The sequence below is a fragment of the Sylvia atricapilla genome, chromosome 1 (genome assembly GCF_009819655.1).
Source record: "Sylvia atricapilla isolate bSylAtr1 chromosome 1, bSylAtr1.pri, whole genome shotgun sequence".
NCBI classification, from domain to species: Eukaryota; Metazoa; Chordata; class Aves; order Passeriformes; family Sylviidae; genus Sylvia; species Sylvia atricapilla.
Window position 1 is genome coordinate 73,552,864 of NC_089140.1, and position 72,089 is coordinate 73,624,952.

Below are 72,089 nucleotides of genomic sequence, written 5' to 3' on the forward strand. Positions count from 1 at the left end.
AGTCTATTTATATATTTAAGGCCAAAAAAGACTCTGATCATATTGGCTTACATCTCAATATTGTACTATTTGATTATACTGTATGACTTCCTAAAAAACATGCAGTCTTGATCAGTGCTCAACTGTCTATAAGTATACATGTGTGTGTTTGTATATATATATATATCTATATACATACATATGTATATATATATACACACATAAAATTATCATCAGAAGTGACAAAATACTCAAATATTCCCACTATTAATATATTGGGATTGTTGTGGGTGACTCATTCCTGGAAACACGTAAACATTCATTATATTCAGTCAATGCAGTCCTTGTCCAAAGTCAGGGCAATGGATAACCAGACAAGCTTAAGGACATCAGATTCATAAAAGAAAATAGAAAATAACAAATCACAAAACTAAACACAGATTTGTTATAATCTAAAAGTTCTAAATTCTGGGACCAGAGAGGCAGGGATGCTATGATAATCAAAAATTATCCTGGTCAGAATTAATATTCTCTCAAGCCAGCACCTCCTGCTGCCTCTGAGATAAAGTACTTGGCTAAAAAACCATTGGTCTCCCCTATTAGAGTATTTCTTATAAGCTTATTAGCATAGAGCTGAGCTCAGAGCATTTAGTTCTGCAGAGGGTAGGGGATAATCCATTCATATGACAAATTCATGTTGCTTCCAGGCCAGAACTTTCATTCCTGCCTATCTCTGTGCACATCTTTTGGAAGTAAATGACATTTTGAGTGTCTCTAAAACAGCAAGAAAAATCATGCACACAGACAGATTTCACTCATGAGTTTCTGTTGAAAGAAAAATCCACAAGAAAGATATCTTCTGTTATTGTGAAGCCTTTAAAATAATGATGGATTTAACACCAGTTTCAGAGATTGATTAAAGTGACAATGCTTGGTGTTATGATGTCATAATTTCTGACCTGTAGACACAATTGATGACTGGAGTTCCTTCCAGTAAATCTGTATCTCATGTTGTGGAACAGACAAATGACTGCGTATGACAAACCATAAATAATGATAAAAAAGTTAGCTCTTTTAATAAAAACCTATAACTCATCTGTTGATTTGGAGAGTAGACAGAGAAAAAATGTTATGTGCTCTGAAATTCAGTTCTTTGTGCAGAAGGATGCAACCTTTTGCTGGTTTAACTACAGCTTATCATAAAGGGCACTGAAGAGACACAGAAGGTAAGAAGGTTAAGGAGGCACATGAGACTACAGCTCTGGTTTCCAGGACTCTTTCCTACGTATGGGTAAGATATATGTGGAATTTCCTCATGTTGTGCTTGTATCATTTGAACCAAAAGGCTACTAAGAATTCTGCTGAACTCTTTCTGAATGCAAACAAGATTTACCCTTAAGTGCTAAGTAAAAATCAGCACCTGCAGCTGATGTCAGCAGTGTTTTTCACAATATCATTCTCTAGAGAATTTATAACAATAGACAGCTGAACACAAGAACCAGATGCTGGAAAGCAGAAGATAAGGAAAGTAAATGTCATTTGCCTTGTTTAATATACAGTCACTTAGGTTACCATCACACGCAGAGTCTTGTTGTTTAATTAAGAAGTTTGTGCTGATATCACAAATTCAAGTCAGGTAAATACATTGCCATTTAGCACATACATAAAACTTTTGATTAAACACACATAAATAAAAAATCAAAGCTGTGCATATACTGCTACTTCAATCTACACTGAAGAACTACTGCAGCCATTAAGATGTCTTAGAGTTTTTAATTACTTAAAATGCTAATGAAAGAGAATATTGTCTGAGTTGCTGCTGATTCTGTATCCTAACTGCTGTGGATCTCACAAAGGTCTGAAATCATAGAGTAGGGACACAGGTTAATATCCTACCTGCCACTAGGACTCAGTGCTTGTGTGTGAGATTTTAGGTTTGGCTGAGATGATACCAGCCTTAATTCCAAGCACACCACTTCCATTTTTTGATTAGAATTAAACTATTTTGTTTCAGATAATACTTATCCTCTTTCACAAATATCGTCTCCTTTCCCCTCTCTGCATACACAACCTTCTTTCATTGGAGCAAGCTGAAGAACAATAATTACAGTCAAATTCCCAAGCTCAAGTCAATTTTTGCTTTAATACATACTGGGATAACTTGGAAAACTAATTTTCTTTCTCTTTCACAGTTTCAGAATAAATAGCATCATATAATCACCATATATGAATAGAAATTTGGTGTAAATAGACACATGGTTTTGAAGAAGAAATATACACACATTTTCCTTTACTTAGCACATTTCTCCCCTCAGGCTAGGAGCTTTAGCTAAAATCTGTGATTAAAAGAATGTTTGAAGAATCCTAAAAGTAGAGAAACTTTCTTTATTTTCCTCTAGTTTCAGAAAGGGTTATCATAAACACACCTGAATAGCTTATGCTTCCATGTGCCTTCCCACTGTTTGCTATAATATGTAGTGTTTTAAAATTTAAAAAGATACAAGAATATTTCAAAGAATTATACTTAATCTGACAGTTAATTACATTTTTCAGGTTGCTAGTTCATGCCATGTACAGTCTATTATTCTTTCTCTATATGTTTTCCAGGGCTAGGAGGTCTGGGTACATTACAGCCAAACCCCAACACTTTCTACCTATAGAGCTGGTAATAAAATGCTTCATTATGTTAATTATTTCAATTTGAAGTACACATGGCTTAAGTCTTTCACTTTAAGCTATGAAGAAAGCAATGTTACTAAAGGTAAACTCAAGAAAAAGGCTTTGTATGAAAGGTGAAGTTGCAACTTGTACATAAAAGGTCTCTCTGCTCGTGCCAGGTGGGATGAAACTATATGATCTTCAAGGTCTCTTCCAATCCAAAATATTCTGTGATTCTATGGAGAATCATCTTAGCTGGATCAGGAACTAAGAGACTGAATTTTCAGTGGTTTGGTAGGGGAGGAGGAATATTTTCCATCTGAAGCATAAATTGCACATTAAATAATAATAACAATAATAATAATTATAATAATAATAATAATTATAACAATAGTAATAAACCAGAGATTTATACAGCTGCATTGTGAAATAAGTTTTCAAATGAAAATAAGTTTTCAAATGAAAATAAGTTTTCATTTTCACAGGGCTAAAAATCTTTGTCTTCTATAGCTTCCAGTTTTCCCCTGCTGATTCATAATACTCTCAAATCAAAATAGCAAGCACCATTTATTCTTCACATTTTATTCTTATACCTCCAGCAATTAGAAGAAAAAAACCCAGGTCATGTACCCTAAGAAACTTCTCTAAGAAAGACCTTTGAATTACACACATCAAAATAAAATACTGTTCCAGACAAAATTAACAAACAGCATGCAGTAGGCCACTCTGAACATCTGAAATACATACACAGTTATTCAAAAACTTACCATTAACATTTTCAGTGATTTGTATAAATTTGAATTCAATCTAACTTAACTGATGGAAGTGGAAAGAAGAGACTCCCATTATTGTCCCAAGTTTGCCTGCTTTTCACTGTTTGCATTTTGTTCTCATGCAGCTTCAAGTAAATTATGTATATTTTTAGAATTTATCTATTTGTTTACACATTTCTCCTCTGGAAGGAGAAAAGTGATTGATGGTGATGTTCACCAACGAGGTTGAAGAGGTGGCTACCTGTATAGCCAATCTTTGGGCTTCTTGTAAAAGTGTATATAAGATAGATTAAGAAAAATAAAGTTCAGAGCTTTCCCTGCTCACCTTTCTGCTGGCTGCTCATTCTTTTGTGTCCTTAACAGCAACATCCTGTAGACCAGGTTTCGTAAGAATTCCATCACACAAATATAATGCAAAAGAGGAATTAAACCCTTTAGACTATTGTTACAAAACCACAGAAATTATGAAAATACCTTCACAAGTCCACAAGGTGAAGCTAATAAATATTGTGAGGACATTAATATTGTCTAGTGTAATTTGTAGGACTTTTGCTGAAATGACTTTTTAATTCTACTTCTACACAACACTAAATATGAAATAAGGATGAACACCAAACACAATATTTCATAATACACAATATACAGGGTAGTGTGTTTGAAAGTGAATGCAGGAAGAAAGGTAACACAATACAGCTGTTGTTAACAAGTGATTACCATAACCAGTGGTACCCAGAACCTGTGGTACCCAGAACTGCTTCCCCATGCCAAGAAAAGACCCAGTTTTGTGTCTTCCTCTCATTCCTCCCTGTTATGGTTTCAGGAGAGGAAATAAAATTAGCTGAGACAAATAGGAACCTCTCCTCAATCCATTGTCACCAGGATGTCAGAGTGTTTGGAGTTTCAGGTGTTTGGATCTGGAACTAGACATGCCCACAAATTCATTTGTCCTCCAGATCAGATTCCAATCACCTACCTACATACCTATCTGATAAATTTATGAAACATCTGGACACTTCCTTCCCCCTTTGCAATATTTCTGACTAAAACTCTGCATTTGCATCTTTTCTCTCTCTCATGTGCATCTGTATTCTAACTTTGACTGCTGTTCCATGTAATCCTGATTAAGCAACATACCCTTTAAGATGTTCACTTGTGTTCTGGTAGTAGTTTCACCAGGGCAGTGGGGAAAATAGCCTGGTCTTCATCTCTCACTAAAATATGCAGATATACCAATTTAGAGCCACTGAAGAGTTTATTTGACGACAACCCTACAATGTATTTTCTTCACCTTAAATTTAAGAAAAGAAAAATGTTCACACCTACTAGAAAGTATTTACAGACAAATAGACCACAGGACATCAGGATTCCTCTGTTGGAGACAACTGTATGGGTGGAGGCAATGGAGGTGGGAGATCTGTAGTAGTAGATCTTTTTCTATGTGAAGATAGAGAGGCACATTGTAAACATCTTAATTTGTAAGCATTAGCGGAGTGCCTACCACAACATAAACGTGGGTCTGTCATCTCCCAAAGTGTCTTTAATTTCCACTCTCCACAAAGAAGATTATACCTCTTTTCTGAATTTAGGCAACCAAATAAATGTTTTCACTGTATTTATTTAAACCCATCACCAGTAATAAGTAGCTCTTATTACTCTTTTTGCTCTTTTTCTTCTGCAAAAACAGCTGTGTGAAAGTAAACTGCAAATAAAATGAAATCTAAATGAAGTCTGGCAATTTCTTTCTTCTAAATGCAGAAAATGCATTCATAACACTATATAATTTGTTAACTGTGTCCATTGATTCTCTCCTCTTCTATTGATTATATGTCTGCCTAACTTGAAAGGAGTTACTGTCTATTAGAAACAGTTAATAATGAAATTGGCTGCAGTTTACTGGAAATTTAGTAAATTAAAACAAAATTAATAAGAAATTTAGACCTTCAAGGAACTTTTTTCTAAGGCAATATTTCTTTTACTCTATTTTTTTTATATTCCATACCAATTCCTGAACTTAATAATTTGAGATGTATTTTCACTTCAGAGAATAGTGATATCTTGTCTACTGTCCAAACAGGACTTTTGAGACAAGTCATGAATTAAAGTCAGACATACTAGGAATGCCTAATCAAATAAAATAGTGCCTGAGACCGAGAAAATATATGCCATAAACACCTTTTTTGATAAATGTTGAGTACTAAATAAGAGTAAAGTGTAAACTAGAGGAGCAAGGTACTTGATTTAGGGAAAATATAATAATGCTACAGAATATGAGATTATCTCTTCTTGCTTACTCATTTATTGAAAATTGGTGTAACAGTGATCCATGCAAATTTATGTCAGGATTTTTGAGAAAATCAAGATTTCCATTATCACATCACGTAAAAGTTCAGTTCACAAAACTAGATAGACAGGATAATTTAAGAGTCAAACTTTATCTACATTAAAAAAAAATACTATGAGAGAATTCATAAATGTGCTTATATTTAGAAGACATATATTTTTTAAAAAAATAGGGGATTCCCCTAATCATTACCAATATCTTTGTCTCTGATGATCCATGGGAAAATTTGTGTTGAGAACCATTTAGCCAGTCACACAGAAGACTAAAAAGAGAGAAATGTATGCAAAGGAATATTAAGAAATCCAGATACTCAGCAGTGCATCTGGGTTATGTCTTCATTCCAACATGTTTCAAATGGATTAATGGGGATGGCATTTGTTATCACTGTATTATGTACTATATATAGGTACTATGTACTATATACACATACTTAGAAATCTAATATGTTATCTGCTTTTGTTGGGGATTTTTGAGGGTTTGTTTGAATTTTTCTTTGTAGGTTTGATTTGGGGGGGTGTTGGTTGTGTTTTTTGGGTTTTTTTTCCTTTTATTTATCAGAGTGTGTCATGGTTATCTGACTTGCAAGATGAACAATTTGTGATATGAGAAAGGAAATGTCTGAAAAATTTCTTTTCCACCCATGTGAAGATTTTGCTTTCTAACCTACCCCAACCCAACTAGAGAATGCTCATGTAGAATTAACAACAGGAATGATGCTTTGCTTTCTGTAAATTGTGGGTGTTCCCAGACCTGCTGAGTCTGTAAAAGGTAGAGGGAAATGACAGCAGTCAAGGATTACTTCAGATCACATGTATTAATATTATTTTTACAGTTTGAACATCTGAGCCTCTTTCACTAGCCTAAACAGTTTACTAATAAAAAAAAAAATCCACAAACTATTTTGTATGTCAAATGATTTTACTGTAACTGGAAATATGAATTAGAAAAATTTTCTGCTCTTGTTCCTTGGTTTTAGCCAATAAAAGGGCATGACTATTATAACACAACACATTTTTGCATGTGATTTACTGCAGGCAATTTTCTGTAGACTTTATGTAGAATAATTAACGTTTGAAAAGGTGGAATTTTATTTTATATTATAAATTTAAAATACTTAAGCAGTTCATAGAAGATTACCAGTCATCAAGAAACACAGTATAGATTGGTCAAAATTACATTGCAGTATCTCTTTACAAATATATATATCAGTATACTTATTTTGAATAAACTATCACAATATTATTTGAAGTTGCTCTGTCTCATAAGTTGAAAACATATTTGGTAGTTGTATGATTCTAAATAGTAATATTGATCACTCTGTTTTACAAAACTAGTATTTTATTTTTATAAGATGTCACATAGTATCTTTTTATTTATTCTAATATATGAAAATGGTCTCTTTTCTTTTTCACAAGCTGTGATGTTGTAAAATGCTTCACAGATAAATGGAGATTCCTCTAATGTGAAGAGCAAAACAAAACATGCATAAGAATTGCAAATTTTCACATTTAGGATAACAGCTAGTTTACAAACCCACTTTTAGTACTTACTAATAGCAAATTGCCAATAGGTGGTGAAACTCTTCATGTCTAGGAAATCACATTCTAGTCACAGTTTCATCATGCTTGAAAATTCAGTTTATCATTTGTTAGAAACATGAGATAAGTAGGAAGCTTAAAATACGTGTCAAAGTTTGAGTTACCTGACACTTTGTGGATTGTTTAAACAGATGGATAAAATAACTGAACCTAACCTCTGGAGGGTTGGTGTATTGTTAGGAAGATGGGTAAAGGGATGGCAACGGACACATATGATTTCATAACCACTTGTTAGCATAGAAAAGGTCAGTGCTGCCACCACTTGCTTATTGGTGTCCTATTCAAAAGGTTGAATACTCCAGATTATCAGTAGAGTTGCTCATACAGGCAGTCAAAATGAGGCTGGAAAGTTTCTACTTTTTTTTTTCTTTTTTTTTTTTTTTTTTTTTTTTTTTTTTTTTTTTTTTTTTTTTTTTTTTTTTTTTTTTTTTTTTTTTTACAGCCTGCTATTCATCTGCACATTTTAATGTATACAAACTCTTTTCAGCAGATGACCATGCAGTCCTTAATAATTTTCACAGGCATTTATTACAGATAGACACTGAACACAGTAGGTGCTAAAACTTACTATGAGATGACCTACTTTGGATGGTTGTCTCATCCAGTCTTATCTCTAGAAGATCAAAACACTAACCAGATAATATTTAATAATAGTATTAAAATAGAGGAAATACAGTGTTAAAATAGAGGAAAATGAAAGCAAATAATTTGGAAAAATCTATTGCAATCATCCTTCATACAGGTAGAATAATAAAAATTTGAAATTGCTCGAAACTTGGGGTTCAACACTGACAGTAACACAGAAACAAGTCAAGATGTGGCAAAAATAAACTTATTGTTCTAATGAATCTCTAGAGTAATACGATTATTGATATTGAACAAGATTTTCTCAGGTTGGTGATATGCTATATTTTTCTATTGAGAGAATAAAAAATATGCTAAGATAAGATTCTCTCTGTCCGTGCTTGAGAAGCACTCAAGTCACCAATTTGTAGCCAGGTGTGACTGTAAGAATATATAAAAGGTATGTATACTGCAGAAGCGTGTAAAAATTAACTACAGGGCCATGTAAATTAAATGAGAGGAATAGACTCCTGAAGAAGTGCACTATGTGAGAATTTTGTAGTGCCTGGGTCATCTTCAATGGTTTGTTTTTATTTTGGTTTTACACATTTTTTCATAATGGTGCTGTATGGGAAATAAACCAGCACCTGGAAATTCACAGGGAGAGTTTTGAGCTCTTACAAACAATTTCAGTAGGAAAAGGATTGTTAAAGCCCTCTCTATGCTTTGAAAATTTATCTCCTAATGTTCTTGAAAATTATTTCTTCTGCGTGGAGAGGACTAGAAAGAAGGAGGTAAGATGTTCCTTAAAAAAATAAAACAAGAAACTGATACAAATAGAAACATAAGTCACTTAAATCAGAACATTTATAGGTGATTTGGGGAAATTCAGAATCTCTAATCCTTAAAACTCATTTCTTCTATTTTGTTTCAAGATAACTGGTTACCTTATAAACAACCAGTAAATACAAGGGAAGACATATTTTACAACTAGAAATTTGGGAGTTTTACAGTACCTGTCATCTCCCAAAAGGAGAATTCTGATAGCTTCTGGTCAGACTGTGCAAAGAAATGTAATTTTTTGTTATAAATTTGTTACTTTAAATACTATTTCAATATCCTCTGCATTCTCCTCTGTCCTTATGAGTTTGTTTGCAGCTATTTTTTGTGTATGACTGAGTCTAAAATTTTCAATTTTTCCAACAGACTGACAGAAGATAACCACTACTGTCCCCAGTTATGGTCAAGATTGTACAGACTTAGTCATATATGCTGAATTATTTGGTCTGTAATAACAATACATATATTTATAAAATTCTTCTTTTCTACCTCTCTGAAGCTACACACTGACCAAGATAAAGGAGATGGAAATTTAAAATACATATTAACAGGAGATGGGGCTGGCAGTCTGTTCATTATAGATGAAAATACAGGAGATATTCATGCTGCAAAGAAATTGGACAGAGAAGAAAAGTCCCTGTATGTGCTACGTGCCAAGGCTATAGACAGAAAAACTGGAAGACAAGTGGAGCCAGAGTCTGAATTTATCATTAAAATCCACGATATCAACGACAATGAACCAAAATTCACCAAGGACATGTACACCGCCAGTATTCCGGAGATGTCTGGAGTTGGTAGGTAAAAACTCCTTATGTAAAATAAAAAAAGCTGATTGAGCTGATTGGGAACTTATAAGTAATTTATTATTTGGGGCACTTGTTACTAGCTGCTCTGAATATCCATGGAACAATTTCTGTTGCCAGCAATGTACCATAAATAATTGGTTTCTGCTTTTATTAATTTGTTTCATCTTTGTATACTTTTTAATTCTTTTTCCATGCTGTGAGCTACTCTTCACTCTTTCAAGCCCACTGAGACCATCAAGAAATGCAGCATGTAAGGCTATCTCATCAGATGCAACATAGTTTTGCCACAGCTGACGCTATCACTTGCATAAAGAGTACTGTCTTTGTATTTTAAGGTCTAACTTACCAAAACTTTTTTGTACCTTTAGAGAGAAACAACTTTAAACATGTAAGTATGTAAATCAATTAGTACACAAAAGGACGGCAAAATATGCTTTTACATTTTGTTTTTTTGTTTGTTTGTTTGTTTTTCCTGTTATCAGTATTGATAGTTCTTGTTAGTGGGTCGTTTGTTGTTTGTTTGTTTTAGTACGGACTTATTATTTAATTGTGATTTTTTCATACCAAATATATGAACACTGTCTCTAAATAATGAACTTATTTTGTTTTAAAAATATTTGCCTTTATGGGTAAAAACTTACACCCGTTTATAACTGCTTCAATGAAAAGTAAAAATATGGAGTTACAGTAGGTGTGATAAATACAGCATAACTGGAAAATATTTCTCAGAGTTTTGTTCAAATATATAACGTGATAGATAATATTCACCAGCGCACATTCATCAGAAGTTATCACTACCTAAGTGCTCCACTTTTTTACAGCAGACAGTTTCTCTCATAAGTAAGCATAAAATCCATAGACTATGGGAAACAACTAACAGAAAATTTCTCAAGTATTATTTACTTCTCATGATTTACTGTAATGGTTGGTGAAGTCAGCTCTGGATGATGGCATTGTTAAGAGAGACAATAAAATACCATGGAATTAATACACTTCTTCACAAAATAATTCCCGGAAGCTTATATCTGAGAGCAGTAAAAAAAGTATAACAGAATAAGAATTTGTTTTATAAACATGAGAGTATAAATATTAGCTATACTTATTTTATAAAATAAAGTATTTTATACTATACTTATAAAATATTTTATAATAAATAAAAAAATATTTTGTAGGCATGAGAAAGGAACAAATGCATATTACACATATTACCATGTGTAATATGAGGAGTCCAAGCATGCTTCTTTTAAAGGTATAATAAAAATAGAGAAATCCTTTTCATTCAGAATTTACTTTGCTGATAATCACTGAAAGAAAAATGTTGATACTGCATGTGTTATATTTAATTTGAAATATATTTTTAAGGAAGGAACTCTATGGGAATAGATAGGAAAAAATATGATGTCCATGCTTAATGTTATCACTTAGTGTAACATTATTACAGTCAATGGAGAGGCATGAATAAAAGAGAAGTGAATATGATCCAGTGCTTTGGCACTGCCTGAGAAATACTAAGTCTGAGAAATGTTTATATTTGATGAGAAGGATGACAGTGTAAGTACCATAATGCACTCTATGCTGGAGAAGTGTCCATAAAAGACACAAGTAAATGTGAGTTTAACTATGAAGAAGTGTTTGTCTACTTTTCCTTGAGAAAAAGGATATAAACAGTACAAAAATGTCCTTTGGCTTCTTATATGAAGAAAAAAGATCTGAGTAACTTTTTCCTCCATTTAGCTGACATTTACTTGACATTTAGGAATATAAAAACCACTGGAATAGGAATTTTCAGCATTTGAATTTGAATGAATAGAAGTAGTTTTGTAATTTTTTAAGTGTAATAGAACAATAACCCAAATCCAGACCAGTCCATTCTAGAAACAGATATTCTACATTTTTGAAGCCAGTCATAAGAATGCTAATTCAAGGGTCAGGATGAACATACAAATATAAATAAGATTACACATATATATAGTTTTTTTTCTTGGAGTCCTTTTGTACCGTTCCTCCAGAGAAGGAGTTGGATGTCCTAACTGGAAAAAAAACCTCAACTAAAATAGAAGCCTGAAAATTAACGTTTTTAAAGCAGTAGGCCAAAAACTTTTAGTTGGTTCTGTCTTGTAGAATTTAAAGTTTAACTCGAGGTTAGAGTGCTGTGTAAAACAATTCATAGAACCACAGAATCATAGACTATACTGAACTGGGAGACAGTCTCAAGCGTCATTGAAGTCCAACTCCTAGCCCTGAGAAGGACACCCCAAGAACACTTTGTGCCTGAGGGCATTGTTCAAACACTCCTTGAAATCTTTCAAGGTTAGTGTTGTGACCACTTCTCTGGGGAGACTAGTCCAGTGCCCAACGAACCTCTGGGTGAAGAACCTTTTTCTAATATCCAGCTTAGACCAGTCCTGACACAACTCCATGCTGTCCCCTCAAGTCCTGTCACTGGTCACCAGAGAGATCAGTGTCTGCCTCTCCTCTTCCCCTCACAAGGAAGTCGCAACTGCAATGGGATCTCCCCTCATCTCCTCTTCTCCAGGATGAATGGAGCAACTGGTTTCAGCCATTCCTCATGCAGCTTTCCCTCAAGGCCCTTCTCCATATTTGTTGCCCTCATTTGGATGCTCTCTAACACACAAATTTTCTTTTTCTTTCTTTCTTTCTTTCTTTCTTTCTTTCTTTCTTTCTTTCTTTCTTTCTTTCTTTCTTTCTTTCTTTCTTTCTTTCTTTCTTTCTTTCTTTCTTTCTTTCTTTCTTTCTTTCTTTCTTTCTTTCTTTCTTTCTTTCTTTCTTTTTCTTTCTTTCTTTCTTTCTTTCTTTCTTTCTTTCTTTCTTTCTTTCTTTCTTTCTTTCTTTCTTTCTTTCTTTCTTTCTTTCTTTCTTTCTTTCTTTCTTTCTTTCTTTCTTTCTTTCTCTCTCCTTCCCTTCCCTTCCCTTCCCTTCCCTTCCCTTCCCTTCCCTTCCCTTCCCTTCCCTTCCCTTCCCTTCCCTTCCCTTCCCTTCCCTTCCCTTCCCTTCCCTTCCCTTCCCTTTTATACTGTGTTGCACAAAAGTACACACAGCATTCAAGGTGGGGTTGAACCAGTGCAGAGCTGAGCAGAATAAAAAAAGAAATCACAGAATAGCACTTAAGAAAAACAGAAGACTACAGAATAAAAAATTAGGTGCCTTTTAATTCTATATTTTCTCTACAACAAATGGATGAAAATAAGAATAAAACAATAAGAACAAGAATCTGTGGAAGAGAGTGATCATCTTTATTAAGACTAACTGAAATGAAAAAGTCAAATTCCTGCATTACCTACATAAACATCTGAAATTTTGAGGGATACTTTTTAGACTGTATATGGAGATTTTTGCATATCTAATCAAAGAAGTTTTATGGCTGGAAATCACTACATGGTAACACCATACACACTATAAGAAGTAGATATACTCATGATAAGCAGGTCAAAAATCTGTAGGAAAATCCCAGTTTCTTTCAAATTTTTATCTCTTCCCAATTTTCTGTCTCAAACCACTTTTTTTTTTTTTTTTTTCTAAACTATTGTATTTATTATGTTTGCCAAGTCCAACCAATATGACAGCAGATATTTATGAAAGCCCTGGAAAATGCCACTAAGATTGAGAAATTGAAGAGGAACCATCACTAGCAATGTTTCCAGCTGTGTGTATATCTGTTATTCAAATTGCAATCATACTATGTACTTCTCAGTGTGTAACTGACTGCTTCTTGGAATAACTGTGTCTAGAGCACACAAGGGAAAATGGTAAGTCAACACCTCTGACAGAATGTGTGATTTTCAGCACCAATAAGCAAACCTCCGTCATATTTAACTAGTTTGGTAGTAAGAGGAGTGAAAGCACAACGTGGATTTTCAGCACAACCTATCCAAGCCCGGGGGAAATATGAATGCTTATTTGTGCACTTGTTTGTGCAGCCATCAAGTTATGTATAAATTAGCTCTGCTATGCCTAAATAGGATCCAATCCAACAGTGTTATGACTAAACCTAAAATGCTGTGTAGAAAAGTTAGTACTGGGAGTAATCAAAACCACTGAAGTGAGCTGACTGCAGAGTCATTTCAGAAAATTTTATGGAAATTATCATGTTAAACTGATATTAACTTAAAAAGTTGAATGAGAAAGTTAGTTTAAAACATTCTAAAACTCAATAACATGGAATTTCTCATTAAATCACCTCCTGTACTAAAGTGCTAAAGTATAATAACTGCTGTAGCTGTATTTTTGAACAATACTAGAGTTGATTGGAAGAATCCTGTCAATCATTTCAGATTTAGTAAATTGAGTAAATAAAATATAATTTCAAAAAACAATGAGAAAAAGAGGGTAGGAAGACCGATAAAGATTAATCAAAACATAATAATATAAACAAATTTATAAAAGACGTTCAACATTTTAAACCAATGGAATGCCGAAATTGTCAGGTACAGTCTTGGTCTCAGTGAAGATATGGAGGACTTCAAGAAGGATCTAGTCTGAACTACTTATCCAACCCCCCAAAACTTCAGAGAAAATAAAATAAATATTATTAATATGGTTTTTTTTTATTTCCTCTTCAAGTAGAATGAAAAGTATGTCTTTAATCACACTTAAAATCTAGTAATTCATCTTCAAGGCTTCCGTAAGTATAAGATCAATCCAAGCATTTTTCCAAGTGAAATATTCCTAAAAAAATCCTAAATAAAATCTAATCAAAACTAGCACCTCATCTCACTGAGTAAACCCCTTTTCTCAGGCTATAAATAAAACTATCAAGAAGTTTTTGAAAAGGGGAGTTAGCAATGAGATGTCCTATATAGTTAATCCCTTTTGACATCCAGGTCAATATTATTACATCCCTCTGTACCTGCTTTGCTAATTTTAATGAGTAAGGCTTTCCAGCCTTATCTCATTAAGCTTCTTCAAGTTGCAGATGATGAGCATTTCACAACAAAATTTTAATCTTTGCATTGATTCTATTAGGAAATGGGACAATGCCTAATTTAGCTTACCAGTTATTTCCTCTAACTGCTGCTTTCTAAATTTATAGATCTAAGCAAAGACACGTAACATATTTCAGGATTTCTACAGTACAGGATTCATCTAAATATAGGTGAGCATATTTTAAATAGTTAATTTTAGAACATACTTTTTTTTCCATTATATCACTTTTAATTAAAATAATAATAAAAAAAATCAGGTGTTTTTTTTTTTTTTTTTTTAGCTGATCAGTGGGTTTTGATAGAAGAATGTTAAATACAAAATATAAATATGGTCATTTTCATTTGAGGTGTAGATGATTATGGCAAGACTAACCATGCCTTGTATTGAACAGGTATTGTAAATAAAATACATAAATAAAATATATATGTAAAAGGCACACATGAATATAAAGCTAGATGAGATTGCAGTAAAACACACTGGGTAATATGCATTAACATCAGCATTCTTATTACTGTGCTGTTGTCTTTTGTGTGCAGTAGTATATCCTGAAACACCAATTATGCAATGATTCTCTTAGAAGTTCCATTATCATTGTTCAATATTTCTATACTATCTCTTGGGAATCTATAATCATCATGACTACTATTTCATTTAAGTAAGACTGCACTCCATTCTAATATTATTTTTAGTTACACCATGTTTTCAGCATCACATAATCTCAAGTGCGTTTCTCAAGAGCAGTTTGCTATTTTGTATAGGAAGTTCTCACAAGAGCAAGTAGGCCTTATGGTGGGGGAAAAAATAATAAATAAAGGAAGAAAATTAACCAAATGCAGTAACCATCACATCTTCTATATTTGATTTTGCTTATGTCAGTACCCATTAATCTACAGATGTGTATAAACAGCGAAAGGGAGGCAGCTCTCATCTTTCATGTTTCAGCAGGAAATATTTATATTTTCTCCTTTGCATATTTTCCTTGGTTTCTGATGTTTATAAAAAGAAGCTATGAATGACTGTCTTGACTTTGACACAAGCTTAAAAAAACCTAGTTTGCTAACTTGAAAAACTTCAGAATTCTAGTTGTTAGCATGCACTCTATTTTAAAATGAATTATTGAGTAAGCTTTAAGAGAAAGATATATTTCAAATAAATATTTTATCCACAAGTTCATATTTTACAAGATAGAATTAGAATTCCTTTTAGTCAAACTAAACATGATGGTAGAAATTCTGTAACTTGTATACTTTCAATATTTCTTTTTGCATTTGCCACTATAACTAAAGAATTTCAAAATCTTTGTAAGTACTTGAATATTTTTTAAATGCAGAACTTTTATTTTAATTCTTTATTATTTTCATACAAGTCTTTGTAATGAATAAAATAAAAATATATTAAATAAGAGTTCAATGTCTAGCAACATTTCTTAAGTCATCAAGGCAGAAAAGTCAAAACCCTCTTTTCATTAAGTAGTCAAAATCATAAATATTTCCAGGATATTTTCAAAGAATTTTGGAGTATTTGGGGTTTTTGCTTCCACTTTTGGGCATGAAGTCTGTTAAGGACAAGTATAGTATTTTTATTAGGAAAGTATATAGAAGTATTTATAAGAATTTTTGTATTTGGCATGAGGAAGAACTAAAGAAGAGTAGGATGAATGGATGCTTTAAAACTTCATATTTCTAGTATTCAAAATAAACCCAGCAGAATGCCAAAAGAATCTTATTTAGATCATGACTTTTTTTACCTCTAAATTATTCTATGATTTGTCTACACATTTATCTATGTGTATGCTATGGACAACATTTTCCTATCAAAAAGGATGTCTGCAAGGCACTTACTACAGCTCTGGTACTGCAAGCAGGTTATTTTGAGTTTGTACAGCTGTGCTGACTTCCAGATGGATGTTACAAAAGAGTTAGGATCTTCCTGTGTGTTGCTCATTCCACAATCAATGTGTATAATTTCTGTAAAATATAAATATCCATTTTAAACTACTATTATTCATTGTTACAGACTGAAGATAAAATAAACCTAAAATACAAGTAATCACATCTAAAGGTAATATGTATGCATTGTGTATATCATGGAACCATAGAACAGTTTGAGTTGGAAGGAACCTTGAAGATATCTAGGTCCCTGTCGTGGACAGGGGCACTTTCCACTAGACCAGGTTGCTCAGACCTCCATCCAACCCAGCGCTGAATGCTCCCAAGAACGGGAAAACTTCTCCAGGCATCCCGTTTCACTTCCTCACCACCCTCAAACTAAGGAATTTCTTCCTAATATGTAATCTAAACTTTTTTCAGTTTAAAATGATTCCCCCTCATCTGTCACTACAGGCCCTTGTGAACAGTCTTTCTCCCTCTTTCTTTTGGGCTCCCTCCAGGTACTGGAAGGCTGCAATCAGGTAGTCATGAAGCCTTCTCTTCTCCAGGCTGAACAATTCCAATTCTCTCAGTCTTTCTGCACAGGAGATGTGCTTCATCCCTCTAATCTTCTTCATGGCCTGCTCTGGGCTTGCTCCAACAGGTCCATGTTGCTCCTGCTCTGGGGACCCCAGAGCTGGATGCATTCCAGGTGGTGTATCACCCCGCTGGCCAAGATGCTCTTGATGCAGACCAGAACATACTTGGTTTTATGGGCTCTCTGTGAGTGCACACGGCTGAGTTATGGCCAGTCTCTCATCCAGCAGCACCCTCAAGTGCTTCTCAGAAGGGCTCCTCTCAATCTGTTCATGCCTCAGCCTGTCTTGGTATGAGTGTTGCCCTAAACCTGCTGCAGCACCTTGCACTTAGTCTTGTTAATCCTCATGAGATTCCCATGAGACCAGCTCTCAAGTTTGTCGAGATCCCTCTGGATGGCATCCTGTTCTTCAGATGTGTCAATCACATTACTTGCTTAGGGTCAACAAGTTTGCTGAAGCTACTCTTGATTGCCTTATCTATGTCATTAATTACAATAATAAATTACACTGTTCCCAGTACACACTCCAGAGGGACATCACTTGTCTCTGATGTCCATCAGAATACTGAGGCACTGACCACTACACACTGGATGTAACTGTCAAACCAATCCATTATTCATCTAACAGTCCACCTGTCAAATCCCTCTCTCTGATTTAGAGAAAGAACGTTGTGGGGGACCCTGCCAAAGGCTTGGTCCAGTAGAAAAGAAGCAGAAGCCCAGTAGAAAACATCTGTAACATCTTTCCAAAGAATTCAAATAATTAGTAAATCTAAAGTTTACAGAACATTTTAACATTGTAGATAATTCTCAAGCTACATAAAAAGGAGCACCACTCTTTCTTCTTTTGGTCTCTCCATTCCCTCCCAGTTGTGCTCTCTTATGTTTTTCTCACCATTTTCTTAACCTGGAAGAAGTTTTAAGGAGTTAAATCATGATGAAGATGGATTGTTCAAGGTCAATATTCCCTTTCTGCTACTTCTGTTCCCTGGATCAGATCACATGAGGTTGGGTGCCAGAGCTAGGGATAGGGAAGTGGCAGGAATATGTAAAATGTAGCAGGTAAAAGCAGGTGAGACTCTTTCATCCAGCAGTGTCTAACATTAGCTAAAGAATCACTTGACATATCCATTTTTCTTCAGCTACAAAATCCTTCTAACCTAAACAGGATTCCTCACTTTATTTCTTATTTTTTTTCTTTTCTTTTGAGATGGGGAAACATTTGGTTTCTTCTTAAGGCACCATAAGTTGGAGGCAGCACAATGGGTAAACCACAACCATTTAGTCACCTGCTGTGAGTAACAACTGACTCTTGGTGGTACAAAAAATTGGAGTTTTGAAGAAGTGCTGTCAGCAAGTAAAAGTAACTAGTGTTTGCTGCTAAAACAGGGAAGGATAAACAATTTTTCCATTTCTGTCTTGTGAGGACTGAGCCACTGTCAACTAACTGTCAGTCTGGGCCCTCATCAGAGCTCACTTAGACCTCCGCCTGCTGACCTTTCATGGTGTACTGGTCAAAAATATTTTTCATAGGAAGAAAGAGGGTGCTAGAAGTTCAAATGCAGCAATTAGTAACAGGATAAATGACTTGTATACCACTATATGGGACTTTAGCATTCATCAATTGATGGGTCTAAACTTTGGAGATGCAGTTTTAAGCTGATTACAAACTCTTCTAAACTCAATTTATTACTACTTCATAGAAGACTAGAACAGCTCTACTCCACAGATACTTAATAATCAATTCAGCTACTGCAGCAATGGACATCGAAATGATAGCCTTGGAATGACAGTCATCTTGCCAAAAGGAATGTTCAGATCTGGGTCGTGTTAAATGTGCCTCCCCTTCTATCTCTTTGAAATTACTCATTGCAAAACTGTCTGCCTGGCTACATTATTGCAACAAATTTATTATTTCTCATTATCTATGCACATTGAAAACAAAACAAAATGAAAAAAGACAAAAAAACCCAAACCACTAAACACCCTCCTCCCCAAAACAGAGACCTGTACATCTCTAAATTAGAGCTTGAAACTAGCATTAAAAGTTCCTGTTGCACATCTACAATAAATATTTTTTGATGCATTAATTTTCCTTACTTTTATTTCATTAGATTTTCAGCTGTAACACCACAATCTGTAAATAGATGCATAATGTTTCCGGATTCTTCACATCAGCACTTTTGCTTACACTGAGGGCAATACAATGGGATAGGGTCTGCCTGATTAGAGATGTTTTCCCTCTGATCATATGTTCAAACCTTTCATCTTTCATGGCTTCACATCTGAAAACCAAAAATATCACTTACATTCTGAAAGAGCATGTTGCTTCAGCCAGTTTATAAAACCCATGATATGAACATACACCCTTCTATACATCTTTTGCTATAAATATGTTGCTATTCACAACCATGAGCAACCTGTTTTCAGAGCCACAGTAAATAGAATTTTTATGCACAATGCCAGTTTATAGGCACCTAATTTATTCCCTTATGAGCTTTTGAAGCTACCAACCACCAAATAACTTTTCTTTTTCTCAGACATGATACAAAATAAGACTTGCAGTGAGACCCTTCTCACGTTTATGGGACCATATTGAAGCCTGCAGCAATTGAACTGCTGGTACTAAGGACTGGAATAGCTGGCACTAATTAACAGTACTAATATTAGGAACCCCTGTGTCTTTTTTTAGAAGGAACATGTCAAACAGAGGCATATGTGTTTTATAGCCTTCATTACAACTAAAATATGCCAGACATTAAACAGCATAGTGTTGGAGAGGAGAGATTGTCTAAGGACAGATTATGCATTAAAAGTGCTACATTAGTGTCACTGTTTATATCAAGCTAACACACAGAGTTCTTTTCTGAAACCATGCAATTATGCTCCTTGTGCACTTTTAGGTGTCTGAAAAAAAAACTTTTCTTCATTTAAATGATTTTTGAGAATAGGATTTCTCAAGTGGTGATTCTGTAGTTGGCTGGGAGTCTGGTTACGTGGATCTAAGACAAGCATTGCAATTAACTAGCTAAAAGGTAAATCTGCTTGAGGTTTTTTTTTTTAATTACATGTAGCTATAAAATATTATTTTCAAATTACATTGAGAAGTATAATTTCTAAAAATTATTATTATTTGTTAAATTAAAGCCCATCTGGGATGCTTACTTAGCCTAATCTACGGAATGCAGAATATTTTCAAGTTTTAATTTAAAAAAGACAGCTTTCTGAATGCCTGAGTATTCACCTTAGTTGCTGACATTATGTAGTAGCTGTCTGTAAAGTTGAGGTGTTTGTTTGTTTTTAATTACACTAACACCTGTGTGCATCTATTTTGAAACTGAAAAACAAAGACAGGGTTGATTCTGTCGGTTTGGTTTGATTTGTCTGTTTTTCTCTACAAGACTTTTGCATAACTTCTAAGAATCTCTAAAATATATAAATAAAATACAAAGGATCATGTTTAGGCTTAAGATAAAATACATTTTTTCTAATATAATATGAATTCACTAATCATCACACTGAGGGAACACACATGAAGATGCTTTGACATAATTTTCAGTCTTCAGAAGAGATAGCAGTCTCATCAAACAGATCAATCTCACAAAACAAACGTCTAGATTCTAAACCCTTCATTTATCTTGTATACCTCTTTTTGTGAGCTGTCTCATTCCACCCTAATCCTCAATTTTAGAAAGGTTACTGGGAAGTTAAAACTTTATCTCAGAAAAATCTGAATTATTAGTACCACTTCAATCCAAAATTATTTAGCTGCAGAATTCAAGCAGCCTAAGAGTAGAAAACACAGGAAAAGAACATTACTTGCCCCCAAGAAGTCTATTATTCACCATAATAGATATGATACAATATCTGTCCACAATGGATATAGTATTATTAAATTAGCAAAATTTTCACATAAAATGTGCCTATACATACATATGCATATACACACATACATTACATACATATATTTTAATATATTACATAAATATTGTTTTCTTAATTAAATCATTAAAATAATTGATTACAAGTTTTTAGCAACAGAGAAGATGGATTATAGGAATGGCAGTTACATGTGTGCTTTTCTTAGTTCAATTAATTCTTCAGCTTAAATTCTGTTATGAAACAGCATTTTTCCATCTAGTCAATCATATAGTAGATTTGCAAATTTTCTGAACCATACACAGGCTTCAGAGAGTCAGGAAAATGATGGTAAGAAAAGTCTTATCCTGGACTCTCTTTTCTGACTTCTGCTTATTTGAAAAGTTATTATATTATTCCCACTGTTACTCATCTTTTAGTAAGCATGAAAACAAATAGGTTACAGCATTTATCATGTGTTTTTCTCAATGTCTTGTAAAATGTACATCTGCAAGTTTCCACAATGGCAGCAATCCTGATGTCGACATTTACTTAATTTTGTACTATCTTATCAGATGCCTCAGAACACTTTCCAGGATAGCTTTTTCCTACAAGCTCATAGATATGTGACACTGTAAAATGAAGATCAAGCATGAATGAGATGTGTACAAGTATCAGTTTTATTCCTTATGAAAGTTGTTCATATTTTCATATTCAAAACACATTTCTCACACTTAATTAGAGATTAAAAACAAGCAACCCTCAAACAAATCAGAACAATGCAATCTAACTTAATGTACCCCATACATATCTTGCATTTAGCTGCCAATAAACCCCAAATTCTCATCAAGGATTCTTGCCAGAAAGCCATCTCAATAACAGTAACTTCATTCTGCTCCAAGACAAAAGATAAATAGCCTTTGATATACAAGGCTATGTACACAGTAAAAGAAATTGGAAGTTTATTTCCTCATAAAGTCAAAGTATGTGACAGTAGTGAAAAAAATTACTGCACACCTAAAGGATAGCTACTTCTTTAGTTCAGAAAAGTGCTTTAAGAGGGAGGAAGGTTAAAAAATAATCGTATCTTTCATGGTCCAGAAGACTGATACTTACTGACTTCATGATTGCAATTTGAAAAGACACCTTGGCTATTAGGAAGGTGTACCTACCTGAGGAAAATAAACAAACTCTTGAAATGAATATGCCAAATTAATTTCCATTGAGTGATAATCACCACAGTGTTAAGCATTTTCAAATTGGCTCAGGCATTTTCAGGAGCATTTTCCAAGCAAGTAATTTGTAGTAAACACCTTTAAATTTTTTCAACTAGAAGCACGCCCACCTGTGAGATGTGTCCAGATGAGATTGTCCCCATGATAATTTACTGTGAGTGGAGTCTTCCACTAAATAGCCAATGAACTTCCAATTGATTTGTAGACATAGTGAAAATTGAACAGTCTTTAGCAGAACACTTTTTGGCTTTGAATAACTTGACACATTATACTTAAGGTATTTGAACACTTTTGGAGATAAATGAAATGTCTTGAAAAAAAAATAATAGAAAAGTCTCTTGATTGACCCCACCTAATATTCTAGACCTGTACCTACACCAATACACCAACACATCTATATTTACTTATATATACACACGCACACTCTCTAAGTGTTCTGCTTTAGTGTGAAAATGGAACTCCAATAAATGTAACTTTAAAAGCAAATAATTGAGATAATCCTGAAATTTTATTAATTTGCTTAGTTTTAGGCTACATTTCTCAAAATTATAGGTTTTTATTGTTATTTTAACAGAAGACGTCCAGAGTATCTAAGCATGACAGAAGCAAGAAATTTTTATGAAACACACATTATAAACTAATGTAAATTTGAGGCTGCCATAATATCACAGACTTCATTGACTACATTTTTATGGAAATTGCTGTTTCCCACAGCTGTATTAATGTTTAAAGAGACAAACTTTATCACTACCTAAAAAGGAGTTTCAACAGATGGCAAAAATGATCTCAAGTAACACAAAGATGAAGCCAGCCTGTCATCATAAAAATGATGTACTTTCTTATACCCGTAACAGAGATTCACATATGGCTTTAAAAAGCACCTGTTTGAAGAGCTGGCATAAGTACAAACTCTGTAAAGGTTTCCATTACTTTGTATTATAGACTAATTTTGAAGGTGAAAATGAGAGTAAGGTTCTAGTTCTCATTCTTAGTAGAAATTCAAAAACTCATGAAGGATACAAAAGCCAAGTTAAAAGAAAAAAAAAAAAAAAAGGCAAATGAAAAATAAGTGCAGAATGTTAACTTGTTCCTTCTTTAAAAAATAAAACTTTTAGTGTTGCGCTGCAAAATACACAATACAGACATGTACATCAGAATTGAAGCTTTGAAAATGTGGGTTTTTTAGGCTTTTGTTTGTTTGTTTGTTTGTTTGTTTTCTTTTAAGTGAGAATCTCAAAATTTGTTTGAAGGACCACAAATGCTTTTGAGAAAACAGCAAAGCAGAAAGTATCTTAAAGCTGTATTACATGAACGAAGGAAGCTAAGAGTAATGAAGAAACGACATTTTTATGACTAAGTCATTATTCTGTAAATATAAAAAAAAAAAAAAAAAAAACCAAACTTTTTTAAATTTAGTTTTAAATAAAACTAAAGCCTTATTTGAAACTGTTGGCTAGAAGTAGGGATTTTTAACCAAGAGATAAGCATGCTTCAGCCTTTATAAACTACTGCTTCTCCTAATAGGATCAACAGGGCAAATCCTTCCTATGTTTAATCATAAAAGCAGCTGAATATTGCTTCTCTCTTTTAGTGTATTCAGAAATTAAGATGAGGCAGAGGGTGAAAACTGCTGCTTTCATCTGTAGAAAGGAAACAAGTGGTGTAGTCGTGATAGGGCTGACGTGGAGGGCAGCTGCCACTTGATACAGGTGGCTTATTTCCACATCCCCTGTGGGCAAATTAGGAGTAACCAGGGTAATTTATGGCCATATTTTAGCGTTACTTGTGGCTCCTTCAATGTGTCAATTTTATTGGCAACTAATTCTAGTTGGATCAACCTTCTGTACATACAGCAGCTTCAGACCCAGAAACATAATTACCAATGCATTTCATCATTATTTGAAATTTTGAGGATAGCTCTGTGATGAAGCATTTTAATTGAAATTTATTGTGTTTTTAAATATAGACTGTGGATACTTGTTCTGCCTTATAAAAAGATGCAATCTAATTCTAAAGATGTCCAGAGTATTGAGCAAAATCAAGATTTCTAAGCTGCAGTTCATTTATTAAGGATAGCAGATCATTATATACTGTACCTCTTTAGTGATTAGAAAATTAAATGTAAAAACCAATCTACGTTAACACTTGAAAGAGTCTGATTACTCTTTCTTCTGTTTCATCTGTGCCATTTGATTGCACCAGTATTACTGTTTCAAAAGTGACTTTATGGTGAGAAGGGGAAAAAGGAGCTTCAGAGAAGAATAAACTTGCACAGAGTTGTTCACTCACCAGTCCTTCAAATTATTCCTCATTCTTTTTACTGTTTCCCACTTGTTATTGCATCCATAATGCTTTTCAAATTCTCATGCAGGGCATCTGATGCACTTCACAGTTACAATTACTGCCAAAGGAAAACTAAAGTTACTGTATCAAGGTATCAAACAGCAGGAGAGTGAGAGCTGGAGGCTTTGTTCAATTTCAGCCATTATTTCCTAGTTCAGTTTCTGACATTATGTTACAGTGGTGCATGTATTGTATTCAGTGGCAAATGCAGGCAGATTATAGAAAGAGCAGCTTGGTCACATTGCATCTCTCTGTGTGGTGAGACAGTCATTAGTGCTTGGTTCCTTCTCTAATGCAAGTTCTCATAACATAATCTGCAATGGGGTTTCCTTTTGTCATTGGAAAGGATGCAGTTAACAAACCCTCAAACCATCCAAATGCAACACATACAAGAAATTATGAATATTCTTTCCTCATTTGGTTTACACAATATAAAGTACTGCTTCTGAAGTAAAGATGTGCAAAAATAGCATCTCATATTTTTGAAATGAGTGTTTTTTACTGATATGTACTGAAATGGAAAGGAAAAGGTAGTACTGAGGGAAAGAAAGGCTACAGTAGGCAGCATAGTTTGGTTTTCTTAAGTCACTCACACATTACTTTTAGACACATTAGCAAGGATTTCAGTGATTTTTTACCTACACCACAGTGGTGCAAAGTTTGTGATTCCTGGGTTGGGACATTAGTGGATATCAAAAACAAGAGCATAGTAACCATGTACAGTAGCTAGTATATCAGCTGGTTTCTCAATCAAAAATATTACGAGATAGGAACCACAAAAGTAAAACAACAGGTTTTCAAATGAAATTAAGCTTCACCTCATAACTGTGCAATAGATAATTAAAAGTTGTTTGACTAGGTAAAATGCAGTTTATTAATTATTTATCACGTGTCCTATTTTATGCCATCTTTTTACCTCCTCTCTTTTGTCTTTTTATGAAATTTCTTCCCAATATGTATGGCTGAACTACATTTTATGGTCCTTTTCACTTTTTCATTTAAATGCTATTGTTTTTTTCAGTCTAGTTCCTCAGGTCGCTTACTTATTCTAAGTTGGCTTCCTTTTTTTTTTTTTTTTTTTTTTTGGTTATGCCAATTTACTCCTCTTCTGCCTTCAACCATGTATCTATTTACCTGCTGCAACTTACTCCTTTTCTGCTTTTATTTGTTCTTCTTCCTCTGTTCTACAAAATCTTTCATGCTGCCAACCTTCTGGCCCTTTCTACATAAAAGGAAGACCAGTCTAGTGAAAGCTTCACTAAGTTATGGTCATGTACCAAAGACCACAGTTCGCTATTCTTTCAGCTTTCTAGGTAGATTTTTCTTCCAATCAAAATAATAGGAGTTGTATCTCAACCTTATTTAGTCCTATCTTTTACATACAAAGTTGTCAGAAGTGATGTCATCCAGATGATGTGGTAATGAGACATTGGTGGTGAGCCCAATGCCTCCCTAAACATTTTAGGCTTGGGTAGTGGCCCACAGCTCCTAGTTCCTCATTTGTCTGGTTCATTGCCCAAGCACAGAGAGAATAACCTGCTCTCAAGTATGAAAGTGGTTTAAAACCCCTCAAAATTTCTGTAGCTCACTTAAAATTTCACTAATGTTTTAAGCAGGGGCATCTCCAGACTACATCTGCGTAATCCTTGGAGCGACGTTGTCTGAGCAAACTACATGTCTCTTCATTTTCTTTAGGCTTATGCACGTACAAAATTCCCAATTCTGTCTCCAGAGGTTTTCCAGAGCTTGCCCAAATCTTTTTCACATGTAAAAGTAACCCCCTTCTAAAATCTTCCCTCTGTAGATAAACTTGATGAACAGCAGATTGCCATTGTGCTTGTAAACAGGAAGCAAGCATTAAAGCTTCTCTTTAGGGAGATAAAGTCCTTCCTGCCTCTCCACTTTCCCCAGCTTGTCTTCTATTTCTGAAAACAAAACAGACTCTCTTCACATACACAAACAAAACTCCTCTGTAAAAATCAGAACTTTTCAATAATAGCCAAGTTTGACAGAAGTCGACTTAAAAAAAAAAAAATAGAAATGAAGCTGTCTGATGTAAAAAACATAAAAACATCCTGCTTCAGCATTTTCAAACTGGTTTATTTCCAAACTACTTTTTCAACATTTTTTACTGGCCACCCAAAGCCTAAGCCTTTTAATTTTTTCTTAAAATCAGAAGTTTGAATTGTTCTTAAATACTAATTTTATAAAAAAAAAAAAAAAAAAAAAAAAAAAAAAAGTCAGAATCAAAATGCAGTTTGAACTTACAGATTTCTCTTTTGTTAAAAAAATAAAAAGGTTCTGAATGATATTTAAATCACTGGACTTTTTTTTCTCCAACATTCATGGTGGAATCTTGAAGCTCACATTAGTAACAACATAATCTGCTCATTTTCTTCTTTCAAGATGGAGAACATTTTTTTTTATAATGAAGGTTACAGTACAAGTTATAATAAAACCAAATTTTTTTCCAGTAGATGCAGATACACCCTTCTGAATGGCAGAAGCTGTTGTAATTCATTATCAGCCAAAAGAGCTAAGCAGGAACAGGAGTTGCATGCTGAACAGCATGACTTCACATGAAAACGTAGCAAAATATGTGCTTGTCTCCTCCAGTGGAAGACCTCTTTTGCACTGCAACAATCCTCTTCAGGCTATTTACTACAATTTTGCAATGGACTCTGGTATCATGCTGGGAGACCTAATTATACCAGAGGGACTCTTTTAAACACTAAATACCACAAAGGAATAGAAAGCAGTTTAAACATAATTCAAAAAAAGCATTCTCATTTCAAAAGTTGTGAGTTTTTTGGTGGTATGTTTTTTTCAAATTTATGTCTCACTCCTCATGAGTTCTAGTAATCTGTGTTAGTTAATCTCAATTCTGACAGTTCCTAGATATGAAGTGATGATCTAACTAATAGTTTTCCTTTTTGGGTTCTACATTTTTACATGCACTTACATGATTTTTTTAAGCACACTCAAACACACACAGCAGCACTACTTACACAGATTAAATATAGATTTGTCTTCTCTCAGGTTACCTGAGAGATTTACCTTCTACATTTTGCTGCCCCTACATTAGGACTCCATATATCATACAACAGGCATGTTATCAAAGTGTTTATGTTTCCATAATCAAGACAAGGAGAAAAAGAAAAATGGAAGGGGATAGAAAAAGGTGAAAGGGCAAAGGAAAAGAAAAAGGAAAAGGAAAATACATACCTCTTGAGAACTCTGTGATTTAGTCACCATCCTAAAATGGATTAGACTTGCTGGGTTGGATTGGGTTGAAATGGACTTGGCTTTGCAGAAGAGTGATGTTATCACTACTTAGACTGCTATTGTAGTTATTCTCACATTTTCTGTGTCATCCTTCACACCAATTTGCTCTGTGACATGTTTGATCATGGCCAGGTGCCAGAAGCCCGCCCAACTGCTCTCTCACTCCCTCTCCGCAACAAAACTGCGAGAGAAAAGAAAATGGAAAAGCTCAGGGGTTGAAGTAAAGAGTGATTACATATCAATTACCACGAGAGTGATAACAGACTTTGCTTGAAAAATTAATTTAATGGATTGCACATTAAAAATAGAGTAGGATGGTAAGAAACAAAGTTAAACAGTAAGATGTTCCCCATCCCAGTTCTTCTCACACTGTTCTTCCTTGCTTCTGTCCTGGTGTATTTATCCAAATAACCTATTTGTACTTAAAATCAAGCTGATTTTCTCTGACAAACGTGGTAAGAGGCTGCCTGTGAGGTAATCTATATTATAAATAAACAAATAAATATATAGATCATACTGTGACTACCATTCAAGTGGGGTAAAGGTATAATTTTATGTTTAAAAAGTTTTACCTCTTTACCAATTATTCCATAATTAATATTGAGTTCCATTATTTCATTGCCTAATGTCATTGTCATTTCTGACTCAAAAAGCTAAAAGAAGTTTCTTATCTCATGAAAGAAAGTTGCACTAACACTGTCTATCATTTGTGAGGATCCTTCTTTATGACACAGCAGACTGTTGACAAAGAGAGTTAACTTCCTGCTGACACTGAATTTTTTGAGGCTATACTCATGTTTATAGTTTTTCACAGTTGTACTGTTAGTTTAACAGAAAGAAGGAGGTCTGTAATACCATCTTTTCACCACATGAAAAGTTTCTGTAAGGTTATATCTTCTGTACTCTCCTCAGCAACCTTAATTATATGACTCTTGAGCCTCAGGGAAACAAAGATTAGAATTCCAATGAGACAAACACAGAGGTTTCCCAAAGACTGCCTAAGCCCTGTAATATCTGTCTTAAAAGAGAAGGAGAAAAAAAAAAAAAACTAACTCAAAACAAATTTAGCATTTTTTTTTCTCTTCACTGAAAGAGTACACTAGGAAAGGAAAGAAAAACCTTTAATGTACATTAGGTTGTTATAACCATACTCAAACTTTGGTGTCAGTCCAATGACACTGCCTAGAAACCTTTTCTGATTAGGATATTTTGAGTTGGGCTTTTTGGTATGGACAGCTAAATTACTCTCGATTCTTAACTTCTAGATGCTACCATGTCAGACAGTATAAGCATATGATTCTACTGATCATGGGTTTTTTATAGGCTAGCAAGGGATATTGACTCTTCTTTCCCTATTTGTCTTGAAGAGGCAGGAGATTTAACTTACTTGCTTCTCTGAAAGCAGATGGGACTAATGGAACTTCACCATTCTCAAAGAATTGTCTTTGTTTTTTTGGCAGCTGAGCAGTTCTGTTGGACACTGTTAGTGATTAAAATGTCCTTAAATATTCACTTTTTTGGGATAATTTTTGCAGCTCAGCTTGGCACAGAGATGACTTCCAATTGTTCAAACAGGCAAAAATTAATCCAGATACCTGAGGACAAAAATCCTCTTCAGAGTTTGTGATAAAACATTTTTACAACTTTTTTCTGCTGGCTTGATGTAAAGGAAGAAGCATTCATTGTCTCTTGACATGCTCTTCAGATAACCTGAAATATTGGGAGTTATTGTGCAGGTAAAATCATTATTTGTGAAGCTGTATTACATACTATGAAAAAAAAAATTACATCTAGCAGGACCTGATAATAATGTACTCTCACAAATCTGTTTTGGTTACTCTGTATTTCTACTCTTCCCTATCCCTGGGATATGCTGAATAGCAACAGTAGAAATTATTCACGTCAATGCCATTAATCACAGGTAAATGAGGGTCCTCTAAACATAGTCAAGACAGACATTTGCCTGCAGGTTTTCTGGGGGAACTTCAGTCTAGAGAGACTGAAGGTATAGAAAAAGAGGAATAGGCAATGAGATCAATTAAGTGGACAGTGCTTACTAGAAATTTTTCTTTCAGAAGAAGTGAGATTAAAAAAAAAATCCCCAAACAACCTGGCCAAAAGTAGAATAGATAGATTCTTCTCAGTCAGCCTTCTTCCCCTGGCAAGGAGTCAAGCACCTTTATACCTCTAGCTATTGGACTGCCTGTATCCATCTAGACATTTGTCAGCTCTAGATTGTGTGAGCAAAATGCATTCTGACATCTTCAAAGTGCTAAAATAAATAAATAAATAAATTAAAAAGCTTGTGAATGACACCTTTGTGCTTTTATCTCTTGTAAGAAAGGGTTTACAAGAGCTTTCATTTGCTTCTAACCCATAAACTACACCAAATGTATTGGCTCTCAGTGCTCATAACCTATAACCTATATAACCTATATAACCTATCCTTCCCTATAACCTATATTTTCTTCTTTATGATCATAGGACAAGGGTAAACTATTGTCATACAAGATAAGTGAATGATGGAAAAATGTCAGAAGTATTTAATGTCCTTTATTTGCCAAACAGGTAGATAACTTTGACCAAGAGAAAAAAACCATACAAAACTCCACAAATATAATTTCTGATTGCAAAACCAATGATTTCTAAATAGAAGCTAAAAAATCAGTTTAGGTTGAGACAAAATTGTTTTTTTGAGTCAGAATTCAGACACTTGAAATATTTCATCTAAGAAGAAAATGAGTATGGAGAAATTTGCTCTAAGTTTATTTATTAATTAAGCCAAACTTTTAAGTGAACAGTTTCAACTAAGATCATATTATTGACAAAGAACAATCTTCAAACCCTTTTTATCACCAAAAAACTAATGCTGTGTTAGGTTTCAAAGATGTATCTGTCCCTGTGGATTTATTTTGTTAAACTGAAGCATGAATAAAGATTTTAGGTCCAGTCACTAGGAGGATAAGATTTTATTTTGCTGTCTCATGAGTAGGATAACCTTGGACTGGTCCAGTGGATGTTGTTTGACTTCTTGCTGAATTCAATACTGCAACAACTCTGTGTGGTTTACAAGAAGTAGATACCTTCCTAAAGTCCTCTGATTCTTTGCTTGGTACCCATTTAGGTACATCTGTTATTCAGGTGACAGCCACAGACGCTGATGATGCCAACTACGGGAACAGTGCCAAAGTGGTGTACAGCATCCTCCAGGGACAGCCGTATTTCTCGGTGGATCCAGAAACAGGTCAGCAACCCATTCAGTGTCACCTTTTGCAGTTACAGAGACAGGATGCAGGGATCAAGACACATTTCACCTCCATTTCGATGGTGGAACAAACATATGACTTGACACCAAGCTGATACCGTTTCATTGAATGAAAACCAGAATCAAAGCGAAAATATGCTTTTTCTGTTAAAATAATATTATTTCAGAAAAAAATTGCTTGGTATGACTAAGATTTCCAGAAGATGACTGTTAACTGTAAACACCAATAATTTAAAAATAAAGAAATAAATAAACAAATAAACAAATAAATAAGATATAAACTACTGTAAAGGGCTTATTTTACACCAGGTTCTGAGAATTTTATCTGTTTGCCTTTAAAAAATATAAATTGGAGCTGGAAATTTTATTACTATAAGATAAAGAAAATCTGACGGGTAATCAAATATTTCTAAAAATTTAGAAATAATTCCTGACAAACGGTAATTTTTAACTTAAGGTGGTTTTTTTTTTGGTGTTTGTTTGGTTGTTTGTTTTAAGCTGCATTATGATTCCAGTAGTTATGAGAACTGAAGCAAGTATCATTAATGCTTTCATGCAGAAAATAAAGAATCCTTTTTCCCTGTTATGCAATAAATTGGATAAGAGATAAACACCAACTTGAAAACAAAGTGTGAATTTTGGATATCTATGACTAAAAATTAGGGTCCAGAAAAGAAAGATGCAGCCAGAAACTCCCCTCTTGCAGATATCTGATTCTAAGGCACTCAAGACTCAGTAGGCATTGCATTAGCTTTTCTTGAATGTCATCAATATCATTCTGGTTTGCTAACTGAGAATTAAAATGCAGCTCTGCCCAGAATCCCTGAAGTTCCTACCTAGTCCATTGAGAGTGCTCAGACACTGGCTAATTTTCATTTGAAACAAAGTGTTTATTTCTAAATACATCAAAGGCATAAGATAATTAATTGCAAGGCTACAAATTCAAAAAGGAGTATAACAATTTTGCCTTGGATAAAAGTGTTTGGCTTTCTTACTTTGTTCAATCTCTCTCTCTCTTTTTTTTTTTTTCTCTTCTCTCCAGCCATTTACTCAAACACCATTACCAGGCAAGAGCAGGGAAACAGGACCTGTATCTCATGGGCAATAACTGCTGGCAGCAGGTGTTTAGGCAGGCAGACAATAAGGGAAAGATCTGGACTCTCATCTTTGGTTCACGGATTATTTTTCATTGTAATAAAATTTGCTGTTTCATGTTACATGTATTAACAAACCTAGGTATGACAATCAGAACCTGGTAATCCTGGATCAGACATAAATGTCATAACCACTAAGCTGCAAAGTTTTTTTGTTTTGTTTTGTTTTCTTTACTTCACTCACTTGCTAGAAGTATAAATTTTCCAGGGTTGCCTGTTTTAGTGTGTAATGTCAAACCAAGCCTATAATGAGAGCCTTCTTCTGGGAGAGAAAGGGCAGGGGTGTGAATCCTCCAAACAGAAAAAGGAAACTATGATTAAATTTTCCCACTTCACAAGAGACAGCTCTCACCACTCCAGCTTTGAAAAGCCACCACCTTTTTAAATAAATAAATTAAAAAAAATAAAAGCTTTGCTCTGTTTTCTAAAAGGAACTTTAATGAAAAGTGGTGCACCAAACCACTTGGCTTTCTCCCCTGAGACTCTTATTCTTTTTGTGTACTTCAAAAATGTCTGAGACATTTAAATTGCAGTTAGGAAATTCTTCAAATTTGACACCCCAAAAAAGATTGATCAAAACTAATTTTAAAGTCTTGTCCAATTTTTTTACAACCTGTAGCCCCAGTTGACTTACAGTGGACATCACTGAGCATTGCAATCAATGGTCTATTACAGCCCAAAATAATGAATCCTGGGCATGTTAGAGTTCAGCCTTGTGCTATAATATCAAAATGTCACCAGGGCTGGAGATTACATAACAGTAAATAATAACTGGGGATAGAAACTGAAAAATATCATTAATTTGATGAAGATATTGATATTTTTGTCATTAAAAGAACAATCAAATTGATTTAGCAAAACAAAAACAATGAATATTGTGTCTGTCACTTTTTTTTTTCTTTTTTCTTAAAATCACATTAAGACATCCATAGATTGAAAGGCTTATTGCAGTATACCTTGCTGTGATTGCTATGGATTATCATCTGCAAAGTGTATCCGACATGAATCCATCTAAAAGCTCTGAGATTATAGTGGATGATGCTTGTCCTTCACCACTCTGTCTCACCTTTTTTTTTTACTTCTTCAAGGCATAATCAAGACTGCTTTACCAGACATGAGCAGAGAAAACAGAGAGCAATACCAAGTGGTGATCCAAGCTAAAGACATGGGAGGCCAGATGGGAGGACTATCAGGGACCACCACCGTGAACATCACATTGACTGATGTCAACGACAATCCACCTCGCTTCCCCCAGAGTATGGAGCATCCAATAGTTTGGTTTCCAAAGAACCTCTCAAAAATCAGCTGGTTTGCTTTGGCCATCTGGAAGTTTCTTTTTTTTCACCGTTTGTGTAGTACTTACCCACTGCTGTGTCTGTTTATTCTGAAGCATTATTAAGGCAAATGGGAATCTCTGCCTACATTTTTTAAATATCAAATTATTTGTTGGAATGGTAAACTTCTAATTCTTACTCTGCTTACAGGAACATAGACTGTAACAATAATTTAGGCCAACTGCAGGGACTTCTAGAGGAATTTAACTACAAAACATAAGGATCTGTTCTTGGAAACATTTTTAGTTCCATGTGTTGAGACAAGCAAATGAGTCGCAGGTTTCCTAATGTTCTGATTTGCACAGGCAGAGTTGATCAGGTCATATGTTCTGTTGGTAGTCTAAGCATTTGGTTTAAATACTTTTAATCTAAACTTGCAATTTAAACTTCGTGTTCAATTCTTGAATGGTTTTGATAATCTAGGCCAGTTTGATACAATAAAATAAGGTTTTAGAAAAATATCTTTCTAGAAAGAAAAAAAAAAAAAAGAAAAAGGAAATAGGAAACATAGAAAGCTTTGGAGTAACACAATACAGATCTTTTTATTCTAAGCCAGTGTTTAAATCCAACCTCATGTTATTACAGTCAGTGTCTGATAACTGTTTGATGCACTGCAGATAGGAGAAATTTACAGCCTCAGTTCAGTGCCTGCCAGAAAAGTGTCCACATAATAAAATTTGAATTGCTTGTTCACACTGATGAGGGACCTGGCTCTCTTTACAGATCCACTAAGGACTGAACAAAGAGAGCTGATTTATAAAATGCTCTCCTGGACTTGAAAAGCACTTCAGTACCATGGCAATAAGTATACTCATAAAAGTACAAACTGTTCAACCTAGCTCAGATTTCAGAAAAAAAAAATATTGGAAAACTCTGACAGCATGGAAGAACAGATCTATGGAATTATAAATTACTGTTTTAATCTCTACCTGTAACAAATTGCTTTAAAATAGGAGAAGGGAGGGGAAATACTGCAATTCGCATAAAGAAAAGATAATTTCAAGTCACATTCAGAGTTCACTTGATGAGAATAATTTTCACATAGTAAATTCAAGCAGCAATTTTTAACCAAACTTCCTGTATGACTTCATGAGGGCATACTTTTTAAACAGATATAGCATGATGCAGACTATAACATTTCAGCAAAAAGGAATTCTGGAACCTAAACTATAATTTATGGTGGCACATTGTATTGTAAGCCTCACTGTTGAATAAAATAAAGTTAGACAAAATAAAGAATGAAGAAGTATAGAACTGCAAAATAATTTAAGGTTTCTAGCCCCCTTAGCCCTTGTTCCTCAAAATTAATTGAAGCCTCAATTAAGGTCTATGAAAGTTTTTCTGAATATTTCAATAAACTTTGGGATGGGTACATTTTAGAGAAATCTACACAATTTGATATCTCATACGGTATTCTCTGTAGTATTCTACTTTGAACATCCTTGAAACACATTGTGTGGCCTACAGAAGGACTGCTGTGGGATCTTCCAATGTAGCAATTTCCATTGTGCTGGTGATCTTTCCCTCTCATTTTCTTTCTCCTCAGCAGGGTAGTTTTTAATACTTCCTAAGAAATCAAAGAAAGAGAAATATCTGGCAGATTTGATTTGTTCTTAGGTAGTTATGAAGAGGGCAACAACTTTAGAAAACCATCTGTTATTTTACCAAAACATTTCTCTTCCATTTCTTCTTATGTGAGGAAATAAGTAAAATTGTTGCCCGAAGCAGACAGTGAATAGCAGTTGCAAGCAACACCAGTATATATCAAGGTATTTAAGACCCAAAAATTAATTTCTTAGAGGAACTGGAGAAAGCAAAATGGCACTGTGAAGTAGTGGTTGTTCAGACTGCATCAAGAAGGAGCATTTTCTGTTTGGTTTTTTTTGTTGTTTGTTTGTTTGTTTGGTTTTTTTTTTTTTGTTTTGGTTTGGTTTTTCTAAAAGTAGTCACGGAAAATTAGAAGACATAATCCTAAATGGAATTTAAATGGTACTGTAGTGAAAACCCTACATATTTTGAATTCTATTGCACTCTAAAACCAAATACCCATCTCACAGGCTGAAAATGTGTGTCATTCACACAACACGACAAAAATATGAATGTTTTTGAATGAACAAGCACTGAAGGGAGGTATTTATCTGGAAGGAGTAATAAGCACTATGATTGAATCTGTTCTTATGGTAGGTCTGCCTCAGCTGCCAAATCCTTGAATTTGTCAAGTATTCAAGGCTTGAAACTCATGGTTTAGCTGCCAGGAATACTACCTTTCATCCTATTTGTGGACTGGTTTGAGGCAATAATATGCATTTTAGCCTATGTGGATCAGAGTCAAACAGGCCACTGCTGAGCTTTCACTTACAACCTTGAATTTGTAACAGCAATCACAATTTAGCATCAAGCATTAGCTTCCATTTTGCTACCCTTCTATATAAATATAAGGCATTTTCGGTAACTCTCTTTTGTACTTAGTCTTTACAACTGGGAACAGGAACTCATTCTACACTCTGAATTTTGATATATACCTTGTATTAAATGGAATATTCAGGTTCCTTCAGGAGTCTAAAAAGACAAATGACAAGTAAACATAGGAAATAGGGTTGTTGCAGCAAAGGAAGTTGACTATACTTTACTACAAGTCAACACAATTTATATGTGTTCTTATTGGATCCTTTGAATAAGGGTTGTACATTTTATGAGTGTTAATTTTGTCAGATTCCTAACGTATTTCTCCAGTGCTACTGCTTCGCTCAGTAAAGTAATATGAATTTACTTGAATGAAAAAAACAGATAAAAAGAAACATCAGAATCTGGCATGTTATGCACAAAACTTGAACCCATCAGATGAGGGTTATTTTACATTTTCTTGGTAGCAAATAACAGAAAATACTGAACTAGATTTTTTTTTTTTTGTCTTGCAAGTGATGAAACATCTTCAATGTCTGCTTGTTACTGGTCAAGAAATCCATCTGATTAGTAGTTTTTTCTGCAACAGCACGTCTTTAAAATCAGATTTTTTTTATTAGAAATGTCAGGAAATACATATGAGTTCGCTTTTCATAGACACAAGTAAGAGTAGTGTCTGTGCAATCAGATTTCTTTCTAGAAGACTCTGATTACAAAAACAGCAACAGCAAATAACATGAACATGTATCCAAATGTTCTTAACCATTACTCTTTTTATATATTATCAATAAGAGTTGAATTAATTATCTTCAAACAGAACCTTTACTTGAATATGTTTTAAAGAAAAGACTATTCTATTTTAATCTACTTCTAAAATCCTCACTGATTTTGACTATTGTACCTTGAGAGAGCAAAACAAAATAATTTCCTATTTCTAAATTTATCTACGAACATTTCTAGAGAAAAAGGAACATATATAGTGTTAATAATAAGGATAAGAACTGGTACCTTGTTGTTTAGCACCTCTGTCCCTTAAAACTGAAGAAAAATTAAAAAAAAAAGAAAAAGCACAGTATTCAATGGCTTTGAAGAATAACTTGAAATTTTTGTGACAGTTTGTCAATCAACTCTGAAACCTGTTTTAAAGTGTAGTGTGATGATTAGAAGCATTTTTCTTACAGTGTTTGGAACTTCAAGTTATTTTAAAAGTCTAGGTGAAATTGAAGATTATTTTTATTCAGGAGAAAAAAGAAAAAAAAGTTTCTCAAAACAATAAATGCTTGATTTTGCTCTTCCAGGCTCCTACCAGTTCAGCTCTCCTGAATCTGCACCACCTGGGACTCCTCTTGGCAGAATTAAAGCCAATGACCCCGATGTGGGAGAAAATGCAGAAATTGAGTATAGCATCTCCAATGGGGATGGATCAGACATGTTTGATATCATCACTGACAAGGACACACAGGAAGGGATTATAACTGTCAAAAAGGTTTATTTTTCTCTCTCTCTTTTATATGTACTTAGCTCTTCAGGTGTTACGGTTATTTTTCTTTTTCCAGGGGAAGGGAGGGTGAATCTCACAAGGGGTCAGGCTGCCAAGGAGCTGTTGTATTAGTTTTGTTCTTCTCTTTGTTGAGCAGGTATCTGTTATTTTCAAGTCTCAAGGGAAATTTACTGGCATGTCACTTCACATAAAGCAATATTTCAGTGGCTGCTGTCTGTTCAATATATAGAGTCTCACACACAGTACTTTCAAATTAGGGCTGTGAAAACTTGGAGGGGTGCAGATCACAGTGGGGTTTATCAGCTGATTGCTGTGGAAAGACTTACAAGAGTGGGAGGCTTGCCTGGAGTTTGATGAGTTTGCATGTCCAAGGCTAAACTCTTCCTCTCTAATCTGTTCAGCAGAGAGTTATCTCCAGTACCTAGAATCTGTCTTGGTTTAAGCCCAGTCTTGGTGATACTTTAGTTCTTATACATGATGTCAGTGAAACTCCAAAGAACAAAGATATTTGGAGAAATTTAATTCAAAATACCATGTCTGACAGATTTATTGGTTGCTTTTCAGAGTTCAGCCTGTTAAACTCTGAACATTCTTTTTTTGATTCTAGTGTTATTAAATAAACCTGTAACATTAGGTGATAAATACATATAAATAAAATACAGATCTATAAACATATTTGGAAACATATATACTTGTTAATGTATATGTATGTATGAATGTCTACCTACATAAGCATATATGGATATGCATGATGTGAATGTCACATACATTGAAAATCAAGATCAATATTTCTTTTTAATGAGGAACATGAAGACCAGGGACAAGTCTGCATTGTTGCTAGTGCCAAATAGGCAAGTATAGATGATAATGTGTAAAAGAAAGTAAAGAAAAGATAAATAGGACAGAGAACTTTTAAGAACTAGAATAATATCTCTTTTTAGTACCAGTGAGACGAGACAAAAAAGACTTTACATAACTCCTTGTTGTGGACTGAGTAAAACTTACCTGTTTGTTTTTTTCTATTTTTATATAGGTCAAAGACTTATATGTTTTTTTTTCAGGAACCTGAACAATTAATAGGTAGAGGGATCATAACTGCCTTCCTATCCTACAATAATCCTGATTTTTTTTTTCATGCCCAGAATAAGACCTAATATACTTAAACATCCCCATGATAGATTAAAATTTAGAGCTTTTGCTCCTAAAGATGTTTCACCATCTGATTCAGTGTTGTAAAACTTAAATTTATTTGTAAAATGATGTAATTTTGTTTATCATTGTTATTTGCTCCTCAGCATCTGGATTTTGAAAACAAGGTGTTATATACCCTAAGAGTAGAAGCAACCAACACTCATCCTGATCCTCGTTTTCTTCAGCTGGGGCCATTCAAAGACACAGCTTTAGTCAAAATTTCTGTTGAAGACATTGATGAACCTCCAGTGTTCAGCAGACCCTGGTATTTAATAGAGGTAGATGAAGATGCCAAGGAAGGAAGCATTATTGGCCAGGTTGTAGCCCAAGATCCAGATATAGCAAAGAATGCAATAAAGTAAGCCATTACACAATATAAAATTCTTTAGATGTGGGTCAAGTTTCACGTACAGGGAGTGATGAGAGTGCAAGCTATTAAGAGGTTGTTTGGGTAATGAAGCACATGGGGGCTGTTGAAAAGTGAAAGAAAAGAGAAATATCTATGTGAGCTTGTGAAGGCAAATGCAATTAGCACAATGGGTGGTGCAGACAATGCTTTGGAAGAACAGTCTATAGGCACCAGCTAAAAAAAGGAGAGGTCAGCATTTAATTGCCAGCATGTTCTAGTATTTTCACCAAGCTGTTCATAAAATTATTCATGTACACCATGTAAAACACTCAAAATTGTGTATTTCTATGCTCCCTGATGCTTGATAACAGTCAGACTTTTGTACATAACATCCATGTTCCATAGCCTAACTATTTAATGATCACAGTATATTGAATAAGAAATGATTGCAAGAAAGTTATAACAATTAGAAGCAAGAGTTCAGTGCTGTGAAATTTCTGTAATTGCTACCAATCTGCTGTTATTATCTGCAATGACAAACACAGCACTTAAATTTGTGTATTTACCATGCAAGTGATTATGAAAATTGATCTCTGCATTTCTAAACAAGGCATCTATGTCCTCCAGTAGTATGCTTTGAGGTAGGAGGTGTGAAAGGAGGAAGAAAATATAATGCTTTAAATTAAAATATGTATAAAATCTTAGTGTAATCTGATAATGACTGCCAACTACTAGGCTGATTTAAAAACAGCTGTAAAACAAGTTTTTCCTTACTGGATAAAAACAAAGCAAAAGCAAGTATCATAAAACAAGATCATGAAACAAAAAATCCTTTAAGATTTTTTTTAATCATCTTAAAGAACAAGTAATTGAAAGATTTTCTGTTGAGTTTTTTGGTCTTTGTAACACCTCAAAAATAGATTTTTTAAACTGATACTTCCTTGTATCTGCAATGTGTCCTTTGGTGACAGAGTTCTCTAAGAAACAATTAATTGCAAAAAATCTTACCTAGAAAAGTTCACTTTTAGTTATTATTCCAGAGTTCACCTTTAGTTATTATTTCAGAATTCACTTCATGAGCTAAAATGTAACTTCAATTATCAATCTAAAAACCGCCCACATAATAATTTGCTCTTCCTCCTGCTTCCTAGTTGCTACTTAGAATTGTTTCTAAGTTTTTGTAGCATTCAGGTAGCTAGGGGAAAACTTAGGTTAATTGTTAAGAAAACATCCTTCATTAAGCACAGTTAAAATTAGAAAACTTTTAGAGGTGTCTGTGAGCTGGAGACTGCAACGGGAGATAATAATGCTCTTTTTTACTGTACCTTCACAGATATTCTGTGGATCGACACACCGACCTTGACAGAATATTCAACATCTATTCAGGAAATGGATCCTTATTCCTCTCAAAGCCACTTGACCGAGAAGAAACTCCCTGGCACAACATCACAGTCATAGCAACTGAAATCAGTAAGTCGAAGATAAAATTTATGTCAGAAGAATATTTGAACTGAGAAAAGAATTGAATTCTACAGTTTCTATGACTTATCTTGTTTCATTAATTTTGCCCTTTTCCAGATTTTATTGGTAGACAAGAAATCTTTAGGCACACATATAAAAGTCCAATTAATTAAGTCATGTTTTGCTCATTTTTTAAAGATATTTAACAGCTCTCATGCTCAACAAAATCATGTACAGTATATATTAAACAAGTTAACTGGTTCCCTGAGAATGTACATCAAATAATTTGGTGCAGATGTGATGCACTGGCTCTATCCCAATCTAAGTCTTTGGGAAAATCCTCAGAGGAAAAAAAAAAGTGCCTGACATACATTTTCAGAATAACCTCTGTAAATTGGAACAAATTATGCTTCACCTCAACTGATTTAACTTATCTCAGAAAATGGCTTTGTTTGCAGCCAAGACTAGAGAATTTTTTTTACTCTCCATGTCTGAAGTAAACACTGGGCCTAAATCTTTCACCTGAATTCTTTACTATTCTGTTAGATACTTTCAGGTATGGACATCTCTTAACTAGCTTTTTTCTGAGGCAGCAGTCATCAAAGGGGGAAACAGATGCTGGTTTTAGTGAAAAACTTTTTTCCCTTCCTTTATTCTCCTGGAGAGATATCCCTGGAGTCAATGTGCTTAAGAGTCTGGAAGTTGGGTAATATGGAGAGATGAATCATATCTCCATTTTCAGAAAGATTTATATCCTTCATCTTTTCCTCTTAAATACTTTTCACTGTTTGGTCAAACACGTTCTACATTTTCAATATGCATAATGTGAGAACCTTCACTGACAATAACTTGAGTTTTGAGGTGTGTGAAATGTGATTGATGATCATATCCTGAATATATCATTTTATTGTTTTATTCTTTACAGTAAGGGGAGAAAGGAAAACTTTGGTTTGGGTTTTTATGAGTTTTTTTGTTTGTGTGTGGTTTTGGTGGTGGTGTTGACTGTCACTCTTTTACTGCTTTATTGATTTGAAAAGGTAAAATTTCTTAGCAGCTCAACTTCATGGAACATTTACAATGAATCATTTGTTGAACTGGTATATGAAACACAACTCCATAACAACTCAATGAACTGCATTATAATGCAAATCAATTTAGGCATACTTTATATTATTGAGATATATAAGATAATAATAGAAAAACTTGCTTCAATTATAAATATAATTATAGTTATAAATGTTTGTATACATAATGTATGTCATCAGAAAATGAAATATAATTGTTTTATTACAATCAAGAAAATTGAACATTTTAATACCTATTAAAAATGTATTGGATTATTTTCATATACATATTTCTTTGTATTTTTTTCAGATAATCCTAAACAAAGTAGCCAGATACCTGTCTTCATACGGATTTTAGACATAAATGATCATGCACCAGAATTTGCCAACTACTATGAAACATTTGTTTGTGAAAATGCAAAAGTAGGACAGGTAAACCAATACTTATATTACCAAAGAATCTGTGAGGAAACTATCCTGAAGTGCCATCATGAAGACTTCAGCATATCTTAGTTTGAAAAGCAGAAGACCAACTCAGCTTCTTCATTTCCCATCTTCTGCAGAAAATACAAGTTGATTCAAAAACAGACAGAAAAGATGAAGGACAATATCCTAGTATAGTAACATAGGATATAATTAAAAATATATATACTTTGAGGTGATTTTCCATTCCTAATATCAGAAAATACTTTTCAGAAATAGCTTTGCATAATGCTACAAAATGCTTTATGCTGTTCAATAATTCCATTTATTTCTGGATTTTTATTATTGGCTTAATTAATGTAGCTACACCTTCAAGTACAGCAAGCAGGAAAATCTTTAATATGCCTCAGTAAAGAGGACATGAAAAACAAACTTTTTCAAAAATAAAGGGTAATGCAACTGTTTTCATTGTACGTTAAAACTCAGTTTGGTATTGAGCTGAGTCTGGTCAAAGGTCATGTATATCCTTTTCTAAACTATCTCAGCAATTCTGTAAAAATCTAAGAGACAAGAAAAGAAAATTGAAGATAAAACAGTGATAATTTAGATTTGAGTAAGTAGATTAAACAACAGAACTCAGAGCCAACATATTACAGAAATGTATTGCTGCCATTATGACATCATATATTTATGCTAATGCCAGTCAGTCCTTCAGTTTTAAATCCTGTGAAGTTTTTAATTCTGAAAGTATTTACAAAATAACTGGATTTAGTAGCAGATAGGGTACTTAAAGATTATGTCTCCAAAATGGACCTGAGACCATGTATGAGCCTCTTCTCTAGACTTATTAATTTTTGACTGGAAAATAAAACATGAGATCATTATTTTCACTGGCACAAATATGAGTGGGTTCCTACTCTGAGAGAGACAAGCCAGGATGAAGCCTTAAGAACAGCTTAGGTCTATTCTCATATCTCACAAACTTTAGGCTGTCATCATCCAGCCAAAACTGGCTGGTTTAATGGAAAATATGTGGAAAAGATCAGAAGGTTCATAATATTTGGTTTTTCTTTAGAGCAGTGACCATTCCATATTCAAAGACTTTACAAAGATAGATGTTATGGATACACATCAGCAGCTATGCTCATGTTTTATTACCTGATTTTCTGCCCAGTGTTTATTTAAGTCGCAGAGGCTTTACCAAAATAGAATAGATGCTACCTGAATGAGTTCAGCTTTTCAGCTGCTGCAGAACTCTATGCAGAGCAAGAACAGGTAATATATCAGTTGCAATTCAAATGATGTTTTATGAATTTTTTAACAGATAAAAAAGGGGGAAAAAAAGGGAGGAAAAAGGGACACAATAGATTCTCGGGAGACTGTATCCAATTCTATTTATTTTTCACTCATTACACATAATATCAGAATTCAGACAAAATGGGTTAAAATGGTAGAGGATACTTTGATTAAGAAAAATCACTTCCCTTTGAAGAGCTATTTGACAATTTTTTCTTTTTTTTAAAGAAAGTTTTACTATTTTTCATGTAAATTATGTAAATAGACAAATATGCATATCAAAGACAGTGATGAATTGAACTAAAACAGTGGAAAGAATTATCATATCAGAAAAATGAAAAAAGAGTGCTTTTCACAACAACTAAGATATGATCACATCAGCCTGTCTTAAACAGTGACATAAATTGCCACTTAAGCATACAGTTCAAGCCTTACAGACAGTGCAAGAATTCTCCAAATTTTGGCTATTAGACCCATATAGTTTTTGTTTATGATTTAGGAGCTTCTTTTTTTATACATTAAGATAATTCTAGCCATTAAGTTTAAACAGCTGCCGTAGAATCTAAATTCTTTTAGTGTAACAATTTCTCGTTGTGCAAGACAAAATTGGTAAATAAATTGGTAAATAAATCTTAAAATCTCAGTATGATGACTGGTAGAAAAGTGAGTAATGTATTTTAACTGCAAAAGACAAAGAAAGGCTCAAAACCTTAGAAATGAAGATCTAATTGAAATTAATCTTGCACAACTTTGCCAACCAGCCAACACGTTTTGTCATATATCTAAAGAAGTTCAATCCAAGCATACTGGCTGCCAATTTCCTTACTCCAATTTCCATCTAGTCCAGCATACTGCATGAAATATCCATGAATGTATGAAATTTCATTTACCTTTCTCATAAATTTATAAATTACCAAACAACAGATGACAAAGACCCAATAGATAGGCATGTTGCTTTTCAGACCTCCCATACATCTAATTTACAAATGCAATTCCAGCAATTATTTTTTCTCATTGGAAAAACCCATAAAAATACTTGAAAGAGTGTGTACTAAGTGTAGCCACAGAAAAATGAGAGATCCATTTTGGTCTTCTATTTGTTAACAGTTAGGGTCCTCAAGAGAGGCACCTGAGTTCATATCTGGACATTTACGCATAATTGACTTAGTATTTCAGAAGACAGACTACCTTCAATAATTGAGAGTACTTTTATTTTGGTGCTCAAAAAAATAGCAATGAACATAGAAATGCAAATTTGAATTTTTTGGCCAAGCATGCTAAGTTCCAGAGAACCTGTATTGCCCAAGTCTAGCAGTCCCAGTATAATATGAGAAAAATAAAAACATGTTCATTTTCCTCCAACCTATTTTAGAGATCACCTAAAACAACTTTTTGATTATAACTATTGTAGCTTATTGACATATCACAGCACTACACAACAAAAGAATCAGACTAAGAAGATAAATATATTTAGTTAATTTATTTATTTCTTTTTAACCAGAACCGGTAAACCATTATTTGTCACACTGTTCTCTAAGTCTCAAGTGCATCAGAAAGCATCAGAATGACCAAATGTTGTTCTCTGCCACCAAGTAACGTTACTCATTCTCAGCATCAACAGATATTAGAGGCTGCGCTCATTGTGTGTTTCAGATAGCCTTAGGAGGGTCAGAGGAAAGAAAATTCTACAGAGTTTCCACTATTCTTTTATCTCCAAACAACAATGGTGTGACTGGAGAGAAACTGTATCACAAAAGGTTAATAAAAATCTATGTATGTTCATTAGGCTGAAACACAGTTGTGATCATGAGAATCTTATTCCATTGACTGGCACACAGACTTAAAAAAAAAGGAAGTAGCCTTCCTCTCATGCAATTTACAAGCTCTTAATCCTGAAGCCCCATGGGCTGTTGTGGGGAAGACTTTGGTACAAGTTCCCTCACACCCTTGTCACGGGAATTAATTTGGTCTTTTAAGCTGGATTAGAGGATGAGTACTCTCCATGGAAACCAGGAAGATATACTTGAGAAGGAGACTTATTTAACGGAACAATTTGTTGGTAAAACTTTAGCTCCATACTTCATTGCATAGTTTATTGTCAGGAAAAAATAGCTAATTTCAACACCCATCAAGAAAATAATCTGGGTCACTATTTTTCCCCTCTGATGCTATATTCTTTCCTGCCATTCACAAGCTTTCAGGCATGAGAATGTAGAAAGTTTTGGTTCCTCCTTCAGAGATCTGGCTGGTTTTTCTTTTCATTACCCTCCACACCCTCCCTTGCTTTTTAAAGCAGAGCAGAGGACACTTTTTCTCAAGTGTGCATTGCTAATTATCAGTCATAACTTTATATACATTGAGGCTGCTTCACTAGGTAGACACCTTTTGGCTTATTTTAGAGAGAGACTCATGCTAACTGTCTGTCTTTTTAAGTAAGAATTGAAGTGAGAGATTTCCAACTTCTGATAGGCATTCAATCCTGCTTAAAACTGCCAACACAATTGTGGAACAGAGCCAAGATCTGGAAACCAAACTGCTTTGCATTACTGAACATGAAGTTTTGTTAAGTGGCACACATGATCGAGGCTGTTTTCTGCAGCTATCACCTTGCAGGTGTGTAGCCTAGAATTGTGTCTGTACAAGTGTGATTACTCAAGTTACATAATGACAAGATGGACATCCACTGACAGCTGGATTGATTTTGAAACACTCCTATGGGTCATATCATCACATCTTTTACATAATCTTCATCCCATATATTTACACTTGCTGTTAGTAATTCATTCAAGATTAGTTAGTGAGTGACCCTACGAGATCATACAGGCAGGAAAAGGGGCAAGAGGGAAAAAGGACAGGAGAAACAAAGGTGTTCTTCTGTAATTTCCCCACAACATTCACACACGACTGTTTTCATGACTGCCAAACAAAGTTTCTCTCACAAGATTTTTCCCCCGTAGTTTATTGCAGACAAAGTGGTGAGATCTTTCCACATTCCTAGAGAAACACTTGCAGCACCAAACAAGTTCAATAACTTTCAAGAAAGCCAGTGCTTTGAGGTCCAGAAATTGTTCTTTTCTATACCACTTCTAAAAAATGTTAGACAAACACTAACATTTCCCAAATATTCCTTTCTCAAGGGCTTAGTGATATTTTAAAATCTATTTCTCTGTTGTACAACAACCAGGTTTAACTTAGATCATGATATAACAAAAATGAAAGCCCAAATGCTTAAAGCAACAACTGACGAATTTGTTTTTTCTGTATGTAAGAGAAGAGTTGATCTCTACCTTAACAATATCTTTCTCCAGTAGTCTTTGTGGCTGGAAGTACAATTTTCATGCTATATGATAATCATGTTGTATTAAAACTTCAGAAAGGCAATCAACAACATTGACCATCTTTAAAATTCTGTGAAAGAGATATTATATTTCACCATTTACAGTGAATTTTGAAAGAAGGAATTTTGAAAAAGGAAAAGGTTTAGAAATATAATAACTCCCACCAATTTATTGTTGTTTTGAAAAGAAGTAGCAGCAAAATTCTTTGCAGACGTTATATTTGTCTCAGGTTTTGTTTTATTAGTAGAAATGTTTAACCTGAAAATACAGTATATGTGCCCACCCATGGACCTCATCTTCTTCATGTTTCTCCAATGAACTTTTTGAAGCATGTGGCTGTAGTTTTTAAAGAGTATACCCTGGAGCCAAAGTGCAGCAGCCATTTATTTGCATGACATGCCAAGCCAGCACACACTGAAAAGCCCATCTTAAAAGCGCCCAGATGGTGCTGACCTCTGTGCTGATAAAGCTTAACATTTGCTTTAATGGTTCCTATATTTCTTTCAAAGGCATTCCCAAGGCTGAGCCTACTACCAAAGCCCTCTACTTGCGCAGCTCTCTGTGTATACAAATGCAGCCCCAGGAACACTAACAGCATGCTCTGAAGTGCACAGAGACCTTTCCTGTTTCAGAATGTCCCCACCTAGCTTCTACTTGCTTGTTGTCTTTAAAACAACTTGAAGAGCAGCTTTTGGCTAAGGATGTATGAGATACATATAAGGAATCTGTTTTTAGGCAGTCGCCTCACCCCCAACCACTTTTTCTGACATGAGTACGAATAACTCTAAAATAGCCTGAACATAAACTACAATCATAGTTTTGACTGTGGTGTAAGTCATGGCCCTAAAATCACAGCATCCAGGACAAAATACCCAAACAACATGAAACAGGATTATAACTGAACTGATTCCATGTTTGGAAAAAAAAAAATGTGGTAAATAGGTCCAAACCCTTTAGCAGAATCTCTGTCTTCATCATTAAAAAATAAATTGAATAATGGAATCATACAATAATTTGCACTGAAATGGACCTTAAAGACCACCTAGTTCCAACCCCCTTGGCCATGGCCAGGAATAGAACACACTAGAGTGGTTGGGCTGAACAGGGCTCCATTCATTCTGGCTTGGAATACTTCCAGGGATGGATGACTTGCAGTGGCTCTGGGCAACTTGTTTAAGTGCCTCACTGTCCTCTGAGTGAAGAATTCCTTTGTAACATCTAACCTAAATCTTTCCTCTTTTAGTTAAAAAACTTTCCTCCTTGTCCTATCCCCGTCTGCCTGTACGAAGTCAATCTTCCTCTCTTTTATAAGCTCTCTTAAAGTACTGGAGGATGACAATTAGATCTCTCTAGAGCCTTCTCTTCTCCATGCTGAACAGCCCCAATTCTCTCAGTCTCTTTACAGGACAGCTGCTCCATAGCCCGAAATATCTTTGTTACTGTACTCTGGACTGTCTCCAACTGGCCCACATCTCTATTATGGTGAGGACCCCAGACATGAATGCAGTACTCCAGGTTCCACAACGGAAGAGTAGAGCAGTAGAATTACTTCCCTTGACCTGCTGGCCACTCCTCCTTTGATGCAGCCCAGGATACAGTTGGCCTTCTGGACTCTGAATGCACATTGTTGTCTCATGTCCCGCTTTTCATCCACCAGAACCCTCAAGTTCTTCTCTGTAAGGTTGCACTCAATGACATCTTCTCCCACTCTGTGCTCTTGTCTAGGATTGCCCCAGCCCAGGTGCAGCACCTTGGACTTGGACTTGTTGAACTTTTTGAGATTCTCATAGGTCTATTTCTCAAGATTTTCCAGGTCTCTCTGGACAGGATCCCTTCTTTCTATTGTGTCAACCAGACCACTCAGCCTTGTGTCATCTGCTAACTTGCTGATGCTGAGGATGCACTTGATCTCTCTGCCTTTTATCATTGATAAAGATATTAAAGAACATCTGTGCCAAGGCACCAGTCATTGTCAGAGCACTGGTAAACAGCATGGCTGAAGAGCACTGGTCCCAAGACCATTAAGAAATGTTTTCATTGGGAATAATTCTTCTTGCTACTCATTTAACATTGTCAAACTACTACGAACACCTTGTCCTGAATATAAAAGAAAAAACTTCATTTAAATGCTTATGTTTAAATTTTCATTACCCTCAAAGGAAAGTGACCCTTAAAAACTTGGATTGACCTAGTGAATTCACTCCAGAGTATGACACTTGAGGTTTTTTTAAATACACAGAAATGCTCATGCACATTCATAGGCAGCCCGCAAAATAGTGACAGTACTGCTGTATTTTCTAAATTGTGCTCATTCACATGGGAAAGTATGAAAGAAAGAAAATAATGAGAATGGTTTTATCTTCTCTAAGCTTGATAGGCTTGAAATACATTTGAGTAAAAGTAATTTTCTTGAAACAACTCTTCCATCATAAATCTTACAGCATCAGATATCTTGCTTTGCAGTCCTGATGAAGAGTGATCATTACTCAATGTCCATAAGTGCATCAAAACGGGTGAATATATTTCCAAAATGGAATCACAAAATGTAGACAAAAATAGTAATAACTTTTTATATAAATAAGATTCTTAAAATTATCCAGATCACTTTCATTTCTGTGGTGATTATCATTGACATCATTGTCTTTTATTTACAGCTGTATATCTTGAAAAAAAATTAGATAATATTTCTAATTTCCTTTCACCTATTCATCATTTGGAACAATTCACCTGCAATCACGGTTTCTCATTGTTCTTTTAATCTCCCATTTTTTTCTGGTAGGGAAACAGCTGCTTCTCAATTTATGTTGCCAAGTTAGATCAGGTAAAAAGGCTTGGTTTTTTACTTCTTCAGCCTTATCCTCAACAATAATTATTTGTTATAATTAGGTTCCTCTGTGCCTGGTACAATTGTACTTCTCCATGTGATTTGCACATGAAGAGAATCAAATCTTACAAACACCCACTGATTACATCTCAAAAAGACCTGAGATACCCAACTATAATTTCTGATAGTTATTACAGCAGGATATTTTCTCTTTAAGTTTTTCAAAAAGTAATAATCAACTGCAAAAATATTGTCACTTACTCTCCTTCTCTCTTTTCCCTGGTACTTTTCAATTTCTGTTTTTTTCAAACTTGTGCTAAAATGAAAGGAAAATTTTCTCATTTAAATTTGGTATCTTAGCCCACTCAAAATGTTTTGGTTTTTTTTTTTTTTTAACAATATTTTTAAATAGTGAAAAACTAAAATTAAACCAAATCCTGGTCTTGCTTTCTATATTAACACTCTCAGAGGCAGATTACAGGAAAGACACAAGCAATGGAACATTGGAAATTTATTAACATAAACTGTGATTTAGAAACACACTAAAGAGGATACTTTACCATAAATAAGGATTTGACTGATCTTGTGAAACAGCTAAATTAAAAAAAAAATAAATCAAAGTATCAATGATCATTAAGTACTTTAAAAGTGAAGGGATTTTAATGTAGTTATTCTAATTACACTTAGAAAAACTACATAATCTTGCATTGAACATAGACACATTGTTTTTTGCAAGGCTGATGTTCACAAGTTACCTTTTAAGTTCCTCGATGTGACTCAAAAATAAAAAGAAATTATAAAAATATTTTGTGCTTGTTTTAGAAGGAGCTCCTAGAAAGTGAATGAGCTGAACTCAGACCCATCAACAGTTTTCATGTTGTGGTGGGGTTTTTGTTTGGTTGGTTTCTTTTGTTGGGTTTTTGTTTGTTTGTTTGTTTGGGTTTTTTTTTTTTTGTTTGTGTGTTTATTTTTTCTTTTTTTGGTGGTTTGAGGTTTCTCAAATAATAATTAAATATTATTAACTGTAATCAAATTGTCCCAAAGTTAACTAGCAAAAATGGGTCAAATATTCATGGTGCAGTACAGCACTAGCACTAGCAAGTTTCTGAATGATACAGCAAAAAAAACACTTTAGTATATTTTTTAGCCAAATAATATTTGCATAATACAGTGATCCATTCTGAGAGATACTACATACATTCCAAAATTTAACTGTATCCTCAAGTCCCACTCAAGCTGATGTTCAGAGACAGTATATAAGATGCAGAAATTCCTTATTTGATTGTCACAAAGCTTACAGATCATATTTTTGCTACTTGTCAATTCCTGTATTTCTGGAAGAAGTCAAGATGCACCTTATCTGGAAATAAGAGAAAAATTAAGCCTTTGATAACAAGTGTCTTTGATATCTGTGGGATTTCAAGACACTCTGAACACTGGAAACACCTGGAAACTCAAAACAGTCAATGGATCCCTCTTGGCTTTGAAACAAAAATGTCTGACTGCTGAATGCATTCTGCTTTCAAGTTTAGATGCCATAGAAATGCACCTGTACTGAGTTACAGCATCCCCAGTTGAGACTTACTCCTATCTTTATGCTACCAGTTTTGTCATCTTGTGATTGAATGCAAATCTGTCTTTGCAAGCCAAGGTGGACTATGGGTTATTCTCTAGTGTGACACCTACCAGGAAGGGAAAAGGACAGAACAGCCATTTACAGAGCTTTTCTGGAGTTACTGTGACTCTTGCAGCGTGGCATTATATTAAACATTGCAAATCAGTTCATAAACCACAGTTGTTCCCAGGTAACTTTTCCATCCTCAGTTCTGCAGCTGTTTCCTTTAGTCTCTCTCTGTCAGTCTAGCAGCAGATAGATTAAAAAAAAAAAAAAAAAAGAGTCCAATTGTTAGCATTTATGTGCATCTGCATAAACATGAGTACACACATTTGCACATTTTGATGCAATCGAAAGCTTGTGCAATCCAGAGATACTGCTGAAGCCTCTCTTTTTTAGTCCGCTCTGCTTTGACCCTATTCTGGCACTATTATTCATTCCTTCCCAGCTGGGCTTGAGTGGCCTTGTTAGGGCAGCCATTAAGATCCACAGCCAGAGGTTTCAATTTAGTAGGGAGCAAAGCTTCTCTTTTTATTACCCCAGGAGAATCGAGAATTCTGCCAGTGCAGTAGTCCAATTTATCGCCAGGAGCAGATGAGATGGAGGGAGAATTAGACCCACTTAACAACTGGTTTACACAGTACTCTTAGTCATTGCTACATGAAGCCACGGGAGGTTTATGGCTTATTCAGAAGGGCAAATGTTTCTGTATCACTGCAAGATACTAAGCACAAATCAAAGCACATGGCTGTTCTACAGTGAGGACTGGTCCCTTTTTCATCCTTTGTTATATGTTTAAACCATAAACCAATTTGTTTACTATAACCTCTACTGTGTTTGTGTGGGAAACATTTGGCTTAGGACATCGTTTTTTGTCATAAGATAGAGATTAATTGAGTTTTTACTGGACATGGAAAGAATTGAGACGCAAGATTTCTAAAATAGCATGAAATACTCTTTTCTTTATAGCTCATACAGACTGTGAGTGCAATTGACAAAGATCAGCCGCCTCGAGGACACAGATTTTTCTTTGAGTTGGTGCCAGAATTTGCTGTTCATCCAAACTTCTCTGTTGTAGACAACAAAGGTAACTGCCAATCCTAACACGCCCCCCCCCCCAATATCACATAAAACTTAATTCAGAAACATTTATTGATTCTGCATTTCCATTCTAGACAACACAGCAGGAATTATGACTAGGAGAAATGGATACAGCCGTAGCAAGACGAGTACCTATCTACTGCCAATCATAATATTTGACAACGACTACCCGATCCAGAGCAGCACGGGCACGCTGACCATCCGCGTGTGTGCCTGTGACAGCCGCGGGAACATGCAGTCCTGCAGCGCCGAGGCCTTGCTCCTGCCCGCTGGCCTCAGCACCGGGGCACTGGTGGCCATCCTCCTCTGCATCATCATCCTGCTAGGTAGGGACCTGTGATGAGGTGCTTACTCTGCCAGCCAAAGATCTAGTCACTTTGAGAGCCTTGGTGTTATTAAAACCCTATTTCGCATGACCCTGCAGAAAAATATCATCATCACTCTTGAGAAGATTATGTGAAAGGATGAGACTGTGTTATTTAGATTAAATACAGTAGAAAATATAGGGTCAGTTTTAGTTCCCGTGCTCATTTGATTAATGTTCATACCATAATCAGATCTTCATTTAGATCAAGAATTTCAAAATCATATTTCTAAAGCTGAGTGCTGAGATTTGCAATGATTAAGCATTGTGAATTATATTTGCTATTTAATTATGAACTATATGTTTTGCTTTATTTTGTTTTTTCTCAGAAAATACTTGGCTCAAAAGCATAGGATAGAAATATTCAATTTCTAGCAAGTGATGGTGAGAACAGCTGATAAAATGTGTGAGCATAGAAGTCAGATGAGCACTTGGAACCAGAAGCATTAGAAAGACGTGGTGATATATGAAGGAAGTAGAATAAATGCTAGCTCATTATCTGGTGTTAAGAATATAAAAAATTCAACTTGCATGTTTTGCAGAAAAAGTGCCATCACCACTACTTTCCAGTAAAACTCTGCAGAAAACCTCTTTCCTTTCCCACTTGTCCTAGCAAACATAGTTTGTCAAGGGGTCATTGGGAAGCTACACGTGTCAGTTCATATAATTATATGGAGATTTTTTTTCAGCTCTTACTCTGGATTGAGGAGAATTCTGCGATCCTCCTAACATTTGCTATAGGCATTAGAAGAAGAGCGATATGTATAAACTATATCTGGGCTGGGCTAAGGGAGGGAGAATACTTGAGCTCTGACAAACTGCTTAAGCTGAGGCATTTCTGCTGACCTGCTTTCAGCATCAGCCGCTTCGGACTCCCCAGGATGTCACCCAGGCATAGTCTGAGGGGCAGAACTTGAAGGGCACCATTTTCAGGAGAAAATTATGATTCAAATTCTGGCACACCTAGCTTTTCACTTTGCATAGTTCTTAACACCATATCAACAAACTCTGCATCTTTAAAGTCATCTTGTATACCCCAACAACAGAGCATGAAAAAAATGCAGCATGAAACATATGCCCTTACTCACTTACAATGAAAACATTGCTCTGATTGGCTGCAATGCTTTAGTACAGATTGAACAAATCTATACTAAACTTTGAACTTATCAAAACTCAAAATGTGCCTTAGGGCCACAGCAGTAGCACATGAGACTCAGAAGAGAATCAGGGACCAGTGCTGTGCAGAACAAGTATGACAACTTCATGTCTCTCATCCCCAGGGTTAAGACCCTGCTCTTAGCACTACTGACATATATGAAGTCAAAGAAAACGTGCCTGTGGAGCATCTCATCTAAACAGAATTTTTAGTCTACAGCTTGTGTGATACTCAGCATCCTTTTTAATTTTTCAACAAAGTGTAATGTGTTATAATAATAACTGGTGTATACATGGCCAGCATATCTGGGACATAGTTAAGTACCAGGCTGTGAAGGACACTTCATAATAACCTTTCAGTGATCTGCCTTTTTCTTCTACATGGAGATCTTAAACTTACTAAAGTGTGTAGTTTCTCATATAGCATTATGAAAAAAAGGACTCTCTGTACAGGTACAAGGAAGAAAACCCAAACGAAACAGAATGGAACACCCTTTATATTCAGAACATAATATCACAGCATGTGGAAGATCCCTGTTCCCCTCTCCCTACCTGCAGCACATCCAATCTTATCTTTTATTCACCAGTACTCAGGTGATTCAAAGTAAAAACTTAGCTTCTAAGACTCAACAAAACCATTCAGCACTGTTGTAATTTATGGTTCAGGAATATGGTTCATAACCATACTGTTATGTCTCATTGACAAATGATCTTTCTGGCCTCTCTTATTTACTGCAGCTGCTGGAGAGGGTGTAAGATTTTTAAATGCACTTAAGCACTGAATTGCTACTGAAATCAATAGCATTTAGACACCAGGATGTATTTACAAAACCTAACTTCATTTTTTTATCTCCCCTTATAGAGCTTCATTTTTGTATCAATCCTTACCTCTTCAGAAGAAAGAGTTATTCAACTAGCACTTCATAAATTAAGGGGATCGTGTTTTTTCAAAAGAAATATTTAGTAACAAAGACTAGATTTCAATTCTCACTGTCATTGAATTAAAAGTAGTTTTGTCAATAATATTGATAGCTTAAGATCTTCAGGTCCTTTTTTTCAGAGGGACCTGTAGATCCCATATTCAGAAGTGAATTAGACACTTGTGAATACCTAAATCAGTAGCTTTCAAGAGTATGAATAACTTTTTCCAAGGAAATGCAGCTACATTTGATAAAAGAACTCTTAGTGACTGATGTTAATTTTGTAAGTACCACCTTTCTGGCAAAGTCAAACTTTAGCAGGATAATATAGTATGGTATTGTTTACTTTTCAACTTCAGCTTAGTTTTAAACATATTTAAAATATAAAATAATTTGATCATTTCTCCTATAGGTTTTAAAAAAATAGTTTTTTGACTGCTATGAAATCATAAATGCTTTCCCTTATTAACTTCAACTTGGGGATATATTTTATCACTATATTCCTACTAAAAATCCCATTCCAGCTTTAAAAACTTTCCAGGTCAAAAGGTGAGGTGAAACTTTGTCTCATTTATTTACTTTCTACCTATCCATTTCTTCATTAATTTTTTGTTTCCTTTTAGTGTTAGTTGTCTTGTTTACGGCTCTCAAGAGACAGAGGAAGAAAGAACCCTTGATCATTTCAAAGGATGATGTTCGGGACAACATTGTGACCTACAATGACGAAGGAGGTGGGGAAGAAGACACCCAGGCTTTTGACATTGGCACACTGAGAAATCCAGAAGCAAGGGAGGAAAGTAAGATGAGAAGAGATGTTATCCCAGAAACAATATTTCAGATAAGGCGGACTGCACCTCTTTGGGAAAACATCGATGTCCAAGATTTTATTCATAGAAGGTTAAAGGAAAATGATTTAGACCCAGCTGCCCCTCCTTATGATTCATTAGCAACATATGCCTATGAAGGAAATGATTCCATAGCAAATTCACTCAGCTCCCTGGAATCACTTACCACAGAAGGCAACCAAGACTATGATTACCTCAGTGACTGGGGACCTCGGTTTAAAAAACTAGCAGATATGTACGGTGGAGAGGACAGTGATCGAGACTGAGAAAATAATCTGTGACCTGGTCAGTGTTAGTGGAATTCATGTTTATGTTCCTAGATAAATAAAGTGGCCTACTCTCTTACTTGAGAATAAAAAATTACAAAAAATAGGTGTTGTCTAGTAAGGGTTTGCTTAATTAATAAGTCAACGTGAATGAATATGAATGACTGAGATTTAAAAAAAACCTTGTAACTCACCCTCTCTGCCTAGAAACCTCAGATGAAAGGGTTTTATAGGGAATGAAAAGAAAATAAAAGGCTTTTTGTGCCTTTATAATGACATGGAGACTCCATATTTTTAAATTGCTTTGCTTTACCTTTCCTACTGTGTTGGACAGTGTGCATCTGCATTGTAACTTAATCTCAAACATATACTTTAAAAAGATGAATATTACTGCCATATTTATTGAGTTAAAGAATGTCTGTGTGTTGATCCATCCGGATATTTTTATATATGTATATTTATATTTTTGTATTTTTATTAAATAAATTAGAATTTATAAAAACACTACTTACTCACATACTTTGTTAATCATAAAGAACTGTCCAATCTTTCTGAAGAAAGGAAACTTCGTATTGTGCAATACTTCATTTTTGAATACATCTTCTTATAGCAAATTAGTGGTTACAAGGTACTGTGCAAGAACAATATGCGAAGAGACATCTGTAATGGGAATGTAGTGTAGAAAACAGAAAAAATTATTTTGAAAAGGTGATTATAAATAAACCACTCTGACTTTGAATGCGTATTGCTATATGGCATAATAATGCAGTGTCATGGTGAAGCTCACTCACACATACATTTTTATGTGAGCAGATGACTTCTAAGAGGATTTAACAGGTAGATGTCTGTGGATATAACGAACCATTAAAGTTTATTCTGGTAGATGTGAAAACAATTTTTAATATATCTTCAAAGAAATTGAATAATTAAGCTAACATCAATAATGAAAGGAAGTTTATTATATGCTAATCTTATTCTGGAGCTTTGAGACAGTTAGAAAAATCAGACATATTAGTAATAGTTTCTTTTAAATAAAAGGGAGCAAAGAAAAAAAAAACAAAGTCTAACTAGTATTTTATTAAAGATGTTAATGGTCTAGTCCTTCAAAGAAGTGTGTACATTTGTAAATTTCCTAAAGCCTTAAAGACACTCATCAAGTATATATTTTTGTATAAAATATATTTGCTGGATATGGTTTTATGCAATATACATTTTTTTCACATCACAGAATAAAAGGAATACAAGCGAATCATATGATCTAACAGAGTTGAAAGATTCATCCATATTTCTTTAAATTGAGAAAAATATAAACCCTCAAATGCATGGAAAAAAGAAACAGTTTTGACAATACAGGAAATACATTTTCCATAACATTCCCATTTTCAATACTGACTTCAAGGAGAACCAACACCTACAGATATCCAAAGTAGTAACGTTTCAAGGTTTTTCTGTACTAATTAGCCATTTTTAGGTCTTTTCATAAAGAAAGTTAAGATACACATTGACAATGTTATGTGGACTATTGAGACACTCATCTCTTACCATAAAAATAATAATGAGGCCACATCCTCAGAAACCCTTCAGCCAGACATAAGAACACACTCTTGCCTTATAATTATCTTTCTACTATGTTGACTTTCAGATTATTTATCAAAAAGTATTTCTTTATTCTTCAGCAAAGAGAGTGACAAGAGGTCAGAATTCCTTCCAGTGATGCTTCCGAAGATTTTCCTCCCTCTGTGAAAGAACTGACACACTGAAGTGCTGGGCATTAATACTTATGCACATCTTTATTCTCTGTGAAGTCAACTGGGCTTGTTGACCAAAGTTCCAGATCCATGGGACTGACTAATATGTAAGACATCTCTCGTATGTAAGACTGGGGAGATCAAGGCCTTGGGACCTTAGAAGAGGCTCAAGAGAAAGGAGAAAAATAATCTTTATGGTGTTAATCTCTCCAAGGATCTCTTTTCTGCCACTCAGAATCACCCTGTTATGGTTCACTGCAAAGGAGAAGAAGCAATTGGGAAACCTTCGAATTTACAAGACTAACTCAATCTCTAGCAGAAAACCTACTTGTGATTGTTAAGGACCAAGATAAATTTAGTAACTCCCAAGGAAGTACTGTTAGATTTAGTGATCATTCTGAACAGACTTAAATCAATTTTGAATGGGCTCTCTCTAGGGTTAAGAACAAATAAGCTGAGAAAAAGGAGTAAAAAATGAACACAGAAAAATGTCAAGTGAATGTTCCAAGGGGAAAAAAAAAAAAAAAAAAGACAACCATTCCAGCTTGATGGAGGTCTTGTTTTGTAACATCTATGTTTTTGCTTTTTTCACTTAAACTGACTTTTGTGCTATTCTCATAGACTTAAAAGCTTACTCTGATAAGTAGTCTAAGTACAAAATAATGTTGGAGATGATCTTCCACAGAAGGTTACATTTTTTAGTGTAATGCCAAACCAGGCTCCTCATTATGCCAGGTCAAGCAGCCTAAATACAACCATCATCCTACATAAAAAATGCCTTATTTTTTTAGTTTTTTCATTAAATGAAACATTTTTAGGACAGGATAGTCACAGACAGAACAACAAAAAATGTATATGAAACTTTTGTCAGCATATTTCTTACACATTGATGACAACAGACATTAACACCTTTTGTTCTACCAAAGGCATTTCAACTGCTAGTGGTCTAATTTACAGTGAAAGCCATATTTTAAAATTACATTTGCACTTCATTTCTCACTTGTGCTAAGCAGACGGACAGTGCACCTAAGTGTCTGGGTGATTGCAGATTGGAATATTGCTATATTTTATGTTGTGCAATTGATTTTATTGATAAACAAGGAGTTGCAGAAACAAAAATAAAAACAGAATGAGGATATCACATTTTTTTGCTTCTGCCATGGAATGATGAATGGGAACTAGAATACTACTATAAGAATTTTTTCAGGAACAGGCATGGATAATATTTTATAGACACCTGATTTTTTGTTCTTATATGCATATGTGAGTGTATGTGCATGCATATATTAAAAAAAAATCCCATCTCATTATCTAGAAGGCTTGACAACAGCAACCTTTAGGTACTACACTTTGTCAAACAGAGATGCCCATCTAAAAGGAAAAAAAAAAAAAACATGGCAAAGCACAAAACACATTCAACTAAGTGCAAACCAGACAATATTAAAAAATCTGTTTTCGCAGAAGGTTTTATGCTGTTCTAGCATCCTTTTGTTAGAAGGTATATTTTATTCTTTGGTTCAGTTTCAGTTCGTGAATCATAATTCAAACAAGGAGAGATCTGGCCTGAACTCTATTTAAAAATCACTTCCAAATTTGGGATTTTTCATCTTCATTAAAATCTTGAACTAAATGCAGAAAAGAATGTTGTCAATATCAACGTTCCTGTGTTCCAAAGAAATCATGTTGACATTATTTCTACAGGGGAAGTGAGTGCCTTTGCTTGGAATCAGCCCACTGGCTGTCACAGGGCACCCGGCAGAGCAGGAAATCCAGGAACATGTACTTCTTCCCTCTTACTTCCCACCCACCATCATCCCCATTCAAAGCAAAGCACCTTTCTCCCACTACAGCAAAACTCATTAGAATACTTTCTTAAAAAAATTGAGATCACCAGTAAGAGCTGAAGAAGTGACAGTGTCTTGTCACAACTCCAATGTCTTTTTCTCGTGCACCATTTTAGCAGGAAATACATTTTCATAACAGTCCTGTAACTTAAAATATGAGCACATTCTTGATTTCTTCATTTTATCATGGAATTTGACACAGCTCCTGTCAAAACACATATTAATATACCTTTTTCGAGCTTAGAGTGAATTCTGTAATTTTAAAAGCGTTTGCTTTTAGAGTCAGCGTTGCAAGCATTTCTCCCATCACTTCTCACAGGAAAATGACAGGCTGTACAAAGTATGCCTGCACAAACACAAATCTTGATTTTGGTGGGAGTAAAATGGTAACGTTGTTCACTGCTTATAGTTATGTCCTTCATTTTACTTTTCAAGTTACAGGTAGACATTTAGCCCAGACTAGAAAGAGATTATGAACTGTTTGATTAGTGCAGATATCTTTGGAGGAACACAGGACCCCCAAACCTGTCTAGGATCATTACAGTATTCCCTTTCCTCCAGCAGCTGAATGCAGAATGACCACCCCAGCCACTTCATCATGTAAGTAGATTTTCGGTACATAGTAATGGAAGAAGGGGTGAAAGAGTTTCATGAGTAAAAACAGTGAGAAGAAATTTAGGGCTGGGATTTTTGTCACTTGAGATTTGCTCTTTCAGCTGTAGAGAGGCAGGCTGCTAGTTGCTAGGGGCAACAATAATAATACTTACTTCTTATATAATGCTTTTATCCCTAGTTTTTAAAGCTTTCTTACAAAGAAGGTCAGTGTCATTATCACTGTTTCACAGGTAGGAAAAGCTCTTATTTGTGCACCAGTTCCCCCAAAAGCACTCAGCAGGACAATACTGAAGACAGAAGCAAAAACCTGTTTTTCTCTCCACAGGCCATACTGCCTTGAGGAGAGTTAATGATTCACATTAATTTATGTACCTTCATGGATAAAAATAAGCACATTTTTTTCTTGCAATTATATTTCCCTGCCCCATAAATTTCAGACATCTTAAAAGAGGAAAACCTTTCATGTGACTGTGAATCAGAGATTATTTCCAAACTAAGTTGTTCTTTGGACAAGTATGTGTTTTGGATACAAATCCAAGACTGTTTCAAGAAGACAAGTTCAGTTGCTTTCCTGGGCCTGCCTTGTGCAGGAAAGTGAATGAAAGATGCTTTTAATTCCAGGTACAAAGGAAAAAGACAGATAAAACAATGTGCATTAAACCCTAAAGACTCATTATTCTCTCATTTAGAGAAGATTACAGTGGTGCAGTGGTGTGGACAGTAGAAGAATATCAGATTGTAGTACCCAAAACCAGCTAGTCTACACTCCTTCAGACCTGATTGGGTTTTATTCCTAAGGACTCTTTCCATGTCTTTTCATTTGATTTCTTGATGAGACATTACTTCTGATTAAAAAAAAAAAAAAAAAAACACAAAAAAAAAAAAAAAAAAAAAAAAAAAAAAAAACAAAAAATAACAACGAAAAAAAATTTTCTCCAGCAATTCCAGACTTGTAATTTAATGACAAATCTTTAGGAACAAGCCTGAACAGCACTTGGCAAGGATGCAGAGAAAAAGCAAGACATGAAGAGGCTTTTCAACCCCATCCACTGGGCAAATGAAGGGCTTTGTTTCAACTAATGCTCAAATTAAGATACAGAATGGGCACCAGGAAACACAGCAACATCCAACGGGAACCAGAGCGAGAGCCAAAGAGAGTAAACAGCTTCCCCACCTGCTCACACATATGCTGCCATCTGCAACTTACTGACCAAAGGGGAAGTTTGATCTTTTCCAAAGCAAGGCCAGTGTGTTTTCTTCTGTGCCATGGATGAGTGCCTTCAGCCATCCTGCACAATAGTGCCAGAATATTTGTTGTCACTGATGTTCAGCCAACCCTGCACGGTTTTACAGCCAGCTTTTGCACAGCAGTAGCAGTAAGGGCCAGATTTCACCCACCTCATTTTTCCCCCCAAGTCAGTGACGTGCTGCTATACTTAGCAACACTGAACTCATTGCAAAGTATTATGAACACAGTATTTTTTTAGAGGTAAAAATCCCCTGTGTTAAAAGTCTTTCTCTTGATTTTATGAAAAGCCCTTAAAAATAAAACAAAAATGAGATTTGCATTACATCATTGATACAAACACCTCCAGTGGTGCAAACCAATTTAATTCATATATTTATACATTTGCGATAGAGTGAAAACCTGAGGAAAGAGGCAGTAACTTTTATCCAACTATATTAGCTGGTCTACTAAAGCCAGACATGCTTTTAGACTTATAAATCCCTTCTCATATGAGCATATTTCTGGACTTACTGCATATTCCCTTATCCATCTTTTTTCCTGGAAATTAGGGTTTTTTTACTTTCATACAATAATCATGCTTGGGGAAGGAACAGGACAAAGAAAAACTATTTACATACAAGTTTTTACTAATTGCTGTGGATCACAGATTTCAAGTTACAATTTGGGAAACATCAGAATATCTCATAAAAGAGAGACATATATATCAGAAAGATAGCATGAAGAAGGATACAAGTGTGGGGCTATGAAAGATAATGGAAATTTGTGAACAAAATTCAAACATTTTGAGCATATTTTTAAAACAAGAGTCACAGAATGCAAACAGACTGATCAAGGGACCAAGAGTGGACTGTCAGAAATAAGATCTGTGACAAAGAGTAGAAATTGGCTAACCAGAAATCTGTTTATGTGTCTGCATTAGGCTCTTGGTTTTAGTAATAGGAGGAAACACGAAACTAGAAAAAGTTAAATTTGTGAATTAGTATTGTTTATCATTACATCAACAACAGTGGTTGTTTTCAAACCTTTCAGCCATCAATCATAAAAGAAATATATATTATTTGTATTCAAAAGATTAATAACTAAAAAAAAAGACTTAATTATTTTAAACTAGCTTGAGGTATTCTTAAGGATTTCATACAGTAACTGAAATAATTGCAAATGCAATTTCTCTTTCTAAGAAAGTGTCTTAGACTTTGTGATTGCTAGCGGGCAATATAGTTCTAGCCTACCAAACAGGTCAACAAAAATGAGGATTCCAAATTTACTAACTAGCTGTGTATTCAAGATCATATTTGTTCAGTATCCTTGTAGAAATTTTGTTTTCATTCTTAGCCATGCCTCAAATGTAGCACAGAAGCAGAAAGTCAAGCTGTGTTCCTTTCTGCTCATGCATCGACCATAGTTCTGCAATTAAAACTTCAGGAGTGAAAAGTGAAACACAAGGGAAGAGAAGATCTTGTACAAAAAAAAATTGTCAAAATGTAAAGTTTCTTATGATATCACATAGGCTAAGAAATAACTTGGCCTGTTTATGAACTGTAGAATGCTTAAAATAATTTAAACAAACCTAACAAATGTCCTTAAGCCCAAGCAATTTTCCACATTAGAGCTGCATCATTCCAATTTGAGAGGAGCAGAGGAAAAAAAGTCTAAATACCAGACATGGTCTACGAGATACTTCCCTTCAGAAACATAGGATATTCAATATGTAATTAGGAGTAGGGATGTAGATGGACTACAAGGAAATTCAATATTAAAGTACTGATTTTTTTACACTGTAGAATTATCTCCCCAAGAAAAATGTAGATGTTCTTTTCCTCTTGACAGTTTAAATTTGCAATGAAAAGAGCAAACAGTAATTCAGTAGAGAACTATTGTGCTAGGACATAAGAAATGGAAAAAGAATGAAGGAACAAGGAAATAAATATTACCCTTTTACACAGTATCATGTGCAAATTAAATATTTGTACATAGAGTCTTTTTTCTTTTTATTGCATAGTACTGAGGTACAGACCTGGTCCTGCAGAGCTTCTCCACTGACATGCTTTTATATACAACCAAAATACCCCTAATAAATTGTCTTTACAGATCAACATTCCTTTAAAAAAATACAAATACAAATACAAATACAAATACAAATACAAATACAAATACAAATACAAATACAAATACAAATACAAATAAAAATAAAAATAAAAATAAAAATAAGAAAGGGTCTCATTTTTGAACACTGGTACATAAGCATAAAGCCCCTGGGGCATGAGAATGTCAAACTTAAAACCCTGCTGTGATTTTTATGCCTATGTTTTCAGAAAGAAATGTCTATGCTAATACAGCAAAATGCTTGAATCAGCCCAGTATGTGTCATTTATAGGTTCTCTTGCACTCCTAAGGAATATTTTAAAAATATTATGTTTCATTTGCCATAATTTCACCATTACACAGAAGAACCCACAAGAAAATATTAAATATTTTGATTATGTTTGAAAAACATTAAACATGACATTCAATGTACCAGCTGTTAACAGCATACATTTCTTGTGCTGCTTCTTGGGATGTAATCAAAGAAAAACAAATCACCAATATGTCAGATATGGAAATTTAAATCTCAGTAGCATAAACACATTTTGTAAGCTACATTCATATATAAATATTATCGTTCCCATGTGGACCTTTTCTTTATTCTTCCCCATTTTTTGTATTATATAGCACTGAAATTATTTTCTGTACTCCCATTATCATACTGAGATATATCGAGAACAAAAGCATGAAGAAAAAAAAAAAAAAAAAAAAAAAAAAAAAAAAAAAAAAAAAAAAAAAGAGTGCTTCATTGTTTTCTGTAGGAAAAATCCAGCAGGCATATGCTTCTGCTGTTTCCATGTCACTTCTTCTGTCACCCAGAAGGCTACTAATAATATCACTCACAGACAAACCTGCTAACCCTAACAACAAGAAAGGATGGGCTTGTGCATTCAGACAAATAGACCCAGGGCTCGCTGCCCTGAATCAGTCTGTGCCACTGGAGAGGATGGTTAGAAGGGTGAAAACAAAGCAAAACCTGAAAAACACACTTAAGAACATGGATTAGTCTTCATGGAGCTTCCCACACTGAAAGCTGGGGGAAATTTTTCACAATTTTTTTGCTGTGGGTTTATATTGACAACTAAATATTTGAGGCCAAATCCTTAATTTGAAGCCTATCTCATGGAGGGTGTTTTAACCCACCCTAGAAGGAAGAGGTATCTCAGGTTCTTGTAATTGACCTCCTTGGGGCAGATTAGAGTGAAATGACACTGAATGATCAGTGTTGATATATGCATCTATGTATATATATGCTTATTTTAGAAGAATTTTTTGCAATGCAAAGGAGGTCTACAGTGATTTTTGTCATTATTATTTAAATAATAGATATTTAGATAGATAAAGAAAGATCCTACTTAAGAAAATATATATGGAAGAGACAAATTATAATAGTAGAAAATCTGACCATCCGTGTATCCAAGAAGGGGAGTGGATTGTTGCAATTTCAATGTCTGTTGGTTGAAGTGATGACTGAAGCCTTCATCCATTGGGGACAAAAAACCCTAGAGCAATTATCTGCCACAGGACATCACTGAATAAGAATGTGATTTCTACAAACACTTGTGTTTAAAGATAAAGCAAGTGCTCAGAAACTTTCCATTGTCAAATCTATCAGCTGAATGGCCATATGACATCATGCTCAGCATATGAAGCTAGATAAAGAAGAAGTAAGAAGGAGACCCTTGGAGTGATGGTGTTTGTCTTCCCAGGCAACTGTCACACATGATGGGACCCTGATCTCCTGGGAATAGCTGAACACCTTCCTGCCCATGGGAAGCAATGAATTTATTTATTGTTTTGCTTTGCTAGTGTGCACAGCTTTTTGCTCACCCTATTAAATTGTCTTCCTCTCAACCCATGAATTTTCTGCCTTTTACCATTCCTATTCTCTCCCCCACCCACAGGGAGAGGTGACATAGTGAGAGAGTGACTTGTGTGGGGCTCATTTGACAGTTGGGGTTAAACCACAGCACAGAAAAATCACAAGCAAGGCCTCAAGCACCAACTTTGACCTAATTTGGATGTATTTAGGCTATTTCAATAGGTTTCTCTCTTTTAACCCAGGCTCTAGTCAAGATAGTGCTTTCCCCTACCCTTCTGCATTATTTAAATCTTTTTTTTTTTTTTTTTATACATAGTTCTTATCAGAATCCATACTCAAATCTGTGATATTGTATCCCAATGCAGCTTTCAGTCGAATGACTATTTAGATAGCCAGACAACTTCAGAAATACACTGCAGAACTCACTGCGCCTGCTGTGCTCCTCAGAGACATTTGGCAGGAAATGACATTCTACTCGCCAGTTCCCCAGCTTCATGGAAAAGGATGCAGTTGCCCTTGGCAGGGCCGTTCTGCCCACCTGGAACAGCTTGTCTGAAAATGAGGATACTGGCCAAAGAGTCTGCTACATAGCACCATGCAACTTAGGCAAAAGGAACACGAGTGATCAGTTTAGAGGGTGGCTACATCATGGTCAGAAATCAGAACTCTCTGATCTCAAATAATTCCTCCACAGTCAGTTTTTATGCCTTCTGTAGATGCATCTCTTTTTGTAGAAAATGGTCATTTCATTTGCTATATAAGCTTTACATGCCACTTCTCTTTTCTACAGATGGTCATGACAGATTTTTGTTAGCTTCGGTCTCGTAGTTGGACCCAATGATTAGAGAGAAAATCCGATATTAGGAGATATGTATTAATAGGATAAAATAAATATAATAGGATATAAATAATAAGATATAATATAAAAACAGAGTTGGTATTTTTAAAAATTACACTACATAATTTGTGGACTGCTCTGAAATGTAAAAAAACAAAATCAAAAGAAATTATGAAATCTACTTTTGTTAACTGAAGCTACAGCTAGATTTTTCTGTAAAATATATCTGCATTTTTCTTAGAGTTATGTCCACCTGCATATGCATCCTGTGGACAACTCTCTTCAAATCTTTATGCAATATAGGTTTTGACAGACGTTCCTTTTAGAGAAAGTTAAATTTAATTCTCCACTTAGAAGGATAACATCTCCCAGTACACCAGGAAAAGACTGTAGATTTGAGGATGCACTGATAAAACTCTTAGTCCTTATTAGTTCAGCAAGTATTCCTCCTGTGTCCTGGTGATTTTGCAATACTGATAGGATTTGTTAAGTCAACCACTAAAACTGCTAAACCTTTGCTATCATAAATGTTACTGCCAGCACATTTATTCTATAAGGCCATATGACCACTAATTTTAACCTATCACAGCATCTCAGTGCACCTAGATAAAAAAAAAAAAGCAGTGTCTTGATTCACAATCATTGTATGAATACAGCTATGACAAAATCATTGTTTATTTCAATTTTCTTAAAATTAGGTAACCACTTCTTATACTATTTTACATTATTTACATGTTCTTTCACAAAGAAGCAAATTTTTGTGATCTCATGTCTTAGTAATAATTCTAATGCCAACAGTTAAACTTGTAACCTGGTACTCTTGTCCTTCAAACATGTAAAAAACCACTCAGAATTTATTATTGTAAGGAATAATGGGAACCTACTTCATGTAGACAAGGAAATAGAGGACAGCTGTGTAGCTGGAACGTAAAATGGAAGATCAAGAGTCTAATTTTGTTATGTTATGAGAAGAGAGTTTTCCAACACAAAGGTGTAGAACAAAAATGAGTTGTATTGGTAGGATAACTAGGATTGCTATGGAGATAATGAAGGAAGATGGGTTTATCAACAATGTTAAATACTGAAATCAGGTTGAGCACTCTTCATTAGTAGAGAATAAGAGTGTGTCGGTGCCTGTGTCGCCTGTCCGGCCAGCCCTGGCACCACAGCAACACAGTGGTTCTTGGCTTGCCGGGAGTGCAGCGTGGCTGTGGCAAAGGAAATGAAAGGAGGGACTCTCCAGTGCTGTATCCAACCGAGTTTATTGGAGGCTCCGGACGTGGAGTCCTCACCTCGGGACACCAGCCTCAGAGAGACCAAGAGCCCCTCTGTGCTGTGACTTTTAACAGGGGGTGTGACACAGGGGAGGGTTCAGTCAGGGACCAATGGGGTACAGTAAGGGTGTGGCTCTTAGCATAATAGACATGTGCAACAACCATACAAAACACAATAGGAGGGGAAAGTCTGGATCCTGCCCAATCACTCGACGCCTTCCCTGGAACTTTCTGGACACAGGGAGAGGCCCCAGAGTGACAGACAGGACCAGGAGGTTATATAACCAATGACTGACATAAAACCGAACATGGGGTAAACCATACAGGGGGAAACATAGGGGGTTACAGAACAAACCATCATGTAAAATCTTATCGAACAAATCATACAGAAACCTGAGCAAAATACACCACCACAAAGAGGACATTAATTACGTCAGGGCAAGTGATTACTATGGAAGCCACAGAGGAACATTTAAAAATTTAGACAAATAATTTACCCCAGGGTAAGAAAACATCTAAGAGCTGTGATGAATGACAATAGATTTCACACCCCAAAATACCCACAAGGACAACAACAAGCGCAAAGCACTCTGAGCACCATGAGCAAGAATGAGAGAGGATGATAACTTTCCCCTATGTTAATTTGCTTCCTTCTTGACCTTTCTTGTCATTTCCAGAATCAGTAGTACAAGAAAGACATTGTTAATAGATGAATTAAGGAGAAAAAAAAAAAAAAAAAAAAAAAAAAAAAAAAAAGGGTAGGGGGCTGGAGAGAATAATGGTGCAAGCTCTTTACATTTTTCTGGGAGATGCAGCTATTGAGAAAAGGTGGGTCAGAAATAAGCCATAGGAAGACAAGCTATTTAATTTGTCTTTTTGAAAGGCTTGTAAATTAGATTTTGTAGTTCCCAGGATATACCTGTGGGACATTCCGATAAAAAAAAACAAAACAAAACAAAACAAAAAAAAACCCAAAACTCACATAAGTCTCAAAAGGCGGTTATTTTATGTCAGTATGAAAGACTAAAGGTCACAAAAGCCATATTCATTAAATATATTAACTGTTTATTACCCATTTGTGAACCACAATACATAACAGAAGGAAAATAATTGCCACCTGATATCATAATTACGGTGAAGTTAGAGAATTTTTATATGCAGTTTAATATTTACTTTTAAAAAGCTGGGAAAGTTTAAAACTGATGTGTCAAAAAATGCCTTTGGTTTCACCCTCAAGCATGTTCTTTCATGCACTAAGTGAGAGGGTAGCATACAGGAAATTCTCAGATACTGTGAAAACTTCAATTACTTTTTAGAGTTGAGGAGTGCAGTCTTCATTTGCTGACATCAATCACAACACTAAGGATTTTTTTAACTATCATTAATATTATTATTGTTATAAGAAAAAAAAAAAAAAAAGTAAAAAAAGATGAAAGAAAACCTGCTACACTTTTGAAACCGTGGATAAAAGACTTACCATGTTGCCGCTTCTGCTGTTCAGCACATTAAAACCAACTACCATAAATATACACAGCAAAACAGGATCTAATTTTCTGGGCTAGTTAGTTAAGTGGCAGCAACTTTACTGATATTTTGATCAAATTATTATGATCCATATTGCTGAGAGCTGTAGAACTAGATAATGACATCAGTGTTACACTTTATTTTTAGGCGTTTTTCTTGGCTCTAAGATGTTCTGTTCTAACAATAAGGAAAAGAAAATGCAAATAGAAAACCACTTTGGTTAGAATTTCCAAATTTCTGTTAAAGTGTATTTTTTCTATTATTCTGAACAGCATCAGTGAGTTCAGGTTCACCTGAAATCTAAATGTTTTTAGAAACATATCAATATCTGGGAGCATTTTTATCATAATAAAACACAGTTTTGAATCCTCTTGTGCATATTAAAATCTCTCATGTTTTATCTAAAATTATTAATCTGGCAGAAATGTTTTATATTTATTTGCCAAGTTTATGATTTTGCTAAACAGCAGCCATTAGTACCACATTTCTGAGAAAGCAATATCCTCTTTCCCATTGTGTCTACAACTGGCAAATGCTTTTTTTTTTTTTTTTTTTTTTTACTTTGAATAAAATAAATTTAAAATTTATTGTCAAGCTACTCTAAAAAGAAAAAAAGATGGAAACAGCTGTCCCAGCCTTATAGACTACATGCTAAAAATAAACATTAAAAATAATAGCACAATTTATACTGTAGATGTAACTGCTGCAAATACAAATACAGCAGAGATCACTACTGTTTCCTTGAGAGCAGTTTCTTCTACCATATTTAATAAAATGTAGGCAAATCTATTAATGTATAAAAGACTATTTCACATTTCTCTATAATATACCTATTTACTGTGAGGGCGATGAGGCACTGGAACAGGTGCCCAGAGAAGCTGTGGGTGCCCCTTCCCTGGCAGTGTTCAAGGTCAGATTGAATGGTGGTTTGATCAACCTGCCCTAGTGGAAAGTGTCCTTGCCCATGGCAGAGGGATTAGAACAAGATGATCTTTAAGGTTCCTTTCAACCAAAACTATTCTGTGATTACAGAAATTGCTTATTGGTCTGGAAGAAAGTCAGACTCATGGAGACCTAGGATATGCTAATAAGAACATATGCAGACCTTTATCCCATAGTGTATATTCATTACAATGCAGTATTTAATTGCTATTTATATGCTATTTTCCCAAAGGACCCTCTCTACTTTCCCATATCATATACACCATAACTAGCTTCAGAAAAAAAAGAGTTTTCTTCATATTTTCCTATACTGTTATTACTTAATATTTGCCACATAAATTATCTGCTTCATATCATGCAGATTCAGCACTGAACACAGAATTTTAAATTTTCTCACTCTTGGTTCTCTGAGATGGATCTGTCACACCAGAAACTTTTATTCAGTAATTCTTACAGGGTAGGGACCAATTCTTTAGGCTACCATTGACAAATGATATACTGTGCATATTATGCACTTCTCTATCTATAGCATACTAATTGCAGTTTACCTCAGCTGTAGCAATCATCTTTCCAAGAAGGTTTGCATAAGCACTAAAAAATACAAGAAAAGAAGACACATTACTGCAGGATGCTGCTGTGAATTAATATGATGTGACAGGGAGTTACTAGATATTCTGTTTTAATCATTTGGGGGTATAAAACCAAGGACCTTGCAAAAAAAAAAAAAAAAAAAATCCGCAATCTGAGAATTTTTTGTGACTTACTTGATTCATTTTTTTAAAACAGATGCTATAAAAAAATAGGCTTGTTAAACAGCACTCCCTTCAAATCACTCTCTCCTTCTCAGGGAAGCTAGTTTTGGTTTGGTTTTTGTTGGTTTTCTTTTGACTAGTACTGACAGAGTTTCAAATATATGAATGAAACATTTCCATTCAACTCACTGTGTGCAGCTTGTCTCACAGTCCCCTCGTCTGCCTGCAAAAGTTTTTTTGCTTATTCCAAAAGATAGAAGTTACAGATGTAGCAATTCTCAGCACATGGAAACATGACTTGGCCGTGGAGCCTGGAAAATTCCTTACTAGATTTTGTTTATTTAATATAAATATAAAATATGCATGTATGTATGTATGTATGTATATATTTATATGCACACACAAATGTAAAAGCTGCCATAACCTATCTTTTAGGGGAGAACTAATGTTGAGTTCTGTAAAAGAACATTTGGCAGATGGCTACCTTCCAAGCAGAGGTGGAGGAAGCTGAGATCTCCCAAAAATATATTTCCTGTAGCTCTGCATCCCAGTGCTGTGAAAGGCTTCACACTGCATTTGTCAGGTTCAGAGCTGGTTGAAACCTCTATACGTGCACTGCACAGCTAATCAATGCACACACCTTGCTGGACAGAAATTTAGAACACAATTGAAAGGTTTATAGGATTAGAAGTGTCAGATACACCCTACTTCCTCTTCACACTCTTCCCCTACTCCCCTCCTACAGGAGACAGTCCTCTGTGAACTTCTCCAATGTGAGCCTTTCCCATGGGCTGAAGTTCTTCACAAACTGCTCCAGTGTGGATTCCTTATGAAAGGTGCAATCCTTCAGGATTACATTTCTTCAGCATTATTCCCCACAGGGTCACAAGTCTTGCCAGCAAACTTGCTCCAGCATGGACTCCTGTCTTTCTAAAAGTTCTGCCAGAAGCTTATTCCAGTGTGGAGTTCTCAAGGTCCTAACCTCCTTTGGGAGGTTATCCACCTGCACTGATGTGGGACTCTCCAGAAACAGCAGGTGAATGTCTGCTTGCTTCTGGATATCCATGTGCTACAGGAGAAAGTCTGTCTCACCATGGTATGCACTATGGGCTGAGAAGAACTTCCACTCCAGCATCTGGAAAGACCTCATCCCCTCACTTTCTTCTTTTACCTTCATGACTGCAGAGTAGTTTCTTTCAAATGTTTTCTCTCTTCCCTTCTCTGGCTGAAATCTCTCCTGAGCAGTAACTTCTCCCCCTTCTTAAATCTATTTCTTCAGAGGCATTATCACCAGTGCAGGTGGTTCTGGCCATAGCCAATGGTGCGTCCATCTTGGAGCTGGCTGGCACTGGTTCCATCAGACAGGGGATGAAGTTTCCAGCAGCTTCTTGCAGAAACCATCCCTGCAACTCCCACTGCTACCAAAACCTGGCCATCCAAACCCAATAGAAATCAATGGCTGGCATATACACACTAGCTGGTGCTATATAACTCTGATAAATGTCACACAATTTTTGTGCTAATGGAGTTAAAATATTGTTCATTATCTTTCACTCTGCATATGCACTGAAAGGATATTACAGGAATTTGGCTGGATGAGATAGGAACAAAAGGCATGAACAAAAGGCAAGGGCTCCTTGCTGTTCCTGAACACTAGACCACCTTTCACTGAACTATAATTTGTTATTCTGGCTGTTACATTTGAGAAGGCTGCTAAACAGTTGTATCTCAGAACAACTAGGTAGAGGAAAAAAAAAAAACCCAAAACAAAACCAAAAGCCATTTGGGTTGTCTTCTTGCTACAATAGAGTTGTGAACTTGTAGATTTGCAATATGTCAA

The 72,089-nt window shown here is 34.9% G+C and overlaps 1 protein-coding gene across 1 annotated transcript; it reads left to right on the forward strand.

The window, feature by feature from the left end:
- Nucleotides 1-9,212: 9,212 nt before the first annotated feature.
- Nucleotides 9,213-56,559, forward strand: CDH9 (cadherin 9). The gene is made up of 10 exons (XM_066326195.1): nt 9,213-9,547; nt 30,815-30,934; nt 33,198-33,365; nt 37,145-37,332; nt 38,643-38,896; nt 40,221-40,357; nt 41,723-41,844; nt 51,878-51,995; nt 52,084-52,335; nt 55,072-56,559. The coding sequence occupies exons 1-10, from the start codon at nt 9,511-9,513 to the stop codon at nt 55,557-55,559; spliced, it is 1,884 nt and encodes a 627-aa protein (XP_066182292.1). The 5' UTR covers nt 9,213-9,510; the 3' UTR covers nt 55,560-56,559.
- The last annotated feature ends 15,530 nt before the right edge of the window (nt 56,560-72,089 follow it).

What these genes read in the sequence shown, in the direction of transcription:
- CDH9 (XM_066326195.1), top strand. Translation starts at nt 9,511, where the DNA reads ATGTACACCGCCAGTATTCCGGAGATGTCTGGAGTTG. An exon ending in ATAGCAAAGAATGCAATAAA is followed by an intron (nt 38,897 to 40,220) that starts GTAAGCCATTAC and finishes GTACCTTCACAG; the next exon opens with ATATTCTGTGGATCGACACA. An exon ending in AGTCATAGCAACTGAAATCA is followed by an intron (nt 40,358 to 41,722) that starts GTAAGTCGAAGA and finishes TATTTTTTTCAG; the next exon opens with ATAATCCTAAACAAAGTAGC.